At 34.4% G+C, this 72,089-nt stretch overlaps 1 protein-coding gene across 1 annotated transcript; it reads left to right on the plus strand.

Moving 5' to 3' along the window:
* Positions 1-2,268: 2,268 nt before the first annotated feature.
* LOC132560431 (uncharacterized) lies at positions 2,269-59,238 on the plus strand. The gene is made up of 13 exons (XM_060225097.1): positions 2,269-2,283; positions 3,263-3,403; positions 6,743-6,833; positions 23,935-24,012; positions 28,471-28,579; positions 42,529-42,598; positions 42,973-43,046; positions 44,146-44,218; positions 44,540-44,596; positions 45,142-47,763; positions 48,122-49,650; positions 51,093-51,108; positions 59,038-59,238. The coding sequence occupies exons 1-13, from the start codon at positions 2,269-2,271 to the stop codon at positions 59,122-59,124; spliced, it is 4,962 nt and encodes a 1,653-aa protein (XP_060081080.1). The 3' UTR covers positions 59,125-59,238.
* The last annotated feature ends 12,851 nt before the right edge of the window (positions 59,239-72,089 follow it).

The raw sequence follows: 72,089 nt of genomic DNA on the forward strand, positions 1-72,089 counted from the left end.
CCAAATTACGAAATACAATTCCACACACAAATATATGTACAGTACATATCTATGTATACTGTATACATTAAAATACCGATTTAGTTTAATATGATCACAAAAGCTGAACAATTGCCCTAATTACTCCTTACATACAATTTAAAAAACAATTGTGTTCTGGAGAACTAACACACCAGTTATATTATGTATCTCACATGATCATGCTTTATTTATTTTAATTAATGTGTTAATTCTGAAGACAATCAATTGATATTTTGGCACATCTTAACAATTTAATTGCAATGAAAATATGCCTTAATATACACGTCATATCTTCATTGGAAAATTCTTACCATAGTTTAAGTTGTATTATTAATCACCAACATGAAATACTTAGATGAACACTTTTTATGTTGACAGCACACATGTATCATAATGTGCATAATTCAGGATTTTTATATTAGATCCAGACTAAGAACTCTGTATGAAAAGGTTGTTTGGACTAGTTGAATGACACCAAAATTGGCAAAAACTGTGTTTATGATCCACGTGGCTTGCTGTATTAGGACCCCTAATCGACCTGCAAATTAAAAGATAATTTTTGTTCACATCAGACAAGTGATTGGAAATTCACATACCAGATAACTGATTTTCTACGGTTTTATCATTCAAAAATAGATGTGTGCTTTTATCTAATACCTTGGATATTTATACCTTTCAAGCGGAAATTTAATGTCTGTGAAACTATTACATACAGTTGCAGAATCTGTCCTGAGACTTCGTGATGGCTATAGTAGGCCTGTTTGTTTAGTCTACATAAGATAGAGGCTGTCCCTGACAACTCATTATACCACTGTGGATATTTGCCTGACCCTGTATCTTTTTGACTTCACTTGGACATGCAAGTCAAATCGTTGGAACTGCAAGTAACAGCCTAAAATTCTAAATTTGAAAAGAGCTAGACAAAAAAAAAAAAAAAAAACGATTTCCGCGCTGGTCGTCATACCGGAACTGGAAATAGCAAAGCAATGACAAGTTGCGCAAGCGTGCTTAACCTATCTCCGCCTATTATTTACAAATGGCGGTCAAGTGAGACACTTTCACGTCACTAACACTTTCACTTTCACCAAAAAGAAGATGGAGAGGAGTAATTGAGGATAAAAGTCACACAAGCGATGTCAGTTCTTCAGGTATGTAATTTTCATTACTTTATGAATTAATGGCGGTGGATAATTTCACTTTTATTGAAAAAAATAGAAACCGATGCTTTAAAAGCAAGTTGAAACTTGTTGCTACGGTGCAGACAAGGGTATATCATAGACGCTACTTGAGACCATTATAGGTTTAGTGGGCACTGGATATGACTATTTAGATCTCGCTTGATTAGACTGTTTGTCAAGCGCATACTGATGTGTAAACAAAATTGAATTAATAACTTAATTTATTTACTTTAAATAATTTGTATTTATGTTCAATCGTTCAAATGAAAAAAATTAGATCGGCTTTGCAAGGGTTTGCTTAATTTGTTTTCTTAAAATTATTTTAGTTCAGTTTGCATCACTGAATTTTCTTTTATGACAGTAACGTGTTAGTCGTTTCCTAACTCTCAAAATAGGCAGTTGCCTGCTAATGGCAATTATGAAATTAATGCATTTAATTTATTAAAAAATAAATAATAAATAAAAATCAAGAAAAGATTATTCATTAATAAAAGTTGTACGAAAAGATGTGGTAAGAAACTGAATATTTATAAGAATTTTAATCAATTGATAATAATCTCATTTATCATGTTGAGTTTTTATTTTCCGAGCCAAATGCTTGTATTTGATTAGTTTGTTTTTTTTTTCACTTTTCAACTTGATTCAAATGCTTTCAGCTAACATTTGCATATACCTAAACTACCAATATACATGTTTATGACAAATAGAAAACATTCCTTAATTAGCTCTGCTTGTTGAAATCTGAAAAGTTTTTTCTACATTATGAAGTGTCAATGTGTGAAATAAAGTAAAGATTAGTGATTGTTCTCCAATGATGAGTGCTCTGCCTTATAAAGCACAAGCCTCTTAATTATAAGCTTTTGTAATCCTTTCGTCTAACCGTCTGTTGACAATCTTGTACTTGTGTTAGTTTATTTTTGATCAGACCAGAGTCGGCTGTAAGTTTATACATGTCTAATAACACCCTTTTTAGTACCGGTAATAGTAATCAGTGAAATGTGAAACAAATTTTAATGGAAATTTTCTTATCAGAAAAAATGTGACATACAGCAAAAGAACTTACACGAACATGAGGAGACGTAAGGTAAAGATGTCACGTCTGTTGGTGAAATAATTGATGCATGCACTTTTTACCATGAAGAATGCTCTTTACAGAAGCACTTGACCAACAAAATGTATTAACATTGTAAATATCCAAATGTGAAAATTTTGATATGTCTTCATTCTACTTATCATCAATCATATTTTACCAAAAAAGAATTTCCAGATTTTTACTTAACCTACCTGTTTGAAGAACATAATTAAGGAATCATATTTTTCAATGATCATGAAATAGGCTTTTATTTTTGTTCCCTTATTTTCATAACTTTAAAAAAAATCATTTCTTCACTTTTACTTTTTTTGGACTTTTTGAATGCATGGATTAAAGTAGTGACTTTTCCCCTTGAAATTTTCCTTCATTTGATGGATTTAATCCTGATTACTTAAGTTTTCAAATTTGTTTTATTTTGTTGTCATTATTTGTTCAATAATTCTAATTAACAACATTGTTGATTTTGTTTTTATTTCTTAGATTTTATCTAAACAAGGATTTTTTTTAAGTAGTACACTTTACATTTGATAATTTATGCAAAATTTTAAGTGATTGCAATCCAGAAATTAAAATTTGACAATTTTGATATAACCCAGTGCACAACTTCATTTGTATACGTTTATTCACTAAAGCACATTTAGTATATAGTATATATACATGTAGGCAACTGTGTTTTTATTCCTTATGCCCTTTCAGATTGTCAAACATCTGTTTTGAAAAGATGAAAATGACCAAAAAACTCCTATATTTAATTGATTTCTATATCTTCTTTGTTGTGTTGAATATCAGGACAAGGTGAAGAATTTTCATCAGCTGCTGAATTGGTCAAAATTTCTTGTTAAGATATTATTATTATTCAACAATAAACTTTATTAACAAACTTTTAAAGCAAATTATATTTTCATCATATGTTATGTTTTTAGAATTCATTAACATTAATAGTGTATTCAAACTGCTATTGAAATTGTAGGTATATTTGAGTTGGGCCAATAGCATCCTTCGTGATGCTGGCCAGGACATTAAAGATATTGGAGAAATACAACAAGGAAAAGTTCTGTGTCAGCTCATTGACCATCTGGACTTTAATGCTCGTCTAGTCAGACAACAACAGGTAAGTAACATTTTTAGGAAAATTCTACAGGAATATACAACATAGGGATTTTACTTTTAGATCTTGTAGGCATGGTAGGAATAGAAAAGAAAGGATAAAAAAAAAGAATAAAGTTCAAATTTTGACATAAGAAATTAAAATCAAAAAGTAAAAATAAAACAGAAGAACAATGAAATAAATATAACAATTAATAAATAAATAAATGATTGAAAATTAAATGGATCATTATTGGAGAGGAAGTATTTGAGAATGATTTTGTTGGCTTCATAAGAAAATCAGGATTGTAATTGATTAACTTCTTGTGCATACAATATGGTTAGCTTTAAATTGTGACCTAAGGTGATTTAAAAGGACAGCAGGTGGAAGAAAGGGGGCAATACCAAGAGCTTGAAGGAAAAGGTTAACACATTGTACAGAGAAAAAGTAGGAAAGCTAATTATAACACAGACATCTCATATTGCAAATAAAATAAGGCTGTCTATTCAAAGGAATTTATGATGTGATTGCTTAAGCTTAGTGGCTTGCATAGGGATGAAAATTCTGTTTCAGTATTTTCTGTGTATTTGATTATGATCTCTTCATGCTATTGAAATTTTTATTTTTCTTCAATGCAGTTGAATGTATCTTCTGTATGTATAAGTTATGTTATCAATTGATGTTTCATCTGAAAACTACAGGAAGATATGTAATGTAGAACTTTATACTGTGATTAATAATAATATGTTCCATTTAAATTAATTCGTCTGTAGATACAGCAATCCCAAACCACTTTAACTTGAACAAAGTCAGATGTATTTACTGTAAGATATTGATGTACAGTTTCGGATTGATTGAAGTTCTAGACAGACTGCGACTCTTCAATACAAGTGCTTCAATACGCCTTATGTAGAATTATTGATCTGTGTGTGGTAAAATTGTACCAAGTACTCCAGGTAACATTATAGAGCACACATGTCATCATTTATTCATCAATGCAAATTCAAACACTCACTTGCCCAAGCCATGTCAGAAAGTCTCCTTGTAAGAATTATTGTCAACTTACAACATGTAAATGATATTTCTAATATTTCATCAGGATTCAAATCATTTGTTACTGCTGCATGAAAATATTGTTAGATGGTAAAGATGGGTAGCCATGATTTTAATATTTTAAGTGCATTTATCTATTAAAAATTCCTTTATGTGAATGAGAATCTGAGCTTTTTGTTCTGTATCTTCAGCATTTGGCATGGGTTCAATAACATTGTAATGGTCATAATTTATCTACCTTAGTGTCAAATCTATTGTGGATGCACAACATTTTTCATCATATAAAATTATTGTAGTTAATGTTTATTAATTAAAATTCAAAAATTATTCCAAAAAGTTGAATTTTTAATTAAAGAATATAATTATATATACAGAATATCAATTGTACAATGTAAGTCTATAAAAGACTGTTAATATATTTCTTACACAAAATATCATATGTTGTCTAGATCCAATATATATGGATTTCTAAATGATGCACTGCATTAAGATAAGGGATAGTTTCGTTTGAGCCATAGCAAATAAATAAAAAGGAAGAGAAATGAAGGAAGGGATAGGATAAATAAAAATGCAATGCTAACAAGGCTTCGTCAATTATGCCTTATAGATTATGTTGCGGTTGTATGACCATTATACCACTCAACTGTGGCATAACGTTCTAACCACGACCAGGTATTCATTGACGGCAGGTAGGACTATGCACTGGTAGTAATTAATATTGCATTAGGTGTAATATTGGTACTCAGCTTTAAGTTGACAAATCAAGCATCTAATCATTCAAAAGAATTGTCAGCTTTACCTTAGGAAAAATACTCAAATATCTATATCTATTTATATCTATAAAGACTTACTTTAGAAAAAAACCCTTTTGATACCTTAAAAGCTTCAAAGAGAGAGCCAACGCCTGTAGTTTAGAGTTCAGTGATGTTCAGTCATCCACTGCCTGGATACCTGAAGGTATGCAGGGCGTCCCACAAGAAGAAATAGAAATCTAGGGAGGTGGTAGGACACAACAAGTTGGGGAAGATAAGTTTTAGGTTTCTTTACTGTCGACTAGTTTCGCCTGTGAAGGCTTCGATGGGATAGTCTTACACTCACAATGTTTCCCTGAAGTACATACATTCTGGACCAAATAATACAATGACGTAATAATAAGAGTTACGTAATGGACAATATATGATTATGCTGTTAGGCTTGATGCAATCTACCGTTACTATTATAATCATGTTACTGTGATCAACTAAATTAAATGAAATAAATCCTTTTGAAACCAGTCTGTTGTATGTAATCATTTAAAGTTTTTCGTCTATCAACTAAGTTTTTTATCTCCTTTTCAAAATTGATCTGATTACTGCATATCTTTTTAATCCTGAGTGCTTGTGAAAACGGTATGCTGTGTTTTTGATGTGCGGGATGGCAGCTGCGATAATGTAGATATAAGAACATGTTAGTTGGTTAGTTATATAGTTTAGTACTCAGATTTCCTACTTCGTCCAATGTGATGGCGGTGTCTGGTACCTAATACCTTATTACATTTTAAAGATGAAATCCCTTTGTTGATAAATTTCAATAATTTTTAATCTTTTGCAGAGAAAATATTTCTTTCTATTTAATTAAGCTAACAGATCTCAAGCCGCTACTACCTGGTCTCCATGTATTTGGCATGGAACATTTCTGCTGATCAGCAAAAATTAGATTGGAATTGTACTGCATTGGAAAGAAAATACTTTCATTACACTAATAAGTGTTGAAATGAAATTAAAATAAATTGGACATAGTTATTGTCCCTGGAATAAATTGTAAGGAAAACTAGGTAACAGTAAATTATGAAATGTAAAACTATGTTATGATAGAAAAAATATTTAATTAATTGATATATAATTCAATCAATGATATATATTTTATTTTGAAAAAGAAGAGGAAAGGAAAACATTTTTTGGATGTATAAATCTATATAGATGTAACAACAGACTTAAAGAAAAAAATGCTTCAACTTTTTGTATCTAAATTAGAAATTGATTGAATTTGAGAATGGTTTCAGAGATATATAAAAAAAAAAGATTGGCTCTAACTTTATCTCTAGATATTTTCCAGCTTTACTTTCCCTGAAAACACCTTCCCCAAGTTTTTGGACAACATTATCATTTGATAGTGATCATAAGTCTAAAAAGTCTTGGTCTTAAATATATCAATGGGTTGTTAAATTAAGAATGTCTGAATTACATTTAAATTCTCCTCTTTTGCATTAAGAGCTATTTTCTTGAAACTTATCCAATTTTCATTTTAAATATGCATGTAATTTATTTACAGCTGAATGGTTGTGATAAACCAGAAGATTACATTGAATCAGCGATTGATCATATGCGTAAAAACGGAGTTAAAGTTTCCTTCAGTATTCAAGGTGAGTTAACATTACTGAAAAAAGTAACATGCTCCAAATCGGGTGAAGCTTTTGCAGTGTTCTGTCTTCAGTGACACAGTTCTGATTTTTAAGTGTGGTAAGCTTTAATCACAAGTCATTCCTTTTTTTGATAATTGAAATTGATAATCTTGCATATAGATTTTTATTTTTGTGTCAACAGCCATCCTGAATTTGGGCAAATGGTTTAAATTTTTCTTTATCATCAGTAAGTTACCCTTCATTCCATATAAGCTTTCATTTGGTTGAAGCCCATTGATGTAATTACTGGTATCTCGAAAAATATTTGAAAAAAAATACAAATTTTATCGTTTGCCTATAACCTATTAAGTCTTAGAACTAAAACTAATATTGGGTATATAGCTTTATCTATATGTTTACCTGTAGGAGGTGCCAAAGCTTGTTAACTTTGTGAGATAAATCGTCTCGGTGGGATCTCCATAGGTCTTCATGGTTAAGCTCTTTTGCAATCATAGGCTGATCATGATCATGTCATCTCCTCTAGCAAACATTGTTCAGGTTTCAATATCAATTCTCATTGGCTCATAAGATAGGCATAAACACAGGCCTATAGAAAAGCCCAGAAATCCCTTTTACAAGCTTCCAACCATCAATTTAATTGATAAAAATATGTAATAAAAACATGTACTAGTAGACTTTGGATTATGTGGTAAATATTCAGAAAAACAGAATTTATATATAATATAAAAATTATCTCCATTGCAATATTTATGAAAATAAATAAATTGAAAATTATCTGTAATTAGTTTGAAGTAGAATTTATTAGCAAGCTAATGCTATTAAAGTATAAATAGATTGATAAATCAAGAAAATGTTTTGAATGCTAATTTTACATTTAATTTCACCAGTATTAAAGTATATTTACTACAGCATTGTTTTCCAAAGGTCTTTAACTAATTCCTTTACAGGTTATTACATTTGTCCTGGCATGTTCTACAATACCAGAGGTTAAAATCTCTGATCAACTGAACATAGGTTTGATGAAAATCATTTTTCTCCTCAAGAAAATGAAAGTTTAACTTGAAAATAATATGAGAATATTAAGTATGATTATGTGAAGACCACATATTTTAAAGGGTTGAAAATCCAATCATGTGTATAAAACAGGAGATACTGATAAAAGTTTAGCAGATGTTTTTTAAGTTAACTATTCTTTAAGAGTTCTAGTGGTAAGTTTGACTGTGGTGGGACACCTTGGCGTGTTTTTAACACTATATACTGATTACTGTGTTTTAAGAATTCATTCTGCCTAGGATTAAATACAAACAATAAAATACAAAAGGCATTCGACTATACTGGTGTAGTTTTTTGAACAACAGATAAGTCACATTCTAAATGGATTTATAAGTTAGACTTGGCATGCTGAAGTATTTGCAGACAGTCCTACTAGTATTATATAGGAGATTAGTATTGTGCTTACAGGTATAAAACTTCATGTATATTACAACCGCCCCCAACCTTTCAACATACAAAAGTGATTTTTCATTGACATGGCTTAAAATTTGTTCCAGTCCGTGGTAAGCACTTTTTTCAATGAATTTTTACACATTTATGATTTTTTTTTTAAAAAAAAGATGTAATTGATGTATTTTCATGAGTATGTATTGTGTATCTGCTTTGTATGTGTGTATTGTTTGTATGTAAAAATTTATGTTCAAATACCAATGGCTTTTCAGTTTGAAGTAGGTCAAATCAATTAGTCAAATTGTATTTGAAATTTACATAATGAATGCATCAACATAAGCTAATCTTTGATTGGCATTATGTGTGAAGTTTTGAAAACAAACATACAATTTCATGTTTTAACTTGATTTATATATACATTTCTATGTAAATAAGTTTTACCTATTAAAAAACCCATTAGTTTAAAAAAAGATTTGCATACCATCAAACGTTTGCTGTATTTATACATGTATATATTGATATAACTGAAAGGAAAATATTACTTAATAATTAAACATGATTTTTAAACTATTTTCTCAAAGATTTATCAACTTGGTATACATATACTTGTTTACCTTTTCAATATCTTCCTTAAAAACAATGCCAAACATAAAGTTATGAAGTGCAGTGTATAATATTAACACTGAGATAGTGACAAGTCAGCTGAATTAGTTTTGATTCATTATCTTTAATTATGACGTTTTTTTTTTGGTTGTCAGGTTGGTAAAATACCTTAAATTTTATCATTTTATTATTAAGTGTTGAAATTCTGATGATATTTTGTAATTCCAGGATCAAAGTGTCACAATGTAACACAACAGAAAATCATAAATCAAATGATATCATGTTTAATCATCAACAACCTTAAGTTTTATGATCCTTTCATGAAGAAAGTAATGTCCTTTTACTCATTCAGATGTTGATTTCGATCCTTTGATCTGTCAGTCATATTTATTGAAGAATTAAATATAATAATATCAGGATTTGTAGATGTATAAAGTGGTAGCACCATCTGCTGCATTACATTAGTAATAGACTGAAACTGTCAATGTTATTCATTCAGACCTAAAAACTACAGATAGGGAAATCTTGATTCCTTATCAATTAGGCTTGATTTAAAAAGTCAAATATATATATAGGTGTTTGAAATATTCTGAAGAAAGACAAAGAAATACCTGTAATGAAGAGCTTAAAAGGGGGAGATAATTTGAGATTTTATCTATCTTGAATGCAGGCAAGGAAATTTTGCAGAGATTAACATGTTTAATTGAGCTGTAGGGAGACGTTTAGGCTAACCTGAGCATTTCTGTGTTTTAAAGCCCTTCTTGTACATCGCTGACCTAGCACTAAAGAGAGAAGTCATTGAAAATAGATTAGTTCTCTAAATTACCAAAGGCTGATTATCAGGTGTCTACAAGTCAGCTGTGTGTATGATATATATATAGTGTATGGTGTACACTACTGACCAGAGGTTAAAGTCTATGGAAAGTTGAGATTTCACTTAATGCAGGAGGTAAATGTCAAGGAGATTTGATAGAAATAATTCAATAACATTAATTAAAATCTGTTTGAAAATTTCTATCGTTAGTGGATAGAGATCTAAACAGCTTAGTAGAATCAGCTAAATGCTAAATTATGTATGTCTGTGTAAGTGATAAAATGTGTTTTATAATATTTTAAAATAAATTTTAAATATTCTGATATTTGTTATTGCATTTATTGGAAATAAAAAAATGAAGATTTCAATCTTATTGTATCTAAAGTAATCAAATTTTAATGGTATTGACTTCATAAAACATGGGTTACAGTCTGGCATATGGTTAGATTTTAATGTTTGCTTACTTCAAAATTCTGATATGTGAAACAAGTGCATAAATGTTGTTGATAGTTTTGAACAATTTTTAAATTTCATCAAAATAAATCAAAATAAACTTTCATTTGTCTCGTCTAAAATCAAAAAGATAAAACAGGTTCAATAGTACTGTTTGTTGCTGTTCCAAAGATGACAAATCTTTATATATTTAGATATGAACATTTGAGCTTGGTCACCTGGGCCTGTCTATAGCAAATGATTTCTTTATCTGGCCTTTAAACATGTTGTATAGTCCAGGCAATCAGTCTCTCAATGTAGCCTGTTTAGATTTGGAAAATAAATGTGCAAACATACTCTAGAGTAATGCTTACGATAGCTAATAATTCTAAAGTATGTCAAGATTGTAAACATCATATGATAAGCCCAGACTACTAGCTATCAAGATCTATAAAAGTCCCTTATGGCTCTGTGTATATACATAGCTGTAAATGTTATTTGTCCCTTTAAGGGTATTCATAGTTTAATTACATGTCTTTATCTTGAGTCAATAAGCTAAGAAATTTGATTATCAAGGTTTATAATTAGGACATTTTATCTGTTAATTTTAGGGAATGAAAATTTTGACCTGCAGAGTGCAACGATTTATACTTAAAATGTTATTTGTTGAAAATTTTGTAACTGACTCAAACTTTTCTTTGGCCATGCTATATATAAATTCCACTGTTTTGGTTCCCAGTGTATTTCACAGTATTGTAAGCTCTGCTGTAAAATCATCCTTTTCTATAGTAGCTCAATATTCATGATTTTTTAAAAAATTGGCATTTAATTTCAAGGAAAACAAATCTCATATTTCTTACAGTCATACTTTAACAGACCAGGAAAATATATATTTGTGATTGATGGTAATGACAAGACCAATTCAAATAAATCACCCACAAAAAATAGTGATTTTGCAGTATATTACACCACTCCCTACAGAGGCCATTTTTCTCCCTTGAGTGAATTTTATAGATAAAAAGCTTGACTTTTGTTCTTCATGAGAGACTATCAGGGTGGTCAGATGGCAAAGTGGTAACACACTTACCTTTCATCTGAATGTTCTGGGTTCAATTCCTGGAACAGACATGAAAAGGTAAGGGTTCACCTACCCGACCACCTGGGTACTTTGGTTTCCTCCCACAGTAGAATCATCATGTGTTTCCATCTGGGTGAACAAGAGAGACAAATTTAAGTTGCAAAAACTTATTTTGCAATTGTTGTAAAATAAATAAAGTTTATTTATGTATTCACGAGAGTCTATAGTAAAGAACTACCTGGTGTGATGGGGGATGTATAGGATATTATGTCCTTGAGTGTGACATATCTTTGCAACTCAAATGTAACAAAATCTAGAGGAGGGTATAAGACAGTAAGATAACTGGTTCCTGCAGCAGTACTGTACTTTTTTCTATAATTGGAACGTCACACTCAAAATCGTCCCCTGCTTGTGCTTTAAGAACTTCAGTTCCATTGACATAGCAAACCTCATTTAAATGGTCTGAAATACTGTACTTCTAAGTTCTATTGCAGTATGAAAGATGATTGATGAAGTAGGATCAGAACAACAAACTAGGAACAGATATGATTATCAAAAACTAGTTTCCTCATGAAAGTTAGTATCAAAATTGAAATACTATGATTTCATCAATAGTAAACCCTATTGATATAGGTGTTGAAATGGAAAGTTGTCAAACACTCTGATTTTAATACATAGGTTTCGTAACAAAGCTCTGATCCTATTTTTCAATGCAGGAATTAATCCTTTTAGGGATTAAGATAAAAAACTTTTTTAGTTTTCTAATTAATGTTAGCAATACTAAGTATAAATTTGCTGTGTCAGACGCTATAAAGTTTTATAGGAAATTTATTTAGGTGCTTTTATTTGTGTTAAATAGTCCTACAGGCATATAGGCTCCATGTATCGATGCCTTAAATACATTTGACAGCTAATTAGGTTACTCCATAGTGCTGCATCTGCATGATAACCTTATCAGATGACTATAACAGGCCATTTATGCCTGTAAAATTCAAACTTGTTCAGGACGTGTATTTTTGGTAATGGCAGAAATTATGAGAAAGAAATTTCAACCATCCATGGTTTTGTATCATTGGATAAAGGGTAAGGACATATAAATGTAGGTTTTGTGCTGTTAAGAAGAAAAGAGCCATTATTTAATTTAATTTAATTTGACTTATTACATATATTAAATTGATTTATATATAATATATTACTTTACATGTATAATATTAGGTCAGCTGAATCATAAACTTGGTTCCTCAAGTTGCAAATTAGCTGTGATCTTTCCTTTTTTTAATCCTTTAGATTTTGATAATTAAGATTAAGTGAATGAATTTCTTACAAACCTAGAATATACCATCTTTAATGAAAGAAGGTATCAAATCCGCCATTTTGTGTTGATGTTCCTAAAGTTACCCAAGTGGTTGGATGGGTAAATATGTAAATGAAATTCTCTCTGTTACCTGTTAATATCATCATTAGCAATTGTAAGGCAAGAAATGTACATCTGTGATTATCACATGTTGTGTTGTGCTGATGCGTATAATCTTCTCGCATTTTGATGAATGGATCAGATAAAATCTTCAAATCTGTTTGGTGCAGGGCATGAGTGGCTGAGTGGTTATGGCATCTGACTGTCTTTATCACTATCCTTCCACCTTTGAGTTGCAGGTTTGAGTTGTTTGTGGGACAGGTATAAGCCGCAGGGTTTCTCCGGGAACTCTGGCTTTCTCCACTACCCTGGCATGATCTTATTATCAATGACCCTTTCAACAATAAACAGTAAACAAATCATCACACTTTACGTCATTGATCTATTTACTCCTAATGATATAGTCATCATATCAAACAGTATACAAGTTTAGTTGTATATTTTGTATTATGACACAAAAAACTCCATTCTGTAACTTCACTTTGTCTCATAGGAAAAGCCATGAAGGCCACTGTAGCCTTGTTTCAAATGGGCAAAATTTTCATATATATATGGACCTCTCCAACCCTTTTGAAAGAAGGAAACTTGAGATCAATCATCTTAATTACAAATATGCTCAAAGACACTTTTTTTTGATGAAATAGTTTTAGCTCACCTTGCGCAAAGGTCCATTTAGTGAGCTATAGAGTTACTGCGTCATATGTTCTCCATCATCTGTCAATTTGAACTATATGTTGCAACTATTCATGAATGACTGAGTGTATTTTAATCAAATTTGGTCTGAAGGGTCCAATAGAGAAAATCTATCAATTTCTTTTAATCTATCTTGATCTTGGAATACAGGATGTTGTCCAGATTTGGTCAGAAGCATTCTTGGGTGAAGGAAAATCAGTTTTGTATAAATGGTGGGTTTTGGGGCCCTGAAGCCAGATGGGTGGGGCCAAATAGGGAAAACTATCATTTTCTTTAAATCTATTTTGTTCTTATGTAGGAATGCCTGGATTCTGTCCCAATTTGAAATTTAAAATCTTTCTTTATGTTGAAACTGAAGGCATTCTTTGTGAAGAGAACTTATTTATTAACAAACAGCTGCAGCTAACCCCCCTTGAAGAAGGGTCAAGTCTATATGAGGAAATAGATACAAGTGTTTAAAAACATTTCCCTTAGTTAAGATAAATTTATTTCAGCAACTTAAATCAAGTGAGCAATATAGGCCCTATGGGCCTTCCGTTATGAATCTTTTGTTTGGTTTTGTGATTTTTGAATACACTGTTATCATGTGTATGTACAAATACACTGTTTCTGGTCTGGTTTACACCTGTCTCATCAAAAGAAATCAATTTATTGATTCTTGGTACAGTACTATGTTAATCTCTTTAGCAGGTTACAAAAAACCTCTCAACCTTTATTAGAACATGGTAATAATGAATGTGGTTGAATACTATATACTGTAGAACTTACCTGTTGTTTGATCTTAAAACATTCAGTTACATATCAATTGTTTAACATAAGGGTGTGTGCTATCTCTAGCAGTTACACACATTTACCAGTTGTTTAGTTAAGGATATATTCTATGTCTTGCAGTAACATACAAATTGTTTCTCTTAAGGATGTATGTTATCTCTTGCAATTACACACATGTACCAGTTGTTTAGTTAAGGGTGTATGCTATCTCTTGCAGTTACATAAAAATTGTATAAGTTATACATCTTTTGTGCTACAGTTATTTTCTATATTTTAAAATTTGTGCCAGCTATTTGGTATTAATTTATAGTACATTCCATCCAAGGATTTTTCATGGTTACTTACTGAGTTGAAAATATCATTTGTAACATTATTTTATTTAAATCATAACATTTTTTAATATGAATTATTGACCTCTTTTGATATCTGAATAAGCAACCTCACTATAACACGAATACGTGGATAGTTCATACCACATCATTTCCCCTCATAATTAATGCTACCAGAAAGCAGATGAGTTCCTTAATATCACATAAGGAATGTATACATGTACATGTAAAGGATTAAAATGATATAAAACTGCCTATAGGCCTTAGATAAATGACAGTTCTTCGGGATAATGGATTCTATATTAATATATATTATGTGTCCAAAGGGTATTCACAGGAGTGTCCAAAGGGGTATTCACAGGGTTGTCCACAGGGGTATTCACAGGAGTGTCCACAGGGGTGTCCACAGAGGTGTCCACAGGAGTGTTCACAGGGGTGTCCACAAGGGTGTCCACAGGAGTGTCCACAGGAGTATCCACAGAGGTATTCACAGGAGTGTTCACAGGGGTATCCACAAAGGTATTCACAGGAGTGTCCACAAGAGTGTCCACAGGGTTGTCCACAGAGGTATCAGCAGGGTTGTCCACAGGGGTATTCACAGGAGTGTCCACAGGGTATTCACGGGAGTGTCCACAGGGTATTCACAGGGGTGTCCACAGGTTGTCCACTTGGTTGTTCATTGGGGTATCCACAGGGTTGTCCACAGGAGTGTCCACAGGGTTGTCCACAGAGGTATCCACAGGGTTGTCCACAGAGGTATCCACAGGAGTGTCCACAGGAGTTGTCCACGTCAGTGTCCACAGAGGTATTCACAGGAGTGTCCACAGGGGTATTCACAGGAGTGTCCACAAGGGTATTTACTGGAGTGACCATAGAGATATTCACAGTAGTGTCCACAGGAATGCCAACAGGGGTATCCACAGGAGTGTCCACAGGGTTGTCCACAGAGGTATCCACAGATTTGTTCACAGAGGTATTCACAGGGTTATCCATAGGGTTGCCCACAGGGTTGTACATTGGGTTATTCACAGGAGTGTCCACAATAGTATCCACAGAGGTGTCAACAAGAGTATCCACAGGAGTGTCAACAGGGTTGTCCACAGAGGTATTCACAGGGTTGTCCACAGGGTTGTCCATAGAGGTATTCACAGGGTTGTCAGCAGAGATATTCACAGGGTTGTCCATAGAGGTATTCACAGGGTTGTCCACAGTGTTGGGCACAGAAATATTCACAGGGTTGTCCATAGGGTTGTCCACAGGGTTGTCCTCAGAGGTATTCACATGAGTGTAAACAGTAGTATCCACAGGAGTGTCCACAGGGGTATCAAAAGTGTTGTCCACAGGGGGTATGCACAGGGGTATCAACAGGGTTGTCCACATGGTTGTCCACAGGGTTGTCCATAGGGGTATGCACAGGAGTATCAATAGGGTTGTCCTCAGGGTTGTCTACAGGGTTGTCCATAGAGGTATGCACAGGAGTATCAGTAGGGTTGTCCACAGAGGTATTCACAGAGGTGAGCACAGTAAAAACAGACATTATATATCATTACTGTTTATTTTTTATTTTCCCTAATACATTTAAAAATAATCTCTTCGAATAATTAGATTTCAGAGAAACAAATGATTTTTAAATTATCCATTTGATTTTTAAAATTACTGTTAAAGATTCTTTAAAATTTTCAATATTTCAAATGATTTAATAGTTCAAGTACATTTTCAAATATTTAAAGGTACATACTCTAAATAGAAATTAGACCAGTGTATAAACAAACTGTTTACTGTTTGAATATATAAACAGTTCATGTCCAAATGTTTTCAAAATAACCTGTCCAAGGTAAGTGTATGTATGAACAAGATTAAAAGCCATAAGTCAATATCCCAATGTCTTGTTGAAGTGTCTGTTTTATCAAGGAAGGTACTTCTGATAAATATTTGACGACCATCAATATAACCCAGTGTTATAACGCCTTTCTCGGTCACCGGAAATTCCTTTTTATAGGACGGAAGTTTTATCGTAATAACAGCAGTCACACAGTGAGATATATGATTGAATAGCTCTGGTTTAACTACAGCCTAATATAGGTGGTAAATTAAACACTTGCTAGCAGTAGCCACCTACATGTACAATTTTTATGAGCTAGCCATTTTGGAATTTCAAATATTTTCTAAAATATGATTAAAAAAAAAAACGTTTCTGATTGTAATATCAGTATTGATTCCCCCATATCACATTGTTGAAGCGATTCTGAATCATAAAAATAAAAATGAATGAGAGATCTCTATTTTTCTAGATTAGTGAGTAATTCACCCAACACTTATAAGACAGTCAATTCCAAAAGTAACTCAAAGCTCTCAAATTACAAAAAAAAAATGGTTAACTTCAACCAGAAGTATGAGGATTAATCCCAGCAGGGAGTTTAAATAGTAGCAAGTGCAATCAGTTGTTTTAGTTTACAAACACAAATTAAATGGATGACATTGGAAGTCAAGAAAAAGTGAACAAAATTAATAGGTTAGTGAGCAGCAGAAAAGTCAATTTAACATTAGTAAAGCTGTTGAATGGTAATGGATAGCAAAGAGAACCAACTCGCTTCCAAAGAACGACAAAAATTGGCTCTGCTTCAATTAGACAGCGGTACATAAAGACAATATACTCAAAATTTCACTTGCTGCCATTCAGGCATGGACACTTTATCTTACTCTTGTAACTACTTTTTATAGCGGCATTTGGTATGTTTGCATTTACCATAATTTAAGCCAAAATTTTGACTGTATTTCAACTTCTCCTTACAGGACACATATGGTTGTATGATGGGGAATGTTGTGAGATGTCATGTGATATCTAGATAAAGCCAAGGAATGAATGATCAAGTTCCAATGATTAAAGACAGTGCTTAGACATAACACATGTATTTTCTGTTTGATTCCATGCTTAGTTCATCAATATCAGACATGCCTATTTGAAGGATCTTAATTTAGACATATAATTTGAAAAATTATAACGTAGCATATTTCTTACATTGAACCAAGGAATGCCTCTTTAGATTTTCAAAATATTAAAAAACATCAAGAGTTAATAGTTGATACATATATAAATTTTGGATGTGTACGTGTTTTATGCTCAAGTTGTTTTGACTTTTTATACAAGAAGTCATATAGATAAAGTAAATGTTCAAATACCTAAAAAACTTATTTTAGAAAAAACTATTCTTCAATTCTATCAGAAGGAATAAAACTCATCATTACTGCAGATTTTCCATAAAACTTGTTAAAAATCTTCATATTCCTATACTTATTATTCTGACTGTATAATGGTCAGGTTTTTTAAAGGGACGAAAAAAAATTGTTATCATGTATGATCATGTTTCAGATAACTATGCACGGGAATTAAAATATCAATAGTAAGGTTGTACCTAACTCGACAAATGATGGTCTCAAACGAACAATTGTACTGACTCTAATGATCAAGCTAAGTGGTAAGACGTATTAATAAAAATACCATATCTTTACCATTTGAAATCTGTTGTTGTGAGATTTGAAAGTTACATCATAATAAGTTAAATAATAATGAATGTATACAGAATTTCTGGAAATGTAACAATTCTTTGCAATAAGCCATATACATTTATTGATTTAAAAGTTCATTTCAACCTTTTTCCCAATGGATTTTGTAATTGAATATACAACTTAAAATAAAGGTCCCTTATATCTCTGAAAACAAACTGCCTTTTTTGTTTTTGCAGTCTGTTGTTTTAGACTGAGTATATCAAATATTTGTGTGTCTTTGAATCATTGCTAGAAAACATTGAATCCATGGTGAGGTTTGACATCAGCACTTGAATTATTATCATTCATAGTTAAAAGCCTAAAAATCATTAAAATTCAGGCTGTTGAAACATGTAAAGGAAAGCTACACCTGTAAAAGATAAAAATATAGGTCATTGTGACCTAGTTTTCACTTGATTTACTTTGTCAAGAATTGGTATTTAGCTTAATTTCTGTGATGAAACTAATTGCATATGGCTGCCTCTACCAAGTGGGTCATGAACAAGGTCATATTTATATGTGCTGATAACAGAAATGTTTTTTATTTGAAAGATTTGAGATTGTAGAGTGTTTAGATATTCATAATTATATCTTTAATAAATTTATATACATATATATTCCAATTATGCATAAGGCCATGTTAGTTTAAGGGTGTATACAATGTTTTACATTATGGCTTAGGCGTGTCTGAATAACCTCAATCACCATTATTCCTCTTTAAAGACATTATGACCTGGTAAGGTACTATATATATATATATACATATTGATTTTTTGAAGGCTATCTGACTTGAGGCTTTAGTTGTGTTCTGTGATATACATTGTTTGCTCTCTGTATATTAGATCCAATATGATAAGATATAATTAAGCCTCAGAACATTGTTAATTAATCTTTTGCTCTAGGTCAGATATGTATACCTGGCTATGTCCTAGATTGATGAGGAAAAACATACATAATGGTGTACCATATGTCATCAAATAAAATCCATATCCATAGAAAACTGCTTGCTTAACAGAATACATTTATAGATATTTTGTAGAGTAACTAAATGGTAACAGTGAAATAGAGATTTTTTGTGTACATTGTTTTCCTTCTAAATAATTCTACATGTAGTTCACACAATAAATCATCTTATCCTTACCCAATAAATCATCTTATCCTTACCTAATAAATCATCTTATCCTTACCCAATAAATCATCTTATCCTTACCCAATAAATCATCTTATCCTTACCCAATAAATCATCTTATCCTTACCCAATAAATCATCTTATCCTTACCCAATAAATCATCTTATCCTTACCCAATAAATCATCTTATCCTTACCCAATAAATCATCTTATCCTTACCCAATAAATCATCTTATCCTTACCCAATAAATCATCTTATCCTTACACAATAAATCATCTTATCCTTACCCAATAAATCATCTTATCCTTACCCAATAAATCATCTTATCCTTACCCAATAAATCATCTTATCCTTACCCAATAAATCATCTTATCCTCACACAATAAATCATCTTATCCTCACACAATAAATCATCTTATCCTCACACAATAAATCATCTTATCCTTACCCAATAAATCATCTTATCCTTACCCAATAAATCATCTTATCCTTACCCAATAAATCATCTTATCCTCACACAATAAATCATCTTATCCTCACACAATAAATCATCTTATCCTCACACAATAAATCATCTTATCCTCACACAATAAATCATCTTATCCTTACCCAATAAATCATCTTATCCTTACCCAATAAATCATCTTATCCTCACACAATAAATCATCTTATCCTCACACAATAAATCATCTTATCCTCACACAATAAATCATCTTATCCTCACACAATAAATCATCTTATCCTCACACAATAAATCATCTTATCCTCACACAATAAATCATCTTATCCTTACCCAAAAAAATCATCTTATCCTAACACAAAAAATCATCTTATCCTTACACAATAAATCATCTTATCCTTACACAATAAATCATCTTATCCTTACCCAATAAATCATCTTATCCTTACCCAATAAATCATCTTATCCTTACCCAATAAATCATCTTATCCTTACCCAATAAATCATCTTATCCTTACCCAATAAATCATCTTATCCTTACCCAATAAATCATCTTATCCTTACCCAATAAATCATCTTATCCTTACCCATCATCTTATACCCAATAAATCATCTTATCCTTACCCAATAAATCATCTTATCCTCACACAATAAATCATCTTATCCTTACCCAATAAATCATCTTATCCTTACCCAATAAATCATCTTATCCTTACCCAATAAATCATCTTATCCTCACACAATAAATCATCTTATCCTTACCCAATAAATCATCTTATCCTTACCCAATAAATCATCTTATCCTTACCCAATAAATCATCTTATCCTTACCCAATAAATCATCATCTTACCCAATAAATCATCTTATCCTTACCCAATAAATCATCTTATCCTTACCCAATAAATCATCTTATCCTTACCCAATAAATCATCTTATCCTTACCCAATAAATCATCTTATCCTTACCCAATAAATCATCTTATCCTCACACAATAAATCATCTTATCCTTACCCAATAAATCATCTTATCCTCACACAATAAATCATCTTATCCTTACCCAATAAATCATCTTATCCTTACCCAATAAATCATCTTATCCTTACCCAATAAATCATCTTATCCTTACCCAATAAATCATCTTATCCTTACCCAATAAATCATCTTATCCTTACCCAATAAATCATCTTATCCTAACCCAATAAATCATCTTATCCTAACCCAATAAATCATCTTATCCTTACCCAATAAATCATCTTATCCTTACCCAATAAATCATCTTATCCTTACCCAATAAATCATCTTATCCTTACCCAATAAATCATCTTATCCTTACCCAATAAATCATCTTATCCTCACACAATAAATCATCTTATCCTCACACAATAAATCATCTTATCCTTACCCAATAAATCATCTTATCCTCACACAATAAATCATCTTATCCTTACCCAATAAATCATCTTATCCTTACCCAATAAATCATCTTATCCTCACACAATAAATCATCTTATCCTTACTACACAATAAATCTTATCCTTATCCTTACACACAATAAATCATCTTATCCTTACACAATAAATCATCTTATCCTTACCCAATAAATCATCTTATCCTTACCCAATAAATCATCTTATCCTTACCCAATAAATCATCTTATCCTTACACAATAAAATCTTATCCTTACCCAATAAATCATCTTATCCTTACCAATAAATCATCTTATCCTTACCCAATAAATCATCTTATCCTTACCCAATAAATCATCTTATCCTTACCCAATAAATCATCTTATCCTTACCCAATAAATCATCTTATCCTTACCCAATAAATCATCTTATCCTTACCCAATAAATCATCTTATCCTTACCCAATAAATCATCTTATCCTTACCCAATAAATCATCTTATCCTTACCCAATAAATCATCTTATCCTTACCCAATAAATCATCTTATCCTTACCCAAAAAATCATCTTATCCTTACACAATAAATCATCTTATCCTTACCCAATAAATCATCTTATCCTTACCCAATAAATCATCTTATCCTCACACAATAAATCATCTTATCCTTACCCAATAAATCATCTTATCCTTACCCAATAAATCATCTTATCCTTACCCAATAAATCATCTTATCCTAACACAATAAATCATCTTATCCTAACACAATAAATCATCTTATCCTCACACAATAAATCATCTTATCCTCACACAATAAATCATCTTATCCTTACCCAATAAATCATCTTATCCTTACCCAATAAATCATCTTATCCTTACCCAATAAATCATCTTATCCTTACCCAATAAATCATCTTATCCTCACCTTATCCTCACACAATAAATCATCTTATCCTCACACAATAAATCATCTTATCCTTACCCAATAAATCATCTTATCCTTACCCAATAAATCATCTTATCCTTACCCAATAAATCATCTTATCCTTACCCAATAAATCATCTTATCCTAACACAATAAATCATCTTATCCTTACCCAATAAATCATCTTATCCTTACCCAATAAATCATCTTATCCTTACCCAATAAATCATCTTATCCTTACCCAATAAATCATCTTATCCTTACCACAATAAATCATCTTATCCTCAATAAATCATCTTACTTACAATAAATCATCTTATCCTTACCCAATAAATCATCTTATCCTTACCCAATAAATCATCTTATCCTTACCCAATAAATCTCACACAATAAATCATCTTATCCTTACCCAATAAATCATCTTATCCTTACACAATAAATCATCTTATCCTCACACAATAAATCCTTATCCTTACCCAATAAATCATCTTATCCTTACCCAATAAATCATCTTATCCTTACCAATAAATCATCTTATCCTTACCCAATAAATCATCCTTACCACAATAAATCATCTTATTATCCTTACCCAATAAATCATCATCTTATCCTTACCCAATAAATCATCTTATCCTTACCCAATAAATCATCTTATCCTTACCCAATAAATCATCTTATCCTCACACAATAAATCATCTTATCCTTACCCAATAAATCATCTTATCCTTACCCAATAAATCATCTTATCCTCACACAATAAATCATCTTATCCTTACCCAATAAATCATCTTATCCTTACCCAATAAATCATCTTATCCTTACCCAATAAATCATCTTATCCTCACACAATAAATCATCTTATCCTTACCTAATAAATCATCTTATCCTCACCCAATAAATCATCTTATCCTTACCCAATAAATCATCTTATCCTCACACAATAAATCATCTTATCCTTACCCAATAAATCATCTTATCCTTACCCAATAAATCATCTTATCCTTACACAATAAATCATCTTATCCTTACCCAATAAATCATCTTATCCTTACCCAATAAATCATCTTATCCTTACAATAAATCAATCCTTACCCAATAAATCATCTTATCCTTACACAATAAATCATCTTATCCTTACCAATAAATCATCTACCCAATATCCTTACCCAATAAATCATCTTGTCCTTATCATCTTATCCTTACCCAATAAATCATCTTATCCTTACACAATAAATCAATAAACACAATACCCAATAAATCATCTTATCCTTACACACAATAAATCATCTTATCCTTACCCAATAAATCATCTTATCCTTACCCAATAAATCATCTTATCCTTACACAATAAATCATCTTATCCTTACACAATATATCATCTTATCCTCACCCAATAAATCATCTTATCCTTACCCAATAAATCATCTTATCCTTACCCAATAAATCATCTTATCCTTACCCAATAAATCATCTTATCCTTACCCAATAAATCATCTTATCCTTACACAATAAATCATCTTATCCTCACACAATAAATCATCTTATCCTTACCCAATAAATCATCTTATCCTTACCCAATAAATCATCTTATCCTTACCCAATAAATCATCTTATCCTTACACACAATAAATCATCTTATCCTTCACCCAATAAATCATCTTATCCAATTACCAATAAATCATCTTATACCCAATAAATCATCTTATCCTTACCCAATAAATCATCTTATCCTTACCCAATAAATCATCTTATCCTTACCCAATAAATCATCTTATCCTTACCCAATAAATCATCTTATCCTAACACAATAAATCATCTTATCCTCACACAATAAATCATCTTATCCTTACCCAATAAATCATCTTATCCTTACCCAATAAATCATCTTATCCTTACCCAATAAATCATCTTATCCTTACCCAATAAATCATCTTATCCTTACCCAATAAATCATCTTATCCTTACCCAATAAATCAGGCTAAACATGTAGAATTAGGATTAAAATCTTGATTATGTTGTATCATCAGAAAATGTTTTAAGACAAGCGTTTTGCTTTGCAGATCTATTGGACAAAGATGTGAAGTCTATGCTTGATGCCCTGTGGCTGATTATCCTGAACTTTTGTATCCATCCAATAGGTAAGTTAGTGGCATGTATTATCTTGCCTGCAAATATGGGCCTTTGATACAACCTCATATGGTGCTAAGAGTTGTGTATTTTTTTCCCATACCTAGGATGGTTAGTGTTTCTCTTTGAAATCACAGATAAACAAAGGGTTGGTCTGGTTGTGTCTTTGGGCAGGACATTTAATCCTGATTGCATGCGGTGGACCTCCAGCATGGTGTTCAGTGAGATAGCTTCCAGCTATGACAAAGAGAACTGAAAAAGATATTCTGAATATTGATCAGGATATTATTTGTGTTTAATTGGGGTATTGCTTTTTTCACAGTGGACTATAACACAGATACATGAAGCTTGCCTCTGATTTTGGACTTTGATAAAGTCAACTTTGATTGAAATTGAATTATAGAAATCTGATAAAGTTAATCATGAAGTAAATGGGTCATAAATAAAGCTTTGAGATGATATAGATTAAGGAATAGTAATAAAGCTTTATCTTGAAGTATTGAATAGAAATCAAACTGATGCATGAAAATATATATGGAATATACTTGGAAGACAAAGCTGAAATCTAGTCTGACATGCAGATCATATTATATATATCATCAGGTAAAACACTCAACAATCTTACACACTACAGTACACAACACTTTGTAATAGCTTAGATTTATTCAGCATTATACAGGTACAATACTTGAAAGGCAGTTTTGAACTGTTATGAGTAAACAGCTGATACAGTCAAATACTATGTTTCATACACGTCATACACAGTAAATTCAAAGTAAACATAGTCATAACTTTATTCCACTTTTTTCTCTGTAGTTTGTAAGCCTTTACACATATTAAACATATACATGTAGTCGCTAGGAACCTGTCTATGTGTACTCAAGGCACTATTTTGTTTTCTACCATGATAAACCCTTCAAACTCAAAAAGCCCTAAATATTTGGTTATCAATTCTCGTGCGTGATGTCACCTTTTCAGATATTGACTGTATTGGTGTTTGTGTCGACAGCTGGATCAGGCTTTGGGCCTGACTATCATAATATTGTTCCAGCATTTACGATCAAATCGTAATCACACAATTCCTGTGAACTCTTCAGATTTTAATGGAAAGGTGTCTTGTGGGTACAAGTCTCGTTTATATAATCCTGCTGGGCTCAGTAGGTGGAGGTTTTCACATATCTGATAGTGATCCATACAATCCATGCAAGAAATCCAGCTTCAGTCATCAAGTTCATTGAGTGATGAATGTAGATGACGTGAAGTTAGAAAAAAAAAAAGTAAAATTTAGGAAGTATTAAAACAAGTTCTATTGCATTGTAATAATGTTGAGGGACTGGTCTTTTAGACAAGGACATTGTAAGTGATGGTTAATGAAAATTACCTTTGGCTAATCAATTTATTAATCAGTACACAGTAATTAGGGCTTTTCACTAACTTGTGAAAAGACCTATTGTTTTTGTTCTGTTTCTTATTATTCTTATTATTATTATTATTCTTCCAATTTTGTGGGTTCGTAATCTTTTAGATTGTAAAAGCTAGATATACTGTCTATTAAAATATTTGCAGATACGTATATGAACTTGTCGATGCCGATTTTTGAAGTAGGTCAAAAATTTATTATGGCCGCCATGACGTCATAAGTTAAAAACTTAAAAACGAGAATATCTCGAAAATCGTTGACTATACAGAGTTTGTGCAATAATATTATTTGTAGAGAATTTCCTTATCAAAATTTTTGTCATGACATGTTATCAGAGAATATGTCAAATAAAAAAGCTCGCTGTTGGGTAAAGTTTTCAAAATTTAACAAATTTTTTTTTTTTTTTCAATTTTGAACTTTCTTGAAATTTTCTTCTTCAGATCGATGCAGAACATCCTTCCAATGAATTTAATGTTTTGTTTTTCGGTAGATTGTCGCCAAAGAAGTGAAAAGCCCGCAAAATTGTTAGCAACAATTTCTAGTTTATCATACATTCATTTGTTTTTCCCAGTCCTGATGCGCCATATATATTCTACAAAAAAGACACATCTAATAACTGGTATTACGTGTCATCAAAAGTTTGATATTAACAACCAGATCAAACCTGTTTATAAGGATTCCTGTCAATTAATAGACTTACAAATGGGCTGCAATAATTGGAATTACCATATATAGTCTACAAAATAATTTAGAAAGGGCAATCCACATGTAGTCTGACAATTCAAGATATCAACTACCAATACTTCTCAAATTTTCATATATATATTACATTCTTTGGGAGAGTGGGGAGTTGGGAGGGATGTGCAGATTAACAAATAAAAAATGAAAACAATTAAAAGCATTTATCAGACAACTGGTCCATGCCATTTTGAAAAGTCTACTATGACCAGTTTTACTATTCAGAAGCTAGAAATGCTACCAAATGCTACATAACTGCCCTCTAATAAGCCCACCACTTGACATCGAGTAAGTGTTGGCCCCCTGGGCTTATCATGATAAATATGTACAACAGTATTGTAAGCTAACAAGACATTGCTGTGTTTAAGAGTGAATGTAAAACCCATATTTACTTTTCTACTTGATTACAAAGCAGTAACTGGTACAAGTTTCTACAAGTTTAACATATAAACAAAATCTACCTGCATACAACCATCTATCAACAGACAGGTTATTTTACACACAACTTCATTTGTGTTTCTAGGACTTTTATAAGTGTCAATATTTAGTGTATATTTTATTTCAAGATCATCATCAAAACCCTGATTGCTTTGGAGCTGTAGAGTATCATAGAAATTTTAAATGTTTGTAAGACGGTTCTTGGTGCTCAAATATTTCTAGGTTAAAGAGCTAGATATTTAACTATATATCTTACTAACATTGTTATGTAGTCATTAAAGCAAACTTCCACACCATTTCCAAGTTTACACATATTTTTGGTGGAAAAACTAACACGAAAACAATATCTACCAACAGCATAATGGGTGACTTCATTGTATTTCACAACTGCTTAATCATAGGTCGGAGAGCTTTGGCACAGTCAGCTGTCCCAGAATTAATAGTTTGTTGTTATGATAAACAGTCAATATAGCATGCAGTGAAAATTGGCTTGTAAAAGGTTAGATGTGTCAGGATTATATGAATTAAAAGAAGATATTAAAAAATATTGGGAAAAAATGCAGTATTAATTAATATCTGAAAGATGTAAATTTCAATATTAAAGTGAAATTATCACAAACCCAGCCCTATAAGTATTTGTATACAATCAGGAGAATTCACACTTAAATAATTGTTATGAAGTTTCAGGCTTGCTATTATTTATGCAATTATTATTCAATGAAATTTATTTAAGTTCGAAAATATGGGCAACACTCCTGCTTTTTCAATTTACAGACCTGTACATTTTTCATTATTTACCAAGATTTACTTCATAAAGATGGTTTATTTTTATTCAATAGAGTTTTACACACTCATAAAGAAATTTCATTTTCATTTTTGAACATGAAAGAAAATAATACTAAAAGATATGTATGTTTACTCTGACTGAAAATCAAATTTAAAGCAAAAAACAAAAATAATAATGAAACTTGAATGGTGTCCTTGAATTCGAATGTGGCAAGACTGTATTTTTTTTGTTTTGGTCAGTGTAAATAGAGACTTTTGGTCTGTTTTAGATATAGACTCATTGGCATTACTCTACAACCCTAACATGGGCTGTTCATTGTTATCCATGTATCTTGTCACCTTACTGCCCTCCCATAGACATTGTAAATTGAATGCTGTCTCTCCAATTTTCAACCTAAAAATGGTTAATTGTTGATTAAAATAACCTGTTGACTTTACAATTAAAGGAGGGAATAGTTTTAAAGATTATATTTAAATTTGTTATGAATAAAAGAGATAAAAGACACACTTATGTTTGAGGACAATCTACAAAGCAAAGCTAGCTTAGTATAAAAAGCATAATAATAATCGAAATGTAATTTGACTATTTGATATTTTTATTTTGTTTTTCTCAATGGACACCACAGAGACTGTTTTGATGCCTTGAGTAATTTAAGATTTACTCCTGGTTTAGAAAGACTAAATGGTATTGATTTTTTTTTGTTTCTTTTTTTAATTTTCGAATTACTTTTTAAAAACAGGCCCAAGGTTCCTTTGAAGGTGTTAAATATTACAATTTCAAGTATTTAATGCTGTGAATAATTCTAAATATTTTTTTCTTTCCATTGTACATGAAGATAGTGTGAAATTTTAAGATTGTAGAATGAAACTCTGTTACAAATTCTTTTAGATATTTTCAATCTAAAATGATAAAGGACATTTTAAGTGTAGTAATTTCAAACTATTTAACATTGACCCCTTGACCACTCCCTTCTGGTCAAGTGTTAGTAGGATAGCTCTTTTTACAAATTCTTGTAAAATAAATCGTGTTTATAAACGATAACATTCAGATTCCATTTTGAATTAAACACTTTATTTTTGTCCACAGAGCGTGGCATATTCCAAAGAAGTGTTGGTGTTGGCAAAAAGTATGTCCTTGAATGGTGTCAACGTGAGCTAGCAGCTGACTTTGATCCCAAAAATACCCTTGCATACAAGTGAGTATTATGAATTTTTATGAAATTAAACAATTTGCCCCTTGTGTGATATGCATTAGAATATGTTGAAAAAAGAACAATTCTGACTCCAAAACATTTTCTGCTGCACAAGTTTAATTGTAGTCATCACAAAATGTGACAAAAAGAGGCCATTTTTAACACAAACATTCCTAGTTTATAAGTCATCATTGAATAGTGATGAATGAAGGGGCTATTTTGACACCAGAAATATTTTTACAATGGTGACAAATCATTGAAAAGAAACAGGCTTTCCCTTTTAATGCATTGATACATTCTCCTCTTTCAAGTACTGGTAAGTGTCTTGTAAATGGTGAATAATTGTACTTTCGCTTCAATGCTGAAACGATGTTCCTCTGACAAGTGTCATTTTAGTTTTATAAACTAGTCAACTTTGAACGTTAAAGTTGACTTCTGCCTACAAACACTTAAGTGTCTTTGACACAAGTGACACAACATATGTTCACCATTAAGAGTTGTGTTAAGGATAAAGTTTAAAATTAAGCATAAGTAGAAGAATACAGTGGAAAGGGTAACACTTATTTTATCAACAATAGAACAGAGGCCACCTAATATGCACGAAAATTCTATGTAGATCATTGAAAAGTAAAGAGGTAATGAGATTGCCTCTGACATCATTACCATCCGTGTTTAACAGATCTATATCTACCCTCTACCTGATCCTGCATCAGGCAATTTGTATTTCATCTACAAAAGCCATTTTTATCATTTTTATCTGATGATTCACCTCATCAATAAGTCGAAGTTTAACCATTAGTAACAATCCATACAACAGAGTCCAAGTTTTAAATCTGAAAATGAAAATTTGTCAACGCTTGCTGAATAGTCTTTTTTACATTAGGTATAGCATACCAAAGCTGCAGTGTTTACTAATTTTTGACGTCCATGGCGTACATGCAGTATTTTGAAGTACCATCAGATATAAATAGAACAGCCTGTCAATGTTTGCTTTTCCATTTTCTTATAATCAATGAAATGTAGTAAATATGTGGCAATTTTGATGGTGAAAATAAAAGTTAGTTTTTTCTTTAAAGCCCTAATATACGCATTAGTTGGCAAATTCACGAGATTCAGAAATCAAACTTTAGCTGGGTAGTATCTAAAATTTGTGAGGATATCAAAACAAATAAAAATTAATAGACATGAGTCTTGTTTAGAATACAAACTAATGTTAAATGAAATTTAGAAGGCTGTTATGAAAAACGATGTGACCAATCTGCATAGTAAAACATACAGGTGTAAGTAGGTGTGATGTTGCACTTTCTGCATGCTTTTCCACAACATCATATCACAGTTAGAATGCAGATGTATAGTCATTCAAGGGCTCGCTATGTAGTCTGAATATGGTATGTACAGGTGTATATAAATACTGACCTCTCTCAGAAATGTCTAAAGTATTTTCTGACTTTAGTTCAGCAAAGATCATAAATGGAGGCATGTTTATAAAAATGAATATCAACAGTCTTTATTCCAATACCAATGCCTGATATCATGTTTTATCTTGTAACTGGCACTGCCATTGTTGGAATGCACCTGCCACATATATGTTTTAGCTGTGTCCAGCAGTGACGGAAAACAGCTGTATTTTAGCACTTGTGGTAATTAGAAAGAATTACTCTCTAAATTAACTTGAATATTACATTTAGAAATATAAATTGTTGTTAAAATAAGCAATTTTACGTGTTGTAATGAACAAGTTGATTTATGGAAATAAAATCGCTGTTCTCACAGATAAAGTTTGGATATTTCTGCCTTGGAGCAATTCTTCCATCAATCAGTCAAAATGTAGCGCAACGTCAACATCAGGTAAACACAAGATTAAACAACAAAACTGTATTTAAAATGGAAAGTTTTTCAATCAATGTTGCAGGACAGATTACATGATCAGTATCTTAGAATATAAGCTGTATTTTGGCTCAGGACACACTTTTGTCTTTCTTTGCCTTCACCAAAATACAGCCTAAATTTTAAGACACTGACAATGTTTTCTCTATAACTTTAACTATATCAATATAAATATATCATATTTTTTCTTTGCTTTTTTAGTTAAAGTTGTGTATATTGGGGCTGTACTACCATTTACATGGTTATACAAGGTTACAGGATTCAGAAGTTTTGTCAAATAATGCACTTATAGAAGGATTGCAACTTCAGTTTTAGAAATTTGCTGTAGTTTGATGTAAGTTGTAATTTTATAGTAATAATGTTTATACAAAATTATAGAATACTTTCCATATCACACCCATATACACCATTGATTGAAAATTCTGAAGTTTGTATTTTAAACCTAATGGCTTGCCGCAATACTCTTGTACAGGTTCAATCATGCAAAAATTGAATTGATAGTTTTCAACAGTAAACATTGGTATCAGTTAGAACCTTGTCTGCCTTATGTAACATTATTTGTTCTAGAATAAACCCAGGCTTACATATAAACCCTTTCTTGTATCTTGCCCAGGTACATGAAGTTTATTACGCAGATTTTTAAGATATCATGCTACCTTGTTAAAAATAACTAATTTTTAGCTGGCTAACAATTTAAATGAAGTGTGAAGGGAGAGGGGGGAGTTCCTGAGTACATGATACCTGGTCGGAGAACAGGTGTGTCAAACATTTTCATGTTTTCATTTTGATTTTGAGTATCAAACCCCAGTCCTCTGATTGTTTCTTTGCTGTGAGTTAAAGCCACTAAGGTTTTTTTGGAGCATTTTTGTTGACTTTAGATGGTAGCTACCTCACTGAAAAACATAGAGAGGCCCATTGCATGTCCTGTAAAGGACACACTCATTACAGCACAGGGTGGTCGTAAGAGTGGTCTCCTCTCTGAGAAACAAACAGATGCCTTGAGAAGGGATTAAACTACACACCTTACATTCTCACTTCAGGTTGCAAATACCTGAATTCTGTTGACCTCTCCTAATGAAAGGAGAAAACTTTATTCACTGTTTTCTGGCCAACTGATCACTCCATATTGCTTGACTATCTGAGTTAAATGTATTTCTATTTTGAAAGTCATATCTGGTAAAACATTTTCGGCTTTCGAATTCTCAAATCAATTCAACAGAATCAAAATAAAATTGCCTCTGTATGCCAGTATGGAACACCTTTAGATAATTACCGGGGTTTAAATACTTTATATGTATAGATGTCACCAGAGTGATGTTATCATTAGTCCAGTGATTAATGGCAAAATAGTTCAGTGTAAGCATTAGTGAGGAAATGGCAGGTTTGATAAAGAAAAATAATCATTATAGTTGAATTCAATGATTGAGTTGATCAGTATTAGAAGTAGTGTGTATAATAGTCCTGCATTTTTACCGATGATTTGTACTTTTGCAGTGTAATGTAAGTTAACGTACATAGTCCCAATAATGATTGCTATCTCCAAGAAGGAAGAGTTCAGTCTGTCACTTGTTTGACATTTTCGTACCTGGAGTGACTACTGTAACTATTCAGTGACATTTTCGTACCTGGAGTGACTACTGTAACTATTCAGTGACATTTTTGTACCTGGAGTGACTACTGTAACTATTCAGTGACATTCTCGTACCTGGAGTGACTACTGTAACTATTCGGTGACATTCTCGTACCTGGAGTGACTACTGTAACTATTCGGTGACATTCTCGTACCTGGAGTGACTACTGTAACTATTCGGTGACATTCTCGTACCTGGAGTGACTACTGTAACTATTCGGTGACATTCTCGTACCTGGAGTGACTACTGTAACTATTCGGTGACATTCTCGTACCTGGAGTGACTACTGTAACTATTCGGTGACATTCTCGTACCTGGAGTGACTACTGTAACTATTCGGTGACATTCTCGTACCTGGAGTGACTACTGTAACTATTCGGTGACATTCTCGTACCTGGAGTGACTACTGTAACTATTCGGTGACATTCTCGTACCTGGAGTGACTACTGTAACTATTCGGTGACATTCTCGTACCTGGAGTGACTACTGTAACTATTCGGTGACATTCTCGTACCTGGAGTGACTACTGTAACTATTCGGTGACATTCTCGTACCTGGAGTGACTACTGTAACTATTCGGTGACATTCTCGTACCTGGAGTGACTACTGTAACTATTCGGTGACATTCTCGTACCTGGAGTGACTACTGTAACTATTCGGTGACATTCTCGTACCTGGAGTGACTACTGTAACTATTCGGTGACATTCTCGTACCTGGAGTGACTACTGTAACTATTCGGTGACATTCTCGTACCTGGAGTGACTACTGTAACTATTCGGTGACATTCTCGTACCTGGAGTGACTACTGTAACTATTCAGTGTTGTAATGCAGTTAGAATGCAGAAGAAACACATAAGTCACATTATTTTGTCTACAAATTATTAATTCCTCAGGCTTCAGGGTTTCAATTTCTTAACCTCTTGTCAAGAATCACTATGAAGCAGTGAACTCATTTGGTACAACAGGTGAATATTTTTTCACTATCTCTGAGATTCAGAACAGATTCAGAATGTCATTCTCTGATGACCTATAATTGTTTTAGTATGACTGAGCTTAATTAAGCCTCAAAATTTCTGCTACAACATTACAATTTACGGAGTAGAAAAATAGTGTTCAGTTTCCATACCATAAAACAAGTACTCATAGAATATTTACTGCCTCAGCATTTCTCTTTTCTTAATAGTACATATGTATTGACTTTCAAAGGACTAAACTATAAAATAAATAGAAAGGAAAAAATCATAAAGTTTTACAAAGTCAGTCTCAAAAAGTAATGACACATATACTTTCCTGTATTAATAAATCTGAAATTATGAAGTAATAATTTTGAAAAACAATTTTTACTAGTTTTATTTCATCAAAATATTATTATATTTTAAGAACTTTTCTAAAATGTTTATATGGATTGTAATCTACTACAAAAAGGGAGAAAATCAGAGAAATCGTCGAAAGTTAACATAAACTTGAAGTTCATAATATGTTCTTGTTCCTAATCAACAACAAAACATTAAAAGTTTACATGTTGTATTTATCCATCAGTGTTAGCTTAAAGCTTGGATTTAATCCTCTTGTAAGATGCTCACTTGATCGATAAGTACGAAAAACGTTCAGGGTAGAAAGGAAAGTTATTATGAGTAAGATTTCAATACTTTCCAAAGTATTTACATGAAAACACATGAATGGCTTTTCTTAATCGTGTCTGCAATAACTTTGAAAAGAAATCTTCATCCAAAAGAAAGTTAGTTGTGATCAAAATGTCAAAATGTGGGAGCAGATACCAGCTAATTCTATTACTATGTAACTGTTATATCATATCCAATAGATCTACTGAATCATGAAAATAGTATTTTGGAATATAATGCTAGATGCCTATAGATCAACTCAACCTCTTTAAAAGATGACTTCAGCTTAAAGGTTTTTAAGGACTTTTAGAAGATCTGAACTGTACCTCAACTTAACCTTTTCATGGATTAGATGACATTCAGCATGAGTACAAGGTCTCATGATAGCAATTGAGGATGTCATTCACAGCTGTTCAATGATCAACTTTTATGGAAGGTATATACATGTATGTATATGTGATGAAATAAATTAATTGGGTTGAACCTGTACAAGAGACCACCTGTGTGAAAAGACCATAAACATTAAGAGATCATTGCACTCTGTACAAGAGACAACCTGTGTTAAAAGACCACAAACAAGAGCCCACCTGTGTGAAAAGACCATAAACATTAAGAGATCATTGCACTCTGTACAAGAGACAACCTGTGTTAAAAGACCACAAACAAGAGACCACCTGTGTTAAAAGATCACAAACATCTAGAGATCACTTTCAATCAGAAGCAATCTGTGTTTAGAGGTCTTGTCTGCTAATAGTTCACCAGTAGTAATGGATCACCTGCATTAAGAGACCACCTGTATTACAAATTTCATTTCAGTAATAATTACCATAACTTTAGTATGCAAATACAGTACCTACACCCATCTTTGTATCCCAACAACAAAAGATTCAAACAATCCTGCCCTCCCTATGATCCATGAGCCATCACAGCAGGAACATCGAGTAATCTCCCTTCCTCTTTCCTTTATGGCTGCTGACGAGTGCGGAGGTTTCTGAGCTAAGTGCTTTTCTTACTCCTTCTCTTCGTACTGCCATTGTCGTTTGAGTATATTGTTACTCTATTAGTAGTCTATAAACCCATCTCCCAACTTATATTGTGAAATTAAGTATTTTCATTTGTTTATTTTGACCGTATTTCCGGCCGTGTTTTCCTCCACGTGTTCGAGTGCGTGACTACGTGTCTCGTTCGGATTTTCGTGAAGTTGGAATTTGTTTTCTTGCTGCTTTGTCGGCCGTTTTGTATGACCGTTTCTTTTTGCAGTGCAGTCTTGCTGCGTACGGTAGGCTTTGTGCTCTCGTTCGTAGTTTTTTTATTGTTAGAAAACTTCGTTGTCCTTGTTTTCATTGTTACAATTTTTTATTGTTTCGATGATGGATAATAGTGCCAGGTTTACATCCGGGGTCAGCACATGGGTGTTCCCATTTCTATGGAAAACGGGACCCCCATGATGCCTGTCTTTGCACTGACTTTGCAGCCAGACCTCGCCGTGTGAACTTTGTTTGCACATGGAATCTGCTGCTTAGGTTCCCATGCCTGTTTGGCGAACTTCCCGCCGGAAGAGGGATTCGTCCTCTTCTTTCCGTAAGGGATGTAAGATTTTTAAGTCCTCCTCCTCCAGTTCTGAACCAATAGGTGTTTTGGGCGTTCCTTCTGGGGGTGCTTGTTCCGCCAAGCAGGATGTGGCTCCCCTGTCCAGCTGCGTACTGGAGTAGGAGGGGGGCAGCCTGACCCTGACTCAGCGCAGTCTAGGGTCAAATTGGTTGGTAGGTCTTGACAACGGACGATGTAATCGTCGGAAAGGGACTTCCGTCTGCAGGTCTCTGATTCCTTCAGGGACCTCGGCGTGCCAGGTGGCGTCGTTGGTGGGGGCCGCTTTGACTCCGGGCCTGTACCTTCGGGTATAGGGTCAGGGGCCACAGACTTTTTTGTCAGGATTGTCTGTGGCTAACGGGATAGTGACACTGAGTTCACTAATCCATGTGGCAGTGCGGGGCCTGTTTTCCCACCCTCACAGGCTTCTGGCTTTGGGACTTTCCGCTCCAGTCCAGATTTCTCGGTGCAGGGTTTCCCAGGGGGTTTCCCCCAAGGGTTTGGGGCTTCAGGCCAGGCGTCCGGTTTCCTGTCTCCCTTTCCCTCGGGCTTGGGATGCCGGGGTGCCTGCAGGCACTTATTCCTGGGTTGCCCAGGCCAACCTGCGGATGGTTTTGGGTACCAACAGTTACCCAGCGGTTACGGGCTTAGCCCGTACATGTTTGGGTTTCCACCTGGTGTGAGTGGCGGTTCATCCTGATCCTTTGGACAGGATGTCCAGCCCCAGACTCAGGCGGGCCATCTTGGCTAGTTCTTGGGTCACTCGCAGCCTGCGGGTCCATTCCCATTCCCTCAGGGGTTTGGGTTTAACCCCATGGGTCCTCCCTTGTGGAACCCATAGGGGTTGGTCTCTCCCTCTAGGAGATGTTATAGCAGTGCGGAATCCCCCCAACATTCTGCTACTACGAGGGCCTTGTTGGCCGGTCCTAAAAAGGTTCACCAAACCTTTAGGACTTCCGCCTCCTGCGCAGTCCCGTCGGTCTCCTGTTCCCAGGGGTCAGCTTCAGGTCCCCGACCCAAGCCTACAGCTATGGCTGTTAGATGCTCTGGGTCTTAACGCTGTATAGAGGAGTCCCCCTTTCCGGAGATGGCAACTCTGGCGGCCCAAGGGGACTTCAGTCACTATTGAGGAGGAGATGGATGTCGAGGGCGCGGGCTCGGCAGAGGAAGATGATGTCATTCATCTCTCTCCTAGTTGCTTGGAGATCGGTCCATCCGAGTCATCTGATGAAGACCCTCCTGGCCAGGAGGGTTCCCAGGGGGAAGATGGCCTTCTGCATCATCGGTGCTGAAATCCACCACCCTTCTGGGTTCTCTGGTGGCTCCTCAGGCTTCCATTTGCTCAGATCCGTCTCGGCCAGAAGGCATTATCGTGTCTTCGGCTCTGGCCACTGCCCAGGCTCGGGTTTTAGAGAAGGACTCCTCCTCGGTCTGCAGCTCGGTGTTGGCGATTTGTCTGAAGCTTCGGCCTCTGACTACACCACACATGATGGGCAACTGGCCCTCAACCAGTGCAGCTGGAGTTGAGAGAGCTGGCTGCCTGGCCCAGCAAATCAGTGGACCAGGTGGTGCTCGATCCCAAAGAGCACCACAGGATGGAGATGTTGCGCCTCTCCATCCAAGTTCTGTCATACATAGACTTCCTGTCAGTTTGTCTATACAGGGTATCCGATTTGCCTGAGGGTTGGTTATCCAAGACAGAACAGGCCGACATACAGGACAGACTCACCTCTGCCCTGAATGCGGTGTTGAGAGCATCGGCGGCCTTGCAGGTCTCCCTGCTTGTCCATGTTGTGTTGGCAGTTCTGAAAACCCGCCCAGTCGAGTAACCCTACCGTTCCCGCTTGTTGACTGCCCCCTTCTCAGGCTGTACCCTGTTCGGGGGAGCACTTCCTTGGGTTCAGAAGGATATGAAGGAGGACTCAGCACTTCTGGTAAAGAGGTTTCAGGCTGAGAAGGCCAGTTCCTTGCAGGGGTCAGTGCCTCCCAAGAAGAGGGCGAAGTCTTCGGCTGCTCAGTCTTTTGCGCAGCCCAAGTCCCAGCCTCACTTCAAGAGCAACAAGGGGAAGGGTAGGAAGGGTAAGAAACCACCTGGGGGCAGTGGCAGGAGATCAAGGGGGACGCCGGGGCTTTGTCGGTGGTCAAGGTGGGTCTAGGTATTCCCCTTCTCAGGGATCCGCCACTCGCCGCCCGGCTGATTTTCTTTCCTCCTCCGGGGGATTTGGAAAAGGCTCAGGCGCTCCAGGAGGAAGTAGGGACCATGCTGGCTAAGGGCGCGATGCTCTTAGGACTCATGACAGCTCCTTTGGTGTTCACCAAGCTGCTGGTCGTGGGGTTCCTTCACTCACACGCAATAGACATCCACTTCTATTTCGACGACTCCCTCATGCTTTGTTTGGTGAGGGAATCGCTAGTGAAGGACACTCGTCTGGTCCTGAAACTCTTGCTCAGAGTCGGCTTCATTCCTTCCATAGAGAAATCAGAGGTTTCCCCATCTCAGGACTTTGTCTTCCTGGGGAATAGTTTCGACATGGTTTGGGGCTTAGCCCTTCCACATTTGGAGAAGTTCGAGAAGGCCAGGGCTTTAACCTTCATCGCTTGGTCGCAGGTCCAGGTACGTTGGTTCCTCAGTTTTCTGTGGTATCTCAACTCCCTGGCAGATGTGGACCCCCTAGGGAGGCTTCACATCAGACCTGTCCAGATGTTTCTCCTGTGCAACTGGGTTCCATCATCCAGGAGTGGGAGGCCTGGCACCTGGCACTATTGCTGGCTATCGTACGGCTATTGCCAGTGTCCTTGCGTGTTATGGCAGGAAAGAGATAGGTTCGTCCTCCTCTCTTTCTGCCCTAATCAGAGGCTTCGCTCTGGATAGACCCAGAGTTCGGCAGCTGGCCCCACAGTGGAATCTGGCCCTGGTGCTAGATTCCCTGACTAGGGCTTCTTATGAGCCTCTGGAGTCTGCCTCGTTAAAGTTTGTAACTTTCAAGGCACTCTTCCTTTTGGCTTTGGCCTCTGGACGTAGGAGGAGTGAGGTCTACGCCTTGTTGTTGCTCCCCTCTTGTCTACGTTGGTCCAGAGGCCACGCTGCTGTAACTCTCCTATCTGATCCTTCCTTTTTAGCGAAGAATCAGGTTCAAGGGTTCTCGCCCATTCCCATAAGGATCCCGGCTTTGACTAGCTTGGAGGAGCGAGATAGGTTGCGTTGTCTTTGTCTGGCTCTTAAATTTTATCTCGATAAAACCAAGGGGGGGACAGGGCTCTCGATCCCTTTTGTTTTTGCCCATCAAACAGGGACAACGAGATATCTCCTCCCAGTCAGTTTCCAGGTGGATTTGCCAGGGGATTTAGTATGCTTATGAGCATTCTGATGAGCAAGCTCGGGCGAGAGTGAAAGTGCGGGCTCATGAGGTCAGGGCCCTTGCTGCGTCCTGGGCCCTTCTCAATGGGTCCTCCTTTCAGGAGGTCATGTCTGCAGCATTCTGGCAGGGCAGTAATACCTTCACAGATTTTTATCTGCGATCCCTAGCTTCCCACTCAGAAGGCCTGTATTCGTTGGGACCTCTGGTGGTGGCATAGTCAGTGGCTGGGCCTCCTTGTTAGCCCCGGGGCATGTCTTTCTGTACGGCAGCATGTGGGTACACCTGCTCTTTCACAGAAAGGTCCCTTCCTTCTCTTTGGCACTCTGTTCTCCCTCCCTACTACTTTGGCTGTGCTGAATGGGCTGCCTGGCTTCTAGTCACCACTACAGTGAGATGAATTCGCATACTAAAGTTATGGTAATTATTACTGAAATGAAATTGAGGTTTTTTCATGTAAAACCAATTTTTTCATGAGGTAATACTTACCACCCTATCCTCCCTTTTCCTTATCTGCCTGGCTGCCCCTCTGTGGGGTACATGAATCGTAGGGAGGGCAGGATTGTTTGAATCTTTTGTTGTTGGGATACAAAGATGGGTGTAGGTACTGTATTTGCATACTAAAGTTATGGCAAGTATTACCTCATGAAAATTGGTTTTACATGAAAAAACCTCAAATTACTTCTACAAATAGAGCTTCTATATTAATGGATTATCGCTTGTGTGAAGTACCCACTCCTGTGATAAGAGACGTACCACTCATTAGAATACCTGAGAATGGTTTGTGCACAAAAATTTGTTTAAATAAAAAATGTTCTTCCTTAACAGAGTAATTCTATCACATCCTTATATAGAATTGAACTGTAAGCTTTATTCACTTACAAGCATATCATTTCATTTCTAGTTCTTCATGTGTCCTTACTTTTAAAAAACCTATTATTGCACTTGATGAGAGAATAACCATGAATTATGGCTGATTTTCAAGACTAGTAAGGTTCCTCTTTGAGGTTTCCTTTGCTGTCAGTAAGTAGTTTCAAGACAAATGGGCTTCCACATTCCTGTAACTACACTTTCAAAACAAATGGGATTTCAAAGTACACAATGAGTAAAATTTCCAGATTATACGCCAGCAGCGTAGCTAGTAATTTATCCTTTGCATGCTAGGGAGTGCAGTACCTCCTGCTCAGGGACCAGGGGTTTGGGGTTGTTCTGGGGGCAGATGACAAAAAATGCCATAATGTATTATACATCCCACCTCTTTGACTGTGGTTGTATGTGAAGAAAAGTTGAATCGGTGGGGAAGTATGTCTCCAAAATATCTTAATGTATTATAAATGTTAAATGAAATCACAGCCAGATATTTTGTTGCAGGCTTGAGTATGCAAGCATGCATGGAAGCTTCATCTTTGTAAGGTGATGTCAGGTTACCATTACCAATGATAGTAGTGACACTATGTAAAGTTAACAAGGCCTGAAAAATAGATTAAAACTATCACTACACCAATTCTTTAGTACAAACACATTAAATGTAACTGCTTTATTCTCTTTTGTTACAAAATAGAAGAAAAACATGAAAATATGACATAAAACACTAAAATATGAACTTGTCACAGCATGAAAAACTGTCAAATACGGGCGAAATCAGGGGAAAACTGTGTAAGCTTGGTGAACTTATCAGAAAAGTACTCAATATTTGCAATTTTTTTTTTTTTGTTTTTTTCAAATTCAATATTTGTTCATCAAATTTTTTTTTTTTCTTCAGATCATTTACATAAATTCACAGATAAAAAGAAATGCTCAATTTTTGTCCTTGAGCTTTGAAAATGTTTCAATACTTAAAAATAAGTATAAAACTTTTTATATGCTGATCATACTTGTGAAAAACTCAGGTACAATAAAATTGTTGTACACGTGAGGAATTACTTTTATTTGATTTTCATAGAATAAATTTTCTCCTTAATTTGAATCTGACAGATTTAACACAGGTACAGAAATGTCATGTCACCATCTAGTATTCAAATACACAAACACTGATATGTGTTATCTTTGTGGTTCAGTTTGGAATGTTTTTTAATGAAACAGGATATTTTTAATGTGAGGTAAACATTGTATACCATATTCATTAGTGAGTTCTAAAATGTAGGGAACATGTCAGCTTTATATTCTCCATACATCTCATATTCAAATTCAAGGGGAGAGCTTATTAGAGGACAATCAAATAGCTTATGTCTTAAGTTTCAGTGACCAGCAATACATATTGTTAGACATAAAACCATGTGTTTATAAATTTCGTATATACACTTCCATAAACAAATATTGCTGTGATCAATCGACTATACTAATTGCCGATTTTTCGTCACCTCTGAATAACCCCGTTTACTGTATCTGTCGGGGATTAATTTCTCTGTATTATATTACAAGGCCTTTCTAGTACCTTTAACAACTTCAATACTTCAGGACTATCATATGGAGTATTCAATTTCCAGTTCTTTTAAAAGAACTTTTTATCAGCATATACAAATCACTTGTCTTCTGGGGTCATTTTAAGGATTTCACCTGCTAACGAGTATTTACCGTATTTTATTTCCCATATAAAACTTTACAGATTTACAGACATTTTAAAATTGAACATTATTGCAGGCCAGTTTAAAAGGTTTGTGCAAATAAAAATCCTGATTGTCTCTTAACAATGTAGGTTAACCTATTTTTAAAATGATATCTGTCACATTCTGGTCAGTAATTGACATTTGAAAGCTCAAAGATATCAAGATTTATGTGTAAAAGTGTGGATGTTTTAAAAATAACTTCATCTCCCTAGAATTTCTTAAGTTGAACAGACTGTTTGGATGTTATATAGCTTTATAAGACTTTAATAGGTGTGATTCCAGATTTACATTTACACATGCAAGCTTGGAAGTTTTAGCATTAGATTTAAATCTTAATGGACGTGAAAAATTATTTAATATGTTTTCAAAAAAATAACAACCATTTTTAAAAGGTAATTTTCTGATGGTTATTTCAAGCCCAGCCCAACAAAAAATAAACATTAGACCTGTTTGTAGAATTTTATCAGTATTAAACCTTTCATATTTTTTTAATAATCAATAAAAAATCTTCAACTTTGTTTGCAGCTTCTGTAGCAAAACCACCTTTCCTTTGATGATATCTAAAGTGAAAATGAAATAAAAATCCATTTGACTATTTCATACCTGTAAATCATTGAATTTTCTGTAGGAGATAATGTAAATGTGGTGTTATACCTGCATGTATGTTATTTATGATGTGATTATGAAATAATTGACTTAAGTTATTTGATGCAGTGTGAAGATCAGTTTCTAAGAGGGGTGTACAGCTGAACCCAATCAACTCAAACTTATATAACTCGAGGCCCTGAATAATTCATCGGTATTTCATTTGTCTCGACCAAACACTAAACATTAGAACTTACTTAAATCAAAACTTGGATAACTTGAAGTTTTTGCCGACTTTGGGATACTGAGTTTCAACTGTACTTCATTTGGTGCAATGAAAATTTAGCACTATTTCACTTTTTGGCCAATTTCTGAACACAATGATGTATTCATGCATCCATAACAATTACTACAAAAACAACATATAGAAACTGCAATTAGTGCAATCACATTTCAGTGCACTTTTTAGTGAAAAAACACTAGAATAAGATAACCACTAAAACAGCTACCATATTTTTCAGGTAATAAGCTGCAGCCTTTTTCTCTGTGATACATTTTAAATAACAATTTCAGATATAAACAATGTAAGGATTGAGAGGTATGGCTGGTTTTGGCTAAAAGACTGATTTATGACATTTTGTTAGTCTTTGACATGTATTTCTTTGTCTTTGCAGTTTGTGCACTGGTGATTGGTTTATCAAACTTCTACAGAAATTTACAGGGATTTCCCACTTGTCACATGAGGTGATTACAAGATAATGAAACTTTGAGCCTCAGACGTTACCAAAGGTTCCTTACAGAGACTCTTCTGAATCTTTACATTTCTATTATTGTTCAAGCAAAGCTAGTGTATAATAACTGTAAACATAGGGAGGAATTAATGTTGAAAACAAATTGGAGATATTTCATAATTATTTTGTTTGCTTGAATGAATATTTGCCAATTTTCATATTTTGCAAATGATGATGATTGACATTCAACATTGCAATATTTTTCATTTGATGATGATTCAAGAATTTATAACTGAAATCTACAAAAAAAAATTTTTAAATACTACATAATATTTTTCTAGACTTCTTTTTGTAATGAATCCTCAATTTATTTATTTATTTTGATAGGATAAAACAGACCAGGTTAAAACATTGCTGGAAGCAGCAGATGAAAAATTGTCAATTGAGCAAGGCATTATCAAGTAAGTGTGTCCTACATCTTTATAGTCAATGCAATTACATGTAAGAGAACAAAAAACATGCTTCAGAGGAAACAAACTAAATGTACATTGTGTACTGCTCTTCAGAGGAAACAAACTAAATGTACATTGTGTACTGCTCTTCAGAGGAAACAAACTAAATGTACATTGTGTACTGCTCTTCAGAGGAAACAAACTAAATGTACATTGTGTACTGCTCTTCAGAGGAAACAAACTAAATGTACATTGTGTACTGCTCTTCAGAGGAAACAAACTAAATGTACATTGTGTACTGCTCTTCAGAGGAAACAAACTAAATGTACATTGCGTACTGCTCTTCAGAATAAATAAACTTAATGTACATTGTGTACTGCTCTTCAGAGGAAACAAACTAAATGTACATTGTGTACTGCTCTTCAGAGGAAACAAACTAAATGTACATTGTGTACTGCTCTTCAGATGAAATAAACTAAATGTACATTGTGTACTGCTCTTCAGATGAAATAAACTAAATGTACATTGTGTACTGCTCTTCAGATGAAATAAACTAAATGTACATTGCGTACTGCTCTTCAGAAGAAATACCTTTACTAAAAACCTTGTTCTGTTGTAATCCAACATATTTTTATTTAGTGTTTCATTAATCATTTAAAATGTTTACTGTAAAATGTTGCCTTAACAACAATAAAAAAATTTTTATTCTGATTTGAAGTACATATTTAAACCTGACCCAGATTTTCCACCACACATAAGTATTTCATGGTCACTTCTAGTATATATATATATACTAGAAGTACACACGGAAGGTTGGGTTTAATTAAATCACATTTTAGTGCCCAGTGTAAAGGGAGTCACTGTGTGTAAAAACAATGGACAGATACTTGGTCATACATGAGTAATCTTCCCTTGTTAAACAGTTGAAGCCATTGGATAGATCAGATATCGCAAAACATTTTTGAATCAAAAGAAATTCCTGTAATTCAACATAATAGACTGGTGTGACTGTAAATCGTACACACTTCTCAAATATGTATGAACTAATGTCACACAAATATTCTTGATGTATATCAGCAAGATTTTAATTGTTTTGTTTGTCTTTCAGTCCGTCCGAAGTTGTCGATGGAACTATTGATGAACACACGTTGATGATATATATCTCTCTGCTGCAGAGAAAGGTATTTTGTACATTTTGTAGTAATTTCAAAAATATTAACACATTTCTTGTTGTTTTTTTTTAATTTTTGTTAATCTTTACAACTTATTGTGTAATATATCAAGATGTCAAATCAGCACACTAAATCTTTGTTTGTTTGTTTACGATGTTATGAGTTGTTTGTGTTGATCAACAGTCACCTGTAAATAAATAACAAGAATGAGCGAAACACATAGAGTGTAATTGTTCTAATTAAAGTCGGATTTGAACACTTCACATCCCTTATTTTCTATGACATGAGACTTTTGAGGAATCAGGTATAATTTGTTTTTGTTTGTTTCAGGTAGGAGGTAATGAACATGTTGAAAATGGGGATCATGATCCAGATACTTCAGAGCAGGTATACTAGTGTTTATTTCTTTACCAACTATGCCATGTGGTTTAACAGGAAGGAAAATGGGTCAAGGTTCACTATGTAGAAATTACAATATTCATGTATTGAAATTTACAGTTCCTATGTAAATTAAGCAGAGAAAACTCTGTATAGGGTTGATTAAGATTTTTGTCATGTTACTTTTCTGAATTTCAAAAAACTTATCCAATGCATTGGGATTTCTCTGTATGGCAGTCAACTGATTATTTTTTCACTTCAATTTTTTTATACTAAAACAAAATATGAACTGTGATGATGACACAAATGCACTGTATTGTCTTGAATTGTGCATGAAATATTTAGGATGATTGTTTCGATAATATTACACATGACACATTCCTATTAGTATATAGATTTATATTGATATGCTTGTAGATGGGGAATATATTGATCCAGATTAATGATGCATATACCACAATGTGTTTTAGGTCATATGAGTCAATTCATTTTAAAAAGTGTTTGTTTGAAAGTACAAAAACACTTCAATAGCTTCTTTTTATTTCATTTTTCAGGGATTAATTAAAAGTTCTGGATTGCATTACATTCCAAATGGCGGTGCTAATAATGATGATCAACTGAGTGTAACTAATAATGATGATCAACTGAGTACAACTTCTGGCTCTGCAGTCTCAGGATATAGTCACGGCGACTATAAACAACGTTACAGTGATCGTAGGTCTCCAAGTTGTGAAAGATCAACAACTTCAGGATATAGTTGTATTTCAGGTCTTACTGACTCAGATCAACGAGAAATTGGTAGTGACCGCTTGAAAGATAGCTTCGATAGAAAACAAAGAAAGATTAGCCCTGGAAGTCCTGGTGTACAACGTCCTCGTAGTCATCGCATCATTATGGCAGAAATAAAGGGAAAACTGGATGCTGAACAGAGGAAAAAGGAAAGAGAAGAAGCAGAAAGGCAAAGAAAAGAGGAAGAAGAAAGACGAAGGAAGGCAAGACTTGAAATGAGTATGAGCCACGACATGGGTGGTACACCTGGAAACAGGTCATCTAGTGATGAGGAAAGACGGATTGGAGAAGGAAGTTCATCTGTAGGAGGAAGTTCTTTGGGAGAGCAGCCTCAGCTGATAGGTGCAAATCCCCAGCTTTTTCCAGGAATGAGTGGTGTTCCAATTTTTGTGATGCCCAGTCAAGGTCCACAGGCAATGTTATTATTGCAAGCTCTCCAACAAGCACGTCAAGAAGCAAACTTCCATGGTACTGAAAAATATGCTTCCTCAGAACAAACTCTGCCAAAACTGAACGCATTGTTAGATTTGGATACTGTTGACGAGTACAGTCCGATCATAGCAACAAATGGTGGAGAATCACTAGAATATATCAAGGAATCTCCAGCAAAAGGAAAAGAATCTCCAAGAAGGGAATCCCCAAAAAGGGAATCGCCAAGAAGGGAGTCTCCAAGAAGGGAATCCCCAAAGAGGGAATCTCCAAGGAGGGAGTCTCCAAGAAGGGAATCCCCAAAGAGGGAATCTCCAAGGAGGGAGTCTCCAAGAAGGGAATCCCCAAGGAGGGAGTCTCCAAGAAGGGAATCCCCACGCAGGGAGTCTCCAGGAAGGATATCCCCAGGAAGGGATTCCCCAAGAAGAGCTGGATCACCTGAATTCAGACCAAATAAACGGGGCATCCTTGAGGTTGTTCATGACCCACTTGAACTAAAAGAGGAAATTAACGATTTATCTACAACTGGAAGGGAGGCTGAACAAAGACGATTTCCTCGAGTTGATTTAACAGAACCTGTAAAAGCCATTATTGAAAGGGACAGAAACTCTCCCAGGGATCGAAGCCGAAGTAAATCACCTCGAGAACGGAGATCACTTACACCTGGAACTTCAGACAATGAAGAAATGACAGACAGATCTCAGGAAGACGAAACGATACCTAAATCTATACTTAGAAATAAACTTTCTAGTCCAGAGCGTGCTAGTCGACGAGACAAGACTATTCCTGGGGGCACATTTGAAAAACTCCGTTCGGATCATTCTCCATCTTTAGGGAGACGATCTAGTCCTGATAGATCACATAGAGAACTTTCTTCTGGAGAGAGGTCTTCAGCTTATCCTCAGTCTGATGGAGAGGAAGGATCTGACAGAAGAGATAGTTCTCCTGGGACAAACACCAATAACTCAGATCCAAATAAACGACTAGTTCGAGTATTGAACCGGGAGTTAGAACTTTTGCGATTAAAAATGGATGTTCTTGAACGTGCTAATATGTCAGAGGATACTGACTTGGAAAATCTTGAAAGTGTCACTACAAAATTATCAGAAAAAGTGAAAGAAACTCTAAATAAAGCCACGTCTTCCCCAAAGAGACGACAGTCTCCTGAATCTCTAAGGGGGCGCAAGTCTCCAGATTATGAACGTGGACGAATGTTCCTCAAGAAAGGAATTGATTCTCCACCTCGATCAAGTTCAGACAATAGGCCAAGTCGAAGACATCCATCTCCAGACCAAACTTTGGAAAGCCCTCGATCTCACAGTGTTGGGGACAAGATTTATGAGGATCAAGATGGTCAAATGAACTTTTCGCCAATAACGCGTGGAAAACCTATCAGCCTTGGTTACACAAGTCCAATTCGGAATGTTTCAGAAGAAATCTGGGGGGTTGATCTTTCTGACCTGGATTCAAGTTTCGATCCTGACAGAATGAGAAAATGGAAAAAACTGGCATCCATGGATAACGTTACAGATCGTGAGGTTGTTCAGCTGAAACAAGGTTTAGCTTCAGCTGTTTCAGAAATAGATATTCTTCAGGCAAAATTGAATAATGCTAATGCAGAAATTAAGGCAAAAATGTCAAAAACAAGTGACATTCTAAATGACTGTCGATCTCACCTTGCTAAATCTCAGGCAGAAAATATGGAATTACGCACCCAACTTGAAAAGGAACGCACACGAAATGACACATTGGAGAATCGTATACGAGATACAGATGGCAGTCTAAACGCCGCTAAATCAGCCAACGACGACTTAGAGGCAGAGCTCGACCAAACACGATCACTCCTTAAGGGTGCTAGTAAAAAAGATATCCCAACACTGAAATCTCTTGTGGAAGAGAGAGATCGACTTCTGGAGGTTCTAGCCAGCACACAGAAAGAAAATACTCGACTTGTACAGGTAGGTGAACTTAATGCCTAGGTGGTCACACACAAGTATATATACTGATGTGTCACTACAAAAGTATTGTATCATACAGGTATGTTTCTATACAAATATGTAACTATACACACTATTTTACAGCTACACTATGTAGATATAAATATTCAACTCATTTGCCATTCTTAAACAAAGAATTTGCACAGAAAACTTGGGAATGTACTGAATTTTTCATTTTGTTTTTTTTTTACTATGAAATTATTGTTGGACCGATACAAATGGTAAATTCAATTTACCGTTATGATATAGGAATAAGGGAATTTGAATGACAATTAATGTATTTTCTTTTTCTTTAATATTCCATAATTTTACCCTACAGTGTGTGGAGCAAAATAAGAAACGAATCTGGAAGGGTCAAACAACAGTAAATGATCTCCGAGGAATTCTGGACGAAGCAATCAAGGAGCGGCGACAGCTGTATGATGAAATCAAACGCCTGCAGACAGAAGGCCAACTGTCTCAGGTCTCTGGAATAATTGGGAAGTACATGGAGAAGGGTCTTTATGATATGGAGGAGCGGCAACGACACTTTAATGGCTATGTCACAAGAAGTCGATCAAATTCTGATATTTCGCAGCCTTCTGTATCGGAACTACAAGAAGAACAGGACCAAAGACCTGTATCACCAAATCCTCTCCGTCGGTCCACATCCCCAGCCAATGTCATCAAACAGTCAAAAACTAAACGGTCTGTATCACCAAAATTATATACTGATTCTGTTGAACGAGTCAAAAAGTCACACGTTCATGTTCCAGTCAATGTGACAGACGGTCCCAATAAAACTTCCTTTTTCAATGTGTCTGGAGTTTCAACTTCTGTTGATGATGACATTGATGACGAGTATAATTATGAAGACATTTCGGTGCCATCAAATTTTCGTGAAATTTATCCCCATCGAAAGTCACGTTCTTATAGAAATAACTTCTCGTTGTCAATGGAATCTGATGGCAGGCGGTCACCATCTGACTTTGAAGATATGGAAGTGCAGAAACTGATGGCTGAACAGCAGCCTGTCCGAAGGCTCGATTTCGACAAAGATTTGGATGATAGTTATTTAACACGAGCTCCAAAGAAAGATTTTCATCATCGTAGATCACGCAGCCCAGGTCTGAGCAGAAGTCCCGGAGCAATGGACATTTCGGAACTCAGGGATCAACGCCAACCAATAAGAAGACAACTCTATTACAATAGTCCAAATCAAAACACTGAGGGTGATGGCAGCAACAAAATATATCTAGCCAAACATGATGGACGAGAGCTCATAGAAAGTATCATAGAATCACCAGTAGATAATCGATTCCGTAGTGTTTCCCCACGGGACACTACCCCACCAGCTAGACGGTCTCGTTTAGATATAGACATAAATAATAGCAACAAGATTTTCATTGAAGCCTTAAACAGTGCTGTACAACAGGAAAATGGAAAACGTTATTTTGATGATTTTGATATTATATCTCCAAAATCTCCAATGGATACTAGAAACACCATATTATCCTCCAGCTTAGGACAGGAAAAGGAGCGACAGAGGTCTCAAAGTCCTGGTTTAAAAAGTATTCTGAAGAGTACGAAGGGGGAACAGAATCTGAGCATAAAGGAAGGATTTCCGCATTACAGTCGTTCCTCATATTCTCGCTCTGTCTCACCTGTAAGATCACCAAGATCAAGGTCTCCAAAATCACCCAGGTCAAGGTCACCTGTTAACTCTGGCATTGGCAAACCTCTTTTTGGAAGTGGAACAGCGAAACGATCTGGAATTATTCGAAATCCCTCGGACCTCTTCTCTGAAGATAGCCTTTCATCCCAGGGTCGTTTCATGCCACCATCGACACAATACCGTCACAATCCACTGTAAGTCTTAAACAGTATTTGAATAATTTTGTGAAATATCAGAAAGGTATCCAGATTGTATTTGAATGATTAGGTAGGGTGTATTTTAAGACATCTCACAAATTTAAGAAGAAAACAGATTGGTCAGTTTCCTTGTCAAGTTAAAAATACACTTTAAATGGCCTGCATGTGATACCAATAGTAATCAGAACTACAATATATCACTGACACTGTTGCTTTTTAATTGGCTTTCAGATAAAGTAATATTTTTTTGTTTACATTATCCAAGAATTCCATAACTACATAACATATATAAGTAGTGAAACCTGTCTGAACTGATTACTTCAAGAAAATCTCATCATTTGATTAAAATAAGCATTGGTAGGGTGGGCAGGGCAGAGGCAACACTTTTATCCTGGTGTCTTAATGGATCAGAGGCCAGTTTAGACAGGTACCACTTCAGCACTAACACAATGATATTACCATAATTAACATCAGTGTACATACCACCGGTTGTAATGGATGTGAAAGGAAAACAGATTGTTACCTGATCTCTAAATCAACAACATTCTTTCAGAAGTATTTTGGGGGATTAAGGAATTACATGAATTGTAACTTTGTTGTGAATCTAAGCAAAAAAGAAGAGGGAGCATTAAAGCTGTCTGGATATAAATCAGTGAGACTTCTCTCCGAAAATGATCTTATTTCAATCACACCTATTACAGTCTGAATTTTTAATCAGCTTTTTGTTATATTTACTTATACCATAATAGTTGAGGTTCTAATTTACAAAGTTGAAGAAATGAATATATTGAAGTCAATTTGATGCATAGATTTTGACATATGAAAATGAATATGAAATATAAATTTCTTTTTATTATTTGAAATTTTAATTTCATTATCTTTATATTATCAGAAAAGTAAACAACAAATGTGTATGTTTTGCCTTTAAAGGCGGCTCAAAACACATAAAACTGAATGGCAATTTTCAATACAAAAGAATGAGAATTAGAACCAAATAATGGATTAAATCCTGGATTGTGATTTCATACACAAGGACTTTGAGTTTGATAATCATGAAAACCATATGACCACTGATACACACATTCACAGTACATAGTCTAGAGGATTTTTATAACATGTTTTGGACAACGGTAAAGGAACATAGATTTCAACAAATGGAAAATTCAACATTGTGATTTTTAAAAAATTTCAAAATTTCATAAACCTGACATAAGACTGAAAAGAAAGTTTTTATTGCTCTAAGATGATAAAGAGTAAAAACTGCCCATAATTCATAAATGTGTCATTCTTTTTCTTTGACCATTCACCTCATGTTTTATTCGTTCATAGTAAAATTTGAACACAAATGATACTTTTAACAAGAAACTATTTTTTAATAAATATTCATAGTTTCCAATTTTATCCTGAATTGATTTTGATTTGTTTTATACAATTAATAGCCATATTCTATTTATGGTAAGTAAGTTGTAATGGTTTCTGTGTGTAAATTGTTTCACCCCATTTTGATTTCCCATATGTTTGAAATAGTTTGTCAGTTTTCTGATTTGGCCTTTAACGTGGCCTGCCTTTCCCAAAATATCTAAATGTGATGATTAATTTTTTTCAATACTATCCATCCCAACGATATAATTTATTACTCCATCCCAACCATATAATTCATTGCTCCATCCCAACCATATAATTTATTACTTCATCCCAACCATGTAATTTATTACTCCATCCCAACCATATAATTTATTACTCCAACCCAACCATATAATTTATTACTTCATCCCAACCATATAATTTATTACTCCCTACCAACCATATAATTTATTACTCCCTACCAACCATATAATTTATTACTCCCTACCAACCATATAATTTATTACTCCATCCCAACGATATGATTTATTACTCCCTACCAACCATATAATTTATTACTTCATCCCAACCATATAATTTATTACTCCCTACCAACCATGTAATTTATTACTCCATCCCAACCATATAATTTATTACTCCATCCCAACCATGTAATTTATTACTTCATCCCAACCATATAATTTATTACTCCCTACCAACCATGTAATTTATTACTTCATCCCAACCATATAATTTATTACTCCATCCCAACCATATAATTTATTACTCCATCCCAACCATGTAATTTATTACTTCATCCCAACCATGTAATTTATTACTCCATTCCAACCATATAATTTATTACTCCATCCAAACCATGTAATTTATTACTCCCTACCAATCATGTAATTTATTACTCCCTACCAACCATGTAATTTATTACTTCATCCCAACCATGTAATTTATTACTATATAATTTATTACTCCATCCCAACCATGTAATTTATTACTCCATCCCAACCATATAATTTATTACTCCATCCCAACCATATAATTTTTATTTATTACTCCACCATATAATTTACTCCACCAACCATATAATTTATTACTCCATCCCAACCATATAATTTATTACTCCATCCCAACCATGTAATTTATTACTCCATCCCAACCATATAATTTATTACTCCATCCCAACCATAAAATTTATTACTCCCTACCAACGATATAATTTATTACTCCCTATCAACCATATAATTTATTACTCCATCCCAACCATATAATTTATTACTCCCTACAAACCATGTATTCTATTACTTTATCCCAACCATGTAATTTATTACTCCAACCCAACCATATAATTTATCCCAACCATATAATTTATTACTCCATCCCAACCATGTAATTTATTACATCCCAACCCTCCACCAACCATATAATTTATTACTCCATCCCAACCATATAATTTATTACTCCCTACAAACCATGTATTCTATTACTTTATCCCAACCATGTAATTTATTACTCCAACCCAACCATATAATTTATTACTTCATCCCAACCATGTAATTTATTACTCCATCCCAACCATATAATTTATTACTCCATCCCAACCATATAATTTATTACTCCATCCCAACCATATAATTTATTACTCCCTACCAACCATATAATTTATTACTCCATCCCAACCATATAATTTATTACTTCATCCCAACCATATAATTTATTACTCCCTACCAACCATGTAATTTTTTACTCCATCCCAACCATATAATTTATTACTCCCTACCAACCATATAATTTATTACTCCCTACCAACCATATAATTTATTACTCCATCCCAACCATATAATTTATTACTCCCTACCAATCATGTAATTTATTACTCCCTACCAACCATGTAATTTATTACTTCATCCCAACCATGTAATTTATTACTCCATCCCAACCATATAATTTATTACCACCTACCAACCATGTAATTTATTACTCCCTACCAACCATGTAATTTGTTACTCCCTACCAACCATGTAATTTATTACTCCATCCCAACCATATAATTTATTACTCCCTCCCAACCATGTAATTTATTACTCCCTACCAACCATGTAATTTATTACTTCATCCCAACCATGTAATTTATTACTTCATCCCAACCATATAATTTATTACTCCATCCCAACCATATAATTTATTACTCCCTACAAACCATGTATTCTATTACTTCATCCCAACCATGTAATTTATTACTCCATCCCAACCATGTAATTTATTACTCCCTACCAACCATGTAATTTATTACTCCATCCCAACCATATAATTTATTACTTCATCCCAACCATGTAATTTATTACTTCATCCCAACCATATAATTTATTACTCCTTACAAACCATGTATTCTATTACTTCATCCCAACCATGTAATTTATTACTTCATCCTAACCATGTATTCTATTACTTCTTCCCAACCATGTAATTTATTACTCCCTACCAACCATGTAATTTATTACTTCATGCCAACCATGTAATTTATCACTCCATCCCAACCATATAATTTATTACTCCATCCAAACCATGTAATTTATTACTCCCTACCAACCATATAATTTATTACTTCATCGCAACCATATAATTTATTACTCCCTACCAACCATGTAATTTATTACTCCATCCCAACCATATAATTTATTACTCCATCCCAACCATGTAATTTATTACTTCATCCCAACCATATAATTTATTACTCGCTACCAACCATGTAATTTATTACTTCATCCCAACCATATAATTTATTACTCCATCCCAACCATGTAATTTATTACTCCAACCCAACCATATAATTTATTACTTCATCCCAACCATGTAATTTATTACTCCATCCCAACCATGTAATTTATTACTTCATCCCAACCATATAATTTATTACTCCATCCCAACCATGTAATTTATTACTTTATCCCAACCATATAATTTATTACTCCCTACCAATAATGTAATTTATTACTCAAATTTATTGTATTTGATTATTTCTACTGACATTCCAAAACTTGTAAAGGATTAAATCCAGATGAATTTTGACATGGTTTTGCTTGCGTATTATTTTGAACTCATGAATAATAATTCCCCTTCATAAAATATATTCCAAGTTTCCTTGAGCTCCTTCATCTGATACTTAAAGTTTTGATGGGCAGGCAGGTGTGCATCACATATGTTCCTAAAAACTGCTAATGTTGTTATTCTGGTTAAAAAATAATGCCATTGTGATTATGCCTGAGGGGTAAGAGATTTTTTAAGGAGGAGGCATTCTTCACTTTTTAATATCAACCATTTGGAATTTAGAAGCCTGGCCAACTGGTCACAAGGATAATTGAGTTGCATCCCCTTCGGCATTCCAGATAATTTGTCTGCAAAACAAGATTGACAAATATCATTTGAGGGAGACATACATGAAGGTGATTGGTCAATGAAATAGTATAGATTGATGTATGTTTGTATATTCATTTCTTTTTTTCAAACTTTTTTTATTATCTATATATTCAATGCTAGAAACATAATTTAGAACTATGTGAATTATAAGCATGTGACTTTATATTCATATTCTATTGGAGCAGACAGAAATCTCCTTCACTCTCTGAAGAACACAGGATTTATGCTGACCTATTAATAGCAAAATATACGAGTCGTCATGGTTTTGGTGCCTACAGCTAGCGCCACCTATCAGCTCCTTTGGTAGGTTGGTAAAAGTGAAAAATAATTCAATGTGAAAACTGTTCATTTTGCACATTTTGTGTTGGTTATTTTACAAACTTTCAAGTAATTCACTTCTTTGTGGAGTTTTTCAATCATTTTCCCTCACATTTGAAAACAAATTCACACAATAAGTTATAATTGGATTCTTAAAAGACAGGATATCAATTTTTCTTCATACTGATGGTCATTTAATAGTTAAAGATTTATTCAATCAAATGTGCAATTTTCTTTATCGTTCAGATTTTCATTGCACTGTATGTGATAAATGCTTCTAAGTGTTCAATCAACATTTCTTAAAACATTATTCTAGATAAATGTTTCTCGTTTATCTCTTTTGTTCTGGTAGGGTTAATTCTAAGTTTGAAAAAATGATGGGTAAATCAGTTTCTTAGGAGTCTTAGGATTTTTCAAAAACCCAAACACATTAGAAAGCTACATTGATGTAATTATTGGATAAAGAAGGTATTCCTTTGGTAAAAAAAGGATGTTCCATTGTTGAAAAAATGCATGTCATAACTGCATGGTAATTGGTCTGTTATGTCCACTGTGGTTTGTTGTTTGGTGTCGTTTGGGATATATAACACTGATATCACATCACAATTGTCACCTCCCACTGTTGATTGTTTTTTATGCTACATGCCAATATAACATGCAAATCAAAATTGAAGAATGGAATACATTACATGCATGTGGTCTGTAAATTTCACGTTAAGGGTAAATTGAAGCTGACTAACAGAAAAAAATACCGGATGGAAGAAACGAATTGTATCTTTTTTTTTAATTTGAAAAAACAACTATTTGCTCACTTTGATTAGTTGACCATTTTCAAACTACTCTTTTTAATTATAATTGGTAATTGGGATAATTACTAGTTTAATTTGATTTATATACTTTCTGTTCAGTATTGTAAATCTGTATTAAATACAATTGTTAAATATCAAGAAATTATCTAAAAAATACACTTGCATTAGAGTATAATAATAAAGAACAGTTTCATTTAATATGTCATTTAAGCATCAAACCTGCTTCATATTCATTCAACCACTGAAGTCTTGAAAGTGCTATCTTTCTATATATATACATAACCAGATCTTTCAACGTATACATATTTATATATTCAAGTTAGATAGTTTCTTTCCAGTAGAAAAAGATGTCATCCGTAGACCTCATTCTGTAGTGTCCACATCTTCCGTATAATATGAATACATTTCCTACGTTTTTGTTCTTATTTATGTAAATCATGGTGAGTACTGCCAGTTTATGGCATTTAGTGGTTTAGAGGGAGATAACTTGTAGAAAGATATTTTTTCTCTTTATTCGTCAGTGAGAAAAATTTGCACTTATCAATGAAATTCTTTTGAAATTGCTTTGATCTGTACGTTAGTGATGTGCGTTATCAATTTAGAATTAACACTAAAAACAAATTCAACAACTGTGGTGTTGGTAACACTTGTTTTGGAGATGAGAAATCACTGTTAACTCACTGGCTTAGATTGATTGTAGTAACAAATTAATCAACAAAGAGAAAAAATCTTATTACTTTTTCAGAAGCTGATAAAATTCCTACTATTTGCTGTTTACCAGGTAGTAAAAATCCAGGAATGGGTTGCTGAATAAATTACTTAGCTAATCCAGTCATAAAGACATATTGGTTAGAGTAGTATTAAAATGAAACAAAATGGTAAATGGACACTGATTTATCTTGATGACCTCTACTGGAAGTATTATTGCCTGGTTCAGTTATATCCATTTTGTACAGTCAGTTTGATTTAAATATTAATTTGAATGACTTATTTAAGTTTCATAATTCTGATTAAAGAAAACAAAATAAGATAAGATTAAGAAAGTCAATGAAGACAAATGACAAGATGGTATCAGCTAGATGTTTTGATCAATAATATGTTAGAACAAATAAGTAACAAATGGCCAACTGCATCAGGTTGGTCAGATTTAGCCTATGTTCATGGCTCGGCCAAATTTAAATATGTGCTTTGGATTTGTGTGACCAAATTCTTCATATACATAAATCTGGGCATTCTGTTTATCAGACAAAGAGTCTGAACAAATTGGGGTCAATTTAAGACAGTTTGTTTCAACAGGATTTATATGCTAAAGCAGCTTTCCATATTTGATTAGGTTCAGCTTATACAGAAGTTTATAATTATATCCTGACACTTTGAGGGTGAACATAATATCAGGATCCAGAAGTTATATAATTATATCCTGACACTTTGAGAGTGAACATAATATCAGGATCCAGAAGTTATATAATTATATCCTGACACTTTGAGGGTGAACATAATATCAGGATCCAGAAGTTATATAATTATATCCTGACACTTTGAGGGTGAACATAATATCAGGATCCAGAAGTTATATAATTATATCCTGACACTTTGAGGGTGAACATAATATCAGGATCCAGAAGTGATATAATTATATCCTGACACTTTGACACATATAGAAATCAGTGGTCCAAATAAGACAGCGGTCAATTAAGACATTTTACCAGGAGTAACACAGTAAAAGAGATTTTAAATTAGACACTGTTAACATGACATACTTTACAGGAGGAAGGGATGGTCAGGTGGCAAAAAAATCTTACCAAGGGAAGCAGGGTCAATCCTTCAATCTAATGTGAAAGTTGATGTTGTCACTTTCTCAACCATGTGGGTCTACTTCAGATATTCTGGGCGAACAAGGATGATTGATTTGTTATAAAAATAAAATGTTAAGAAATGTATATTTCTGGATCAATAAAGTCTATATACACAGTGTAATTCTAAGTTTTTTAGAACACTTAGAAAACTTGGTAGGATTATAATGTTTCTAAAACTTGGTAGGATTATAATGTTTCTAAAACTTGGTAGGATTATAATGTTCCTAAAACTTGGTAGGATTATAATATTTCTAAAACTTGGTAGGATTATAATGTTCCTAAAACTTGGTAGGATTATAATGTTTCTAAAACTTGGTAGGATTATAATGTTCCTAAAACTTGGTAGGATTATAATATTTCTAAAACTTGGTAGGATTATAAGGTTCCTAAAACTTGGTAGGATTATAATGTTTCTAAAACTTGGTAGGATTATAATGTTCCTAAAACTTGGTAGGATTATAATATTCCTAAAACTTGGTAGGATTATAATGTTCCTAAAACTTGGTAGGATTATAATGTTTCTAAAACTTGGTAGGATTATAATGTTCCTAAAACTTGGTAGGATTATAATATTTCTAAAACTTGGTAGGATTATAATGTTCCTAAAACTTGGTAGGATTATAATGTTTCTAAAACTTGGTAGGACTATAATGTTCCTAAAACTTGGTAGGATTATAATATTTCTAAAACTTGGTAGGATTATAATGTTCCTAAAACTTGGTAGGATAATAATGTTTCTAAAACTTGGTAGGATTATAATGTTCCTAAAACTTGGTAGGATTATAATGTTTCTAAAACTTGGTAGGATTATAATGTTCCTAAAACTTGGTAGGATTATGATATTTCTAAAACTTGGTAGGATTATAATGTTCCTAAAACTTGGTAGGATTATAATGTTTCTAAAACTTGGTAGGATTATAATGTTCCTAAAACTTGGTAGGATTATAATATTTCTAAAACTTGGTAGGATTATAATGTTCCTAAAACTTGGTAGGATTATAATGTTTCTAAAACTTGGTAGGATTATAATGTTCCTAAAACTTGGTAGGATTATAATATTTCTAAAACTTGGTAGGATTATAAGGTTCCTAAAACTTGGTAGGATTATAATGTTTCTAAAATAGGATTATAATGTTCCTAAAACTTGGTAGGATTATAATGTTCCTAAAACTTGGTAGGATTATAATGTTTCTAAAACTTGGTAGGATTATAATGTTTCTAAAACCTGGTAGGATTATAATATTTCTAAAACTTGGTAGGATTATAATGTTTCTAAAACCTGGTAGGATTATAATATTTCTAAAACTTGGTAGGATTATAATGTTTCTAAAACCTGGTAGGATTATAATATTTCTAAAACTTGGTAGGATTATAATGTTTCTAAAACCTGGTAGGATTATAATGTTTCTAAACCTTGGTAGGATTATGATGTTTCTAAATCAGATAATAGTTGACACCAAACAAAATGATTGAACACATGGACACAAGAAAGGATGTAACTGAAGTGTTTTCATGAAAAAGATAATTTTCTACATGAATATTATTTAGAGAACAATATCATTTTTTTTCCCCATCTTATTCTGAAAGTTGCTTGAATGACTAAATTGATTATTTTGCACAATTTGTAGGACCCCAAGCTTACGAATGAGCAACAGTACAAGAGTGAATTAACAGATATCTGTGTCACCAGTGGATCCGATACTGATCAAGACTAGAACTTCAGGGAATCCTGATGGTCTGTTTCACCAAATCATTTCATTGTTAATTTCATTAGGGACTTTCTCATCCTATTGGAGATATCTCCATTTCATCAATCAGACTTTGGATTTATCAGGAATTTTGTCTTCAAATGGAGCCTGAATTATTCTCTGTTACTCACAGGAATTCAATTCACATTTTATTTAGTACATCAAACAGTTTTGCTTTTGTAATAAGCTGTGATATTTCAAGATTGTCCATTAATTTAGAAAATATTTATTTCTGGTATAATGGTTTTTTTAAGAAACTATCATTGTTTTGTATATAAATGTTATATCAAGTGTGACAGAGAAAACTTGAACTGTTGAACAGATCTTTTTCTACAACCTTTGTATACTCATGAGCTCACCCTTATATCTAGTAAGGTCAAAGCTGTGATATCTTTAAATATCAGTGTAAGTTCAATCTAAACTTTAGGACATTTTTTTAAAGAATAATATAATGTACACATGTAAAATCTTTAAGTGAGTTCTTTTTGAAATACACATTTAGTGTATGTACTATACATTAGAGAATTGTCTATATTGCTGACATTGTCAGAAGGCTGTGAAATATTTTTACTTTCATTTTAGATCACAAAATCAAAAGATCTTTTTGTAAAACAAATCATATTCTGTGGTGTTTCAACATTGGTGCTCGTAATATTGTTACTGAACCAATCAATAGATATCTTTCCATTCACATGTGGTGGTCAGTTTTTCATTTGATTTTATGTTTAATTTTATCTATGATTAAATCTTTGATACAACATTCTGTTGCTTAATCCGTTCAATTTTTAAGTAATGTTTGATTTTGATATTTTTCCTTGTTGATTTATAATCCATCAATAAACTTTAGCATTTTGTGTTGTTTTTATTTTAATGGAATATATAAAGATTCTTTTGTTATCTATATATACAGAAAATTATACAATATATCAAAATCTATTTTTAGTATTTTACAAATGGAATAGATGGTAGTCCATAGATGGATTTGAAATTAAAATTGAATATTTTCAGATATGCATCAAAATCTTAAATTTATTTTTTATGATTATTCATGTAGAAGTGATATTTATGACAATTAAAAATAATTTTTCATGATGTTAGATTTAAAATTTTTCCAAACAATGTTGATCAGTTTTAAATTTCTCTATATATTATTATTTAATTTCAAATCATGAGTCATGATAGATAGCATATAGTATATTTATTTGTATCTAGAATTATCAATGTCTTCATAATACATTTTACTTGGGGTAAGCTATTTAAATTTGATAATATTTTACTTAAAAATAAGGATATGATGAAATGATGACAGATGTGCCATGAATTTTTAAAAATAATCATGCATATGAAATTATTTACCATATTTATTTTTATTACTTGTTTTCCCATACATGTTAGTATACACAAGTTTTTTTTTTTAACATTCTAAATGTCTAAACCATTCAACAATTATGTTCCATTTCACAAATTTCTTATTTTCAAAAAATATATATTGAAAAAAAATCAGATGTAGTTTATGTTTGAACGGCAAAATGTGATCTAACAATGCACATGGAACAAGAAGTAAAGTCAAAGTGAAGTCATTTATAAGGAACAAATAGGTTACAGTGACCTACTTTTTAAGCTGTAGTGAGGTTTACCTGAAGAAATGGTTGAATGTGCTATATCACTTATTGATTTTCAGCCTCCCTAAAACATAAGTTGCATTATTTTTTATCTGGCTGAATATCCCATAGAAATTTGTGTTGGAGTCAATCCAATTTCTTCTAGAATTATTGAATGTTTTAGCTGTGATAACCCATGGTTGGTAAATGAATAATCCTAACCATGAGTAATTGACGATATCCTGAAAATTAATTCAAGTATACATTACAGACTTCATCAGTGTATGCTTAACTTATTTCAGAATGAAACTTAATTTAAATGATATCTGTAACAGAAGGAGGAATCCTCTGTACCATTACCTAATACCTTTCTCTACTATTGAGAACATTGTCTTGAGAAAGGAAAACAAAGCTGACACAGAAAAACATTCCTAGCGATAGATGAATTCATTTATACATGTATATGTTTGAGTATTTGTAATAGATACATCAGTTGTGATAATTATATTGTTCCAAAGTGTTTGAGAGTTGGAAAATGTCACTAGTTAAAGTGCTAGAATAAATAGGTTTTATGGCTATCTTGCCCGTAATTTTTCACTGTCAGTTGTTGATAGTGTAAATCATGCGTAATATGTGTAAAAATTGTGTTTGTTTTTATTATTTTCATACATTTACTTACATTTTAGTAGAAATAATTTTTATAATCAGGACTGTGATATGAATAAGCACATCTAATTGTTACCACTTCATGATTACTCCAAACATGTTTTAATGAATATATAGTGTGATAATATTAGAGAGTTTTTAATACAGCAAGAAAGCAATAAACCAGCAAAACAAATTACTGTCAAAGTGAAAACACAACCCCAAAATCCCACTTAAAAGTGAGATAAAAATTGCCTTTAAGCTTATTGCAAAGATAATGTTTATTCCGGAGAGAAGTGTTTGTTGCTGCAAAAAATGTTGGGCTCATCACCAGACACAGACTTACTGCTAAATAAGTTCTCCTTCTTGTTTTGTATTTAACTTTATGTAATATCTTGAATTATAGAAAGTATTTAATTATATAGCTGGATCATGCTTGATTATATCATGTTTGTTACATGTACATTGCTTTATGTTAAGTGTTTGGTAGGTGGTGAAATTTTTCTTCATTGTCAGCCATATTTTGTAATTTTGACGTTTGGTTTTAATTCAGATCAGCTAGAATTTAATCATTTAGAAAAAAAGAGGTTGCCATAGTGATTAGTTTTCTTAATGGCACTAGATGTTAGTGTCAGGGACATAGTTTACTAAAGATCAAGGTCGTTTTTTTCACCAGATATGAGTACTAGATGTCAAATAGGTTTTTGAATGTTACTGTGAATATTTTTATCATAAGATCTTATAGTAGTCATATGGGAACTGGGTTAACAAAGGTCAAGGTTATTTATTGTATTGATGAATGTTTAACTTGATTTTATATAGGAGTGGCCATAATATCATAAAAGTTTGAGTAAAAGGCTGCAAATGTAAGTGCACATCCTGAATGTGTCAGCCATTTTTGAATGTACATGAAGGAATGAAGAAAATATTATACATTTTTATCCATCTATTTTGAAAGTTCTTTTTGCTGATATTGTTTTTTAAAATAATGTACATCAGCACTGTAAGTATTGCTTTACATCCCATGATATGTATGAAACAAACATGCATTGTTTTGATATAAGATAAAAGGTCAAAGAAATAGACATTTTTCTCCACAGGTTGTTTCAGTTTGTTCAAAATTCTTGGTGAATTGCTGTATCTTTAAGTAAGGTTGGAATTACTTTATGGAATTATGTTGATTTTTTACTCTCTGAAGTGTAAAAATTGGTGGAAAATTTAATGTTTTAGACAATTCTCATGAACAAGAAGAGGTTATCAATTTCTTTTGTCATATGTTTTGTTTCAGTCAATAATCTAGTGTTAATTGTATATCAGCAGAACAATAGATATGTTCTTAAAACATTATACAATTAAATATTGTTTATCAAAAATGTATATGCTCGTCATAGTTCTGCATGCACTTGCACAGTAATAAATGTTCTAAATTATTAAACAATAGAATTTGATGCAAAAAATAAATAAAAAGAAATGCTTGTGATTGATGAAAGTTTTCATTTAGTTATTTACACTTTGTAAGTCCAAAGATGATATGAAAAGACACTGGTTAACTCAAAAAGGAAGAGGGAAGGAAAACATAAAAATCTTATTCTAGTTCACATTACCATTGAAATCAATTATAATTGAGTTTAATCAAGTTTACTTAGTCTCTTCAAAAACTGCCAAGCTGATTGAGAAACAAATTTTGTTTAAGGGTTCCAACTCATTGAGGATCAAGAAAAAACACAAAATGTTCACTGTAATTAGGGTTGGAATGTGTTGATGTCTGTTAATTTCTCACAAGTTATATGTTAAGTTTTAACATCGATACATGTTGGTGTTGTACAACAATGATATATCATTGTCACTAAATGGTAGAGGACACCAGAGGATATTTTTCCCACATCAATTTGACAAATATACTGGTTTAGGTGGTAATAGGTTTTGCCAAATTGTCAGTACTTTAAAAGATCAAGGGAAATTTTCGAAACGGTGTCTAAAATTAACGGCAATTACTGAAGAAAAACTGAAAACACCATTTTGTACCGACCTGTAAACGAAATTTGCAAAAAAAAAAAAAAAAAATTGTGACCTTTGACCCAACATTTTCTTATTAGACATATTTTGTGTTAAGATGTAATGGGGAAAAATCCCCGTAGTTACCTACAAATGATATAATTGTGTGAATGTTGTTAAATGAAACGTTTTAGAGTTTTGACCATCTTAAAATGTTTGACCTTAGACGTCATAGCGGCCATATTAGAATTTTGACCTCCTTGAAAATGTTGCTGGAACGCCTCCATACTAGCCCTATAAAGCACATTATATACAATGTTTACTACCGTTTAAGTGCATATTCCCCACAAACGTTTTAAGAAGAAGAAATATAACAAAAACAACAAGTCTTTTCACCAGATGGTAAACAACTCGAATTAAATTGTAATGCATACTAATCCCGTGAACTCTTAAAAGTGAATATGTGCAACAATTATAAATAACTGATTAATTCATTCTCGACAAGCTGACAATAGTACATCTATAAAGCAAGTTATGGCTACAATACCTACATACATTAAAGGATTAACGGTCTAGAATGTATTACATGTTTAACAGCAAGGTGGAACTGAAAACGAAAAGAAATTTCGAGACAAAATCATGTTGAACAAAACAAAGTACATTAACTCATTGAATTCATATTGGATCAAAGTGGTGTTTGTCAAGTTTCTAAGAAAATAGTTAAAAACTAAGAGAGGGAATATCTGGATAAGAGAAAAAGTTTAAAAACAATAATTGCCTTCAAACATGGTTGAATCGAACTGTTGTGAAATGGAAAAAACAATAATATGTACTACTTATAATAAAAAAAAAATCCAATCCTTATCTGATATCTTTATAAACCACGAGTCTAAACAGACACTGGGAACACAGATATTAAAAATATCTTTAAAAAAATGTTTTATAGATTTGGACGTACATATGCGTCCCTGGTTCATTTAATTATTTTCTTGCTTGATGTTTTAGCATGTTATTTATCAGGTTATTACAGTGGCACGATCGGTCTCAACTCGTGTCACTAATTATAATGTATATAAAGTTCGTTTTGGCAATATCTCTGCTCGAATTTTGTAATAAAGCATTCAGCTAACGTAAGAAATAAGACGTGGCTGTGAACACCACGCGTACGTCTATCTATCATAGACCAATACAGGTACAGCTGTGTGTTAACACAATCTTCGACCGTCCCATGCAGCGACCGCGGTCGGCGTTATTGTGCCATACCTCAGACAACGCCTACAACAGCAGGTACAACCACGGACTTATATACACATGTATAAGTCCGTGGTACAGATGAAGAAGTTGACCGATTCCTTACCAACTCGTAAACTACGTACGTCAATGCTTGTACGCTTCACGTTGGTCATTTGTCTGAAGAAGAAGACCGTGTAGTCATGAAACATCACACTCTAATCTTACACCGGCTTTTATTCTACTCATGTGTGAGATATTTCTATAAACAATGTAAACTGATGAGAGTGTAACAGGGATGAAATTTGCTGGTTATAGTGTTACTCGTCAGGTATTGTGGTTAGTAATTGGTCATTGAGTTAGTTTTTTTATTGGTTCGTTCCGTCTGGTCAGTTTGGCGCCTTTTTTTCTTTTGTGTCCGTGCTTTGTTCTTAGTTGGGCCAGTACCCTCAGTGGACGTTGAAAAGGACGGACGTGTATCGGCGATCATGGTGCTCATATAAAAGACTCTGTGCCATACATAGGTATGTGCAAATGGTATCTTTTGGTATTTGGTATATTTATGTAATGTCATAAAATCTAAAATAAGTTTATTATCTATTAATTACTTTACAAATTACAAGTCACATGTCATCTGTTTCAAAGTCACAGTCTGGGATTGGACACTTCACTGAAGGCATCTTGTTTGTGTAGTTGTTGCTGTTATGTGTTGTTAGTGGTCTCTCAGTGGATTGAATCCTCCATCATAGATAAGTAGGCCGATACTATTTTCAGATAACTTTATTATCCAAAATGATGGAGGTCTGAAACATACAAAAAGTAACATTGTAAATAAAATCAACTATCTGTTGGTAAGACATAAGTAATAGACTAACAAGTAAATACATAATCCTCTATCCCTCCCGGAGTCATTTATAAGTATTTTAAATGACTGATTTAATGTTTTTGTCCTTGTGGGAAATATGGATGGAATAAGTCTATTACTGTTCATTGTCACTGAAAATGTGATATGCCTTAACACTGTTATTACATTGTGAGATCAAATTATGTATCAATTAACAGTAAATGTAACATACAAAGAAAATGAAATTAAAATGATAAGGTACTATTTGTACATTAATTAAAAAGTAGAAAAGTAGAACTGTCATTGGGCAGACTACCCTCCAGTTCGGGGATTATTCTGTCCCATTTAATGCTCATAATCACTAAGCCATTTTGGCTCTTGTCGTTGTCGATTAGGACGTCTTGGGGTAAGGTCAACGGATAGTTGCTCTGGTCTGTTTGTCACGATCCTCCTGGGTGTGACTGGTGTTGCAGGTGAGGTAGTTGGAGGATGTGGTGACGGGGGTAGCCTGGGCGATGCTGGAGAGGGAGACGAATTAACCATTTGTGGGGATCCGTCCAATGCCAAGGGTGTTTGCGGTTTAGATTGGACTGTATGAGACGTCCTATCCTGCACAGGAGGTGGACTGTTACTCAGATCTTGTGAAGCTGGTGCACGCTTACTGATCCCTTGTGGATTGATGTCCAGACTGGGCTTCAAAGGATTTGCCAGGACCACTGGAGTTCCGCTCGTCGGTGGTGTAAAGTTTGGAATGTCCCTTTTGAAGTAATGTTTCAAGTCCTGCTCTATGGATTGCTTTTCAGGGGGAGAATACACAGGTGTATACTTGCGTAGAAACTTTCGATTGCGAAGCGTGATTCTGCCCGACCCGTCGATACGTACGACGTATTGGTCATATTGGTGAACCTCTATAACAGTTCCGGTTTTATCCCATTTTCTCGGATATGGTCCAGTTTGGTTTTGAATCCTGACGAGGTCTCCAACTTTTAGTGGCAGCAGACGCTTCGTATGTTCAGCTAAGCGTTCGGCGGTCTTCATGTGTCTGATACGTAAAGCCTCTTCTCTCAGGGTAAGCGTATCACTCCATGTCTCGTGTGGCTTATAGCGGCCTGGTAAGATTGGGATGAAGTCTCGAATGGCCCGCCCAAAAACACACATTGCTGGCGATAATTTCGTATCCCTGTCTGGAGTGTTACGGTATTGCAGCACTGCACGCTGGAAGGAGTCTGTGTCCAATTCACCATTTGGACCAGTGTTGTTTGTGATCATGCGCTTCACAGTCTTCACGCCAATTTCTGCTCTACAATTGCTATGAGGAAAGGCTACAGAAGAAAGCCTGTGGTGCACACCCATGTTTTTAGGAAATCTCTGGTTGTTGAAGCTGTAAATTCCGGGCCGCCATCAGAAGACAGTTCATCTGGTATTCCAAATGTGACGAATGTGCGGCGTAAGCAATCAACAAGGCCAGATGCGCCATCTTGTGCCCTTTCAACAATTGGCCAATTTGAGTATCTGTCTACAATCACCAGGTAATTACCGCCTTTGTAGTGGAAAAAGTCGGCACAAACACACTGAAATGGATATAAGGGGTAGACAGATGGAGTTGGCGGGGCGCTGGGTTGGGATGGGGCATTTCTGTTGCAATGGTTGCATGAGTTTTAAAGCTTGGTGATGTCGTTGCATATGCCGGGCCAAAACACAGATGTTTCTGCTCTTGACATCATGGATGAAGTGCCTTGGTGGGCTGAGTGTAGCGCTGTCAGCACGTCTGTTCTCGATGAAGGTGGTATCACTATTCTGTCCTTATATATGATGACTCCATTGATAGTGGAGAGGTTGTTACGGAACTGATGATATTCTCTCAGGGGAACTGGAAGATCGTTTCGTGTTTCTGGGATGCCACTTTCAATCATCTGTACGAGCTGGAACATGTACTCGTCGCTTGTTGTGGCAGCCCTTATTCTATCCCAGGTTATACACTGAAGTGAGGTGACTGATGACAATGCTGTCGAGTAGAAGATAGCTTCGCTACTTTTCAATGGGATTTCCAGTGTATCATCTGCGATTTTGTGATTATGTGTTTGGATGGTATGTTGCGCCTCATTCTTGTTGCAGATATGAACAGAAGCAATATCATCGATTAAAACCATGCTATCAGATTTCCCAACTGGGTGACGAGAAACGGTATCAGCAGCTCGATGTTTGGCGCCGGGCACGTGTAACATTGTGAATTTGTAACGTAGAGTTTTCTCTTTTAGGTTACGAAGTCTTGAATTAGGAATATCTTCTAGTGATCTGTCACCAAAAAGTTTGATTAAGGGCTTGTGATCCACAGCGATGATTAGCTTGTCACATCCGAGAACAAAGTATCTCGCTTTTTCTAAAGCATCAGCAACCGCAAGTGCTTCGCCTTCTACGGGGGCATATCTGGATTCGGTGGCGCTAGTGAACCTGCTCCCAACAAGAGTTATTTTCCATCCGTCTCGGCAACAGAATGGCACGGTTTTGGAGCAATTGCAATGTTTTTGGAAAAGCCAATATCCGATGCCATTCTTTGACCAATCTGTGGCAAGACAAGTTGGTTTATTCTTGTCAAATATCTGGACGCCGTGTTCTATTTCACTGATAATAACTGCTTTTGATTCTTGAAAAAGACGCTCTAGAGTGTCATCCCAGCAAAATGGAGTTCCAGGTTTGAGCAGTTGTCTGAATGCTTGCATCCTGCCAGTCATGCTGAATGCATATGACACTTGATTTACAAGGCCGAACCAAGATCTCATATCAGTTTTGTTCTTAGGTGAAGGGAAGTCCAGAATTGCTTCACGATAACGGCTGCATGGTCGCACACTGTCACGAGTAATTCCAAAGCCAGCAAACTGAACAGTATCTTTTGCAAACACAAATTTGTCAGGGTTCAGAATGATACCATTTTTTCCACAGGTTTCTAGCCAATTGCACGATTGAAAGAAACTTTGCTGGATACTGTCCGACCAAAGAAGAGCATCATCTATACACTTTGTTTTGTCAGGAATGTCAGATACAATTTCGTCAAAGCGGCGTGTATATCCATCTCCGGAGGCTATGTATCCTTGAGGCGCTGTCTTATATCTGTATCTGCCCCATGGTGTGATGAAGGTGGTCAAGTGCTTGTCCTCTTCACGGATAGGCACACTATGGTACCCATTCCAGGCATCGAAGACAGTCTTTTTAGTGTGACGTGGAACAGAGCGAGCTTGATGAAATGGGGATTGTGTGTGGTGAGTTTCCCTCACTGCATGAACATTTAGTGCCTGAAAGTCTACTGTCCGTCGCGGTTTGCCATTCTTCTTTGCACAGACGACCATACGATGACACCATGACCGGAACAGGCTCAATAACGCCGAGTCGAACATCTTGATCTAAGCCTGCCTTCACTTCATCCTGCCAGTGTAATGGTACTGGGACTGGTGTATGATGAGCAACAGGTGTGGCGTTAGGGTCCACCATGAGCCGCATCGGTGGGCCTTACATGTGCGGAAGTGGTTGGTGCTGACATGTATTGAAGGTGCTGGATTTGTACCAGTCTAGTAAGTACTGTTGCAGTTTCTCCCAGTTCGCTTCGGTTGCTGGGAACGGCAGAACCGATGGTGCAGGCAGTGGTGTTTCGCGTTTAGGACACTTGCAGTCGTCACTGTCTATACGTAATGTGGTTGTAGAATCCACAGAAGATGTCGATTGTGAACCGTGGTGTGCAGAATCATCTTGTGTACTTGGGGAGGACACAGATTCGCTGATGGTCTCTATAATTTCGTTGTTGATGTTACGTGCTTCACCAATAGTTGGAAAGTTCGGTGTTATCATGCCAAGTGATGCACACACTTCTCTACTAAGAAACACTTTGTCAGAGTTATTGGTAACGTACACAATTTGGGGAACTTCATAAGTTTCACCTCTCGTTCCTTTGCCAGATATGCGGAGGATGACTGCCCCATGGATTCTTATGCTGACGTTGTTAGCAGCATGCATCTTCATAGTCACTGGGATCAAATGTTTCTCTGAGATGCCAAGCCGATGTAGCACCTTAATGCCGGCTAGGCAGCTTTGGCAACCTGTGTCAGCCATGGCGGTGATGGTAGCTGTCTTTGGTTTCGGTGTGATCTTTGGGTCAATGCCGAAGTGGTCATAGTCTTTAGGGTCAACACGAGCAGTCACATGCATAAAAGGCTGAGGCTGTGACGGCTGGCGAATCCAAGTGTCTGATAGCTGATTGTAAAGATGATGATCAAGTTGAACAACATTTCTACCATAGTTATTGTCATGACTGGTTGCGGCGCAAAGTGAATCAAACACAGCACTTTCCTGTTCAGTCTTAGTGTTTGTCACATTTTGTTTGCCTCTGCATACAGACTCAAAGTGGTTCATTCGCTTGCAATTGTTGCATGTATGACCATATGCAGGGCACTCTTTTTTGCGAGTTTGTGGCGTTGCTTTGGAACCATGACCTTTATTTCCACAATAGGTGCACAGTGTCTCTTGTTTTTCAGTTTTCTTAGTCACTATACGAGCGGCACTCTTATTGCGGCGATATGAACTGCTAGCTGCTTCTGCTCCTTGAGAAACAAGTAGTTTAGATGCAGAACGTTTACCCGATTCTTTGGCTTCAACGAATTGAAATGTTTGTTCAAGTGTCATGTTTTGATTTCTTTCCCCAAGGAGATCAAGTTGAATCTCAGAGTCGTTGAGTCCACGAATACGCACATCACGTAAGATTGCGTCAGTATAGTTGACTTCGTTGTTGCAGCTGGGACATGGTATTAAAAACTTGCACACACCTGCTTGTCCGCGTAGTCGAGCCCCAAATGAGCGCACAGTTTCTTCACGGTCTTGTGTCATGTTGTTCAGTGCTACCCGAGCTACCATGGTATTCTCTTCACGCACAGCTAGGATCCTGATGGCTGTTAATACATCTTCTTGAGACTTATCCGTCAGCGAGCCACCAGCTGATCTTGTGAGGTCTCTCCGTAGATTCTCATCGCAACACTCAAGAAGCTGTATAACATGTTCCTTTTCCTTTATTTTAGCGGCTTCTACGTAGTCTTTCCATCGTGAGAGGAAGTATGACCAATCTTCACTCGTGCCAGCGGATGTAATGGTGGGCCGTTTGACTTTTTCCACTTTATTACAGCTTGCAGAAGTCGAGACTGCTGTGTGTACTAGCCCATGGGTAGTCAAAAGTGCAGCAACGATTGCAGCATCTAAGTCATCTGTTTCAAAGTCACAGTCTGGGATTGGACACTTCACTGAAGGCATCTTGTTTGTGTAGTTGTTGCTGTTATGTGTTGTTAGTGGTCTCTCAGTGGATTGAATCCTCCATCATAGATAAGTAGGCCGATACTATTTCCAGATAACTTTATTATCCAAAATGATGGAGGTCTGAAACATACAAAAAGTAACATTGTAAATAAAATCAACTATCTGTTGGTAATACATAAGTAATAGACTAACAAGTAAATACATAATCCTCTAACATCATGTAACTATATATTGTAATTTATTTTAACCGTATGTGTAGTCTCTGTGAGTTGAAAAGGTATAAGAGTTATTTCCCTTATATTAAGTTAATTATTAAGTTAATGTGTACGTGTGCATGTGATTTGTGATACGTGATTTGTACGTGTGAATGTGATACGTGTATATCAGGTTTTAAATATTGTTATTTATGCTTGTTGCAAAGTTTGCTTGTACGTATAAAATACTGGTAATAAAGGACAGAGAAATCTAAACAAGTGGAGTTTTATTTCAAACGCCAATCCACCTCTGTTACAATAGCACGATGGGAGATGTCTAATCTAAAACCAAAAGCAAATAATCATTGCAACACTAAAGCGAAACTAAATCATATGTACTTACCAATGGATGTCAGCAGAATTTCTGTTGTCATTATATACATATGTATATCAAAGATACTATACAGTGTGTAGATGTATCCTACGTTGAAAATATGGTTTTATCTCATTCGGTTTTAACAGGGCATTATCAACTGAAATATAAAAAGTATTAATACCGTGTGCAAGGTGTGCACACTTAGCCACACAAATATTTTTGATTTCTAATGAATATCGGATATATACGCGGTAGCATTGTAAACATACAGTAATATATAATACAATTATAGACACACACACACACACACCCTCACACACACACACACACACACACACACACATATGTTCACCATAATCAAAACCATGATCTGTCGACCTTGAAGATCGAATCATGATATTTACCAGCAATATTTAATGTATATTTTACTATGCTATATAAAGTTACCTCTTTGTTATCATAACTTTACCCGACTACTTCTAAAAATATCGATGGGGGTTTCCAACATGTAGAGTCTTCCACATCATGACGTCACAACATTTTGGTATCGCAGATTGCACAGTTACGGTAACAGACACGCTGATCACGAGATCAAAAAGCTATCGATTAAATGGATGTGTTATATAACGGATTACTTCCTAATTCTGATGTTTATATTAGCTTTTCAGATTGATATTTCAAGTTTTCAAGATTCAAAACCGAAAGTAGACTGACTTGACAGCTCATCGACATTTCTCAACACTGAATTTAGACTC

This window comes from Ylistrum balloti, unplaced genomic scaffold (assembly GCF_031769215.1).
Source record: "Ylistrum balloti isolate Yb309-2 unplaced genomic scaffold, AGI_CSIRO_Ybal_v1 Utg371060, whole genome shotgun sequence".
Taxonomy (NCBI): Eukaryota; Metazoa; Mollusca; class Bivalvia; order Pectinida; family Pectinidae; genus Ylistrum; species Ylistrum balloti.

What these genes read in the sequence shown, in the direction of transcription:
- LOC132560431 (XM_060225097.1), top strand. An exon ending in CTTTTGTATCCATCCAATAG is followed by an intron (nt 24,013 to 28,470) that starts GTAAGTTAGTGG and finishes TTTTGTCCACAG; the next exon opens with AGCGTGGCATATTCCAAAGA. An exon ending in AAAAATACCCTTGCATACAA is followed by an intron (nt 28,580 to 42,528) that starts GTGAGTATTATG and finishes TTGTCTTTGCAG; the next exon opens with TTTGTGCACTGGTGATTGGT.